We start from the raw sequence: 71,273 nt of genomic DNA on the forward strand, positions 1-71,273 counted from the left end.
ATAGCCTCGCTACTGTTTTTCACTGTCTTTTTACTGTTGTTTTTATTTCTTTACTTACTTATTGTTCGCCTAATACCTTTTTTGCACTATTGTTTAGAGCCAGCCTGTAAGTAAGCACTTCACTGTAAGGTGAATAAACTTTGATTTGATTTGATCTTTATCAAGGGTAACTGTTACGGTGAGTGAATGAGGACCCAAAAGCGAACTAACTTAAACAGAGCTTCTTTAATAACCAAACATAGGTAGGCTCAGATAGACCGGCAGATTCCGACAGGACAGGACAAGGTTACAGCAAACATGACGATAGTCTGGCTCAGGCATGAAACACAACAAACAAGAATCCGACAAGGACAGGAGCAGGAACAGAGAGAGATATAGGGACCTAATCAGAGGGAAAAAGGGAACAGGTGGGAAAAGGGGTGACGAGGTGGTTAGGAGGAGACAAGGCACAGCTGGGGGAAAGAGGAGGAGAAAAGGTAACCTAACAACGACCAGCAGAGGGAGACAGGATGAAGGGAAAGGACAGAGACAAGACACAACATGACAGTACATGACAGTACCCCCCCACTCACCGAGCGCCTCCTGGCGCACTCGAGGAGGAAACCTGGCGGCAACGGAGGAAATCCTCGATCAGCGCACGGTCCAGCACGTCCCGAGAGGGAACCCAACTCCTCTCCTCAGGACCGTACCCCTCCCAATCTACGAGGTACTGGTGACCACGGCCCCGAGGACGCATGTCCAAAATCCTGCGGACCCTGTAGATGGGTGCGCCCTCGACAAGGATGGGGGGGGGGGGGGGGGGGGGGGGGGGGAAGACGAGCGGGGGCGCGAAGAACGGGCTTAATACAAGAGACATGGAAGACCGGGTGGACGCGACGAAGGTATCGCGGAAGAAGAAGTCGAACTGCGATAGGATTAATGACCCGAGAAATACGGAACGGACCAATGAACCGCGGGGTCAACTTGCGAGAAGCCGTCTTAAGAGGAAGGTTCTGAGTGGAGAGCCAAACTCTCTGACCGCGACAATATCTAGGACTCTTAGTTCTACGCTTATTAGCAGCCCTCACAGTCTGCGTCCTATAACGGCAAAGTGCAGACCTGACCCTCTTCCAGGTGCGCTCGCAACGTTGGACAAAAGCCTGAGCGGAGGGGACGCTGGACTCGGCGAACTGAGATGAGAACAGCGGAGGCTGGTACCCGAGGCTACTCTGAAAAGGAGATAGCCCGGTCGCAGACGAAGGAAGCGAGTTGTGGGCGTATTCTGCCCAGGGGAGCTGTTCTGACCAAGACGCAGGGTTACGAAAAGAAAGACTGCGTAAGATGCGACCAATAGTCTGATTGGCCCGTTCTGCTTGACCGTTAGACTGGGGGTGAAAGCCGGAAGAGAGACTGACGGAAGCCCCAATCAAACGGCAAAACTCCCTCCAAAATTGAGACGTGAATTGCGGACCTCTGTCCGAAACGACGTCTGACGGAAGGCCATGAATTCTGAAAACATTCTCGATGATGATTTGTGCCGTCTCTTTAGCAGAAGGAAGCTTAGCAAGGGGAATGAAATGAGCCGCCTTAGAGAACCTATCGACAACCGTAAGAATAACAGTCTTCCCCGCTGACGAAGGCAGTCCGGTGACAAAATCTAAGGCGATGTGAGACCACGGTCGAGAGGGAATAGGAAGCGGCCTGAGACGGCCGGCAGGAGGAGAGTTACCGGACTTAGTCTGCGCGCAGACCGAACAAGCAGCCACGAAACGACGCGTGTCATGCTCCCGGGTGGGCCACCAAAAACGCTGGCGAATGGAAGCAAGCGTACCCCGAACGCCAGGGTGGCCGGCTAACTTGGCAGAGTGAGCCCACTGAAGAACGGCCAGACGAGTAGGAACGGGAACGAAAAGAAGGTTCCTAGGACAAGCGCGCGGCGACGGAGTGTGAGTGAGCGCTTGTTTTACCTGCCTCTCAATTCCCCAGACAGTCAACCCGACAACACGCCCCTCAGGGAGAATCCCCTCGGGGTCAGTGGAGGCTACTGAAGAACTGAAGAGACGAGACAAAGCATCAGGCTTGGTGTTCTTAGAGCCCGGACGATAAGAAATCACGAACTCGAAACGAGCGAAAAACAGCGCCCAACGCGCCTGACGCGCATTAAGTCGTTTGGCAGAACGGATGTACTCAAGGTTCCTATGGTCAGTCCAAACGACAAAAGGAACGGTCGCCCCCTCCAACCACTGTCGCCATTCGCCTAGGGCTAACCGGATGGCGAGCAGTTCGCGGTTACCCACATCATAGTTACGTTCCGACGGCGACAGGCGATGAGAAAAATACGCGCATGGGTGGACCTTGTCGTCAGAGAGGGAGCGCTGAGAAAGAATGGCTCCCACGCCCACCTCTGACGCGTCAACCTCGACAACGAACTGTCTAGAGACGTCAGGTGTAACAAGGATAGGAGCGGATGTAAAACGATTCTTGAGGAGATCAAAAGCTCCCTGGGCGGAAACGGACCACTTAAAGCACGTCTTGACAGAAGTAAGGGCTGTGAGAGGAGCTGCCACCTGACCGAAATTACGGATGAAACGACGATAGAAGTTCGCGAAGCCGAGAAAGCGCTGCAGCTCGACGCGTGACTTAGGGACGGGCCAATCAATGACAGCTTGGACCTTAGCGGGATCCATCTTAATGCCTTCAGCGGAAATAACAGAACCGAGAAATGTGACGGAGGAGGCATGAAAAGTGCACTTCTCAGCCTTCACAAAAAGACAATTCTCTAAAAGGCGCTGGAGGACACGTCGAACGTGCTGAACATGAATCTGGAGTGACGGTGAAAAAATCAGGATATCGTCAAGGTAAACGAAAACAAAGATGTTCAGCATGTCTCTCAGGACATCATTGACTAATGCCTGAAAGACAGCTGGAGCGTTAGCGAGGCCGAAAGGAAGAACCCGGTATTCAAAGTGCCCTAACGGAGTGTTAAACGCCGTCTTCCACTCGTCCCCCTCCCTGATGCGCACGAGATGGTAAGCGTTACGAAGGTCCAACTTAGTGAAAAACCTGGCTCCCTGCAGGATCTCGAAGGCTGAAGACATAAGAGGAAGCGGATAACGATTCTTCACTGTTATGTCATTCAGCCCTCGATAATCTATGCAGGGGCGCAGAGACCCGTCCTTCTTCTTGACAAAAAAAACCCCCGCTCCGGCGGGAGAGGAGGAGGGGACTATGGTACCGGCGTCAAGAGCTACAGACAAATAATCTTCGAGAGCCTTACGTTCGGGAGCCGACAGAGAGTATAGTCTACCCCGGGGGGGGGTGGTTCCCGGAAGGAGATCAATACTACAATCATACGACCGGTGTGGAGGAAGAGAGGTGGCCCTGGACCGACTGAACACCGTGCGCAGATCGTGATATTCCTCCGGCACCCCTGTCAAATCACCAGGCTCCTCCTGTGAAGAAGAGACAGAGGAAACAGGAGGGATAGCAGACATTAAACATTTCACATGACAAGAGACGTTCCAGGAGAGGATAGAATTACTAGACCAATTAATGGAAGGATTATGACAAACTAGCCAGGGATGGCCCAAAACAACAGGTGTAAAAGGTGAACGAAAAATTAAAAAAGAAATGGTTTCACTATGATTACCAGAAACAGTGAGGGTTAAAGGTAGCGTCTCACGCTGAATCCTGGGGAGAGGACTACCATCCAGGGCGAACAAGGCCGTGGGCTCCTTTAACTGTCTGAGAGGAATGTCATGTTCCCGAGCCCAGGTCTCGTCCATAAAACAGCCCTCCGCCCCAGAGTCTATTAAGGCACTGCAGGAAGCTGACGAACCGGTCCAGCGTAGATGGACCGACAAGGTAGTGCAGGATCTTGAAGGAGAGACAGGAGTAGTAGCGCTCACCAGTAGCCCTCCGCTTACTGACGAGCTCTGGCCCTTTACTGGACATGAAGTGACAAAATGACCAGCGGAACCGCAATAGAGACAGAGGCGGTTGGTGATTCTCCGTTCCCTCTCCTTAGTCGAGATGCGGATACCTCCCAGCTGCATGGGCTCAGCACCCGAGCCGGCAGAGGAAGATGGTAGTGATGCGGAGAGGGGGGCGACGGAGAGCGCGAGCTCCTTTCCACGAGCTCGGTGACGAAGATCAACCCGTCGCTCAATGCGAATAGCGAGTTCAATCAAGGAATCCACGCTGGAAGGAACCTCCCGGGAGAGAATCTCATCCTTTACCTCTGCGCGGAGACCCTCCAGAAGACGAGCGAGCAAGGCCGGCTCGTTCCAGCCACTGGAGACAGCAAGAGTGCGAAACTCAATAGAGTAGTCTGTTATGGATCGATTGCCTTGACATAGGGAAGACAGGGCCCTGGAAGCCTCCTCCCCAAAAACAGATCGATCAAAAACCCGTATCATCTCCTCCTTAAAGTCCTGATACTGGTTAGTACACTCAGCCCTTGCCTCCCAGATTGCCGTGCCCCACTCACGAGCCCGTCCAATAAGGAGAGATATGACGTAGGCGACACGAGCAGTGCTCCTGGAGTAAGTGTTGGGCTGGAGAGAAAACACAATATCACACTGGGTGAGGAACGAGCGGCATTCAGTGGGCTCCCCAGAGTAACACGGCGGGTTATTGATTCTGGGCTCCGGAGATTCGAAAGCCCTGGAAGTGGCCGGTGGATCGAGGCGGAGATGGTGAACCTGTTCTGTGAGGTTGGAGACTTGGGTGGCCAGGGTCTCAACGGCATGTCGAGCAGCAGACACTTCCTGCTCGTGTCTGCCTAGCATCGCTCCCTGGATCCCGACGGCTGAGTGGAGAGGATCCGAAGTCGCTGGGTCCATTCTTGGTCGGATTCTTCTGTTACGGTGAGTGAATGAGGACCCAAAAGCGAACTAACTTAAACAGAGCTTCTTTAATAACCAAACATAGGTAGGCTCAGATAGACCGGCAGATTCCGACAGGACAGGACAAGGTTACAGCAAACATGACGATAGTCTGGCTCAGGCATGAAACACAACAAACAAGAATCCGACAAGGACAGGAGCAGGAACAGAGAGAGATATAGGGACCTAATCAGAGGGAAAAAGGGAACAGGTGGGAAAAGGGGTGACGAGGTGGTTAGGAGGAGACAAGGCACAGCTGGGGGAAAGAGGAGGAGAAAAGGTAACCTAACAACGACCAGCAGAGGGAGACAGGATGAAGGGAAAGGACAGAGACAAGACACAACATGACAGTACATGACAGTAACAATCATTTTGGACCTGATGGTATGTGATCTCTTATACTCGCACACGCATGAACACACATTCACACACAGCTATGTAATGGCTCATGTCAAATAATACAATTGTGAAAAGTACTTCTGGAAAAAGGTTTAAAAATCTCGTTGTCACCCAATTCAAAAAGCAATGAGTAGGCTCATTGAAATATACATGTCAGCAATTGATGCAGTGCTCATCAGTCAGTCAGAAGTACTATTGTATGTACTCATTGTAAGTCACTTTGGAGAAAAGTGTTGACTAAATGGCATATACACTATATATATATATATATATATATATATATACAAAAATATGTGGACACCCCTTCAAATTAGTGGATTCTGATATTTCAGCCACACCCATTGCTGACAGGTGTATAAAATCGAGCACACAGCCATGCAATCTCCATAAACAAACATTTGCAGTAGAATGGCCTTACTGAAGAGCTCAGTGACTTTCAACGTGGCACCGTCATAGTATGCTACCTTTCCAACAAGTCAGTTCGTCAAATGTCCGCCCTGCTAGAGCTGCCCCGGTCAACTGTAAGTGCTGTTATTGTGAAGTGGAAATGTCTAGGAGCAACAACGGCTCAGCCGCGAAGTGGTAGGCCACAAAAGCTCACAGAACAGGACCACCTAGTGCTGAAGAGCATAGCTCGTAAAAATCATCTGTTCTCGGTTGCGACACTCATTACCTAGTTACAAACTGCCTCTGGAAGCAACGTCAGCACGTTTGTCGGGAGCTTCATGAAATGCATTTCCATGGACGGGCAGCCACACACAAGCCTAAGATCACCATGCACAATGCCAAGCGTCTGCTGGCGTGGTGTTAAGCTCGCCGCCATTGGACTCTGGAGCAGTGGAAACTCGTTCTCTGGAGTGATGAATCACGCTTCTCCATCGGGCAGTCCGACAGACAAATCTGGATTAGGCCATTGCCAGGATGACACTACTTGCCCGAATGTACAGTTGAAGTCGGAAGTTTACATACACCTTAGCCAAACACATTTAAACTCAGTTTTTCACAATTCCTGACATTTAATCCTAGTAAAAATTCCCTGTCTTAAGTCAGTTAGGATCACCACTTACTTTAAGAATGTGAAATGTCAGAATAATAGTAGAGAGAATTATTTATTTAACTCTCTAGAGACAGCAGGAGCAGTAGAGATACTCTCAATGATCGGCTATGAAAAGCCAACTGACATTTACTCCTAAGGGGCTGACTTGTTGCATCCTCGACAACTACCGTGATTATTATTATTTAACCATGCTGGTCATTTATGAACATTTGAACATCTTGGCCATGTTCTGTTATAATCTCCACCCGGCACCGCCAGAAGAGGACTGGCCACCCCTCATAGCCTGGTTCCTCTCTAGGTTTCTTCCTAGGTTTTGGCTTTTCTAGGGAGTTTTTCCTAACCGTGCTTCTACACCTGCGTTGCTTGCTGTTTGGGGTTTTAGGCTGGGTTTCTGTACAGCACTTTGAGATATCAGCTGATCTAAGAAGGGCTATATAAATCAATTTGATTTGATTTGAATGAAGTGGCCTTCCGAGCGGCCCAGTGGCCTAAGGCACTGCATCGCAGTGATGCGGCGTCACTACAGCCTGGGGTCTTTACCGGTTGTAACCAGGAGTCCCATAGGGCAGCATCGTCCGGGTTAGGGGAAGGTTTGACCACGGGGGCTCATCGCTCTCTAGCAACTCCTTGTGGTGGGCCAGGTGCCTGCAGGCCTACTTCCGGTTGACAGTTGAACAGTGTTTCCTCCGACACATCGGTGCGGCTGGCTTCCGGGTTAAGCGAGCGGGTGTTAAGAGGCGCGGTTTGGTGAGTCATGTTTCAGAGAACGCATAACTCAACCTTCGCCTCTCCCAAGCCCATTGGGGAGTTTCAGCGATGAGACAAGATCGTAATCACGAAATTGGGGAGAAAAAGAGGGGTCAAAAAAATTCTATAGAAAATAATAGGATGTAGTGCAAAATCTACATATTTCTTGCTTTTAATTGGAAATCCTCCATACTCCCTCCATACTCCTTCCATACTCCCTGCTCCCTAATACTGGTTTGGCAGCAGAGGCAAGTGCCTCTCTTCCAGCAGGTCGCATGGCTGCAGCATGTTGCGGCAGCCACTCCAGCTCCAGCTGTAGGTGGAGAATGTGTCAGAGAAGACATTGTGGCCCAGAGAGCTGTGGTAGCTCTGCAGCGAGCCCCAGGAGTCCCAGGCGTCCCGCTGCTTATACTGGCTCAGCGTCTCCAGGTAGGTGTTCAAGCCCTCTTTGGACTGGGGTGAGAGAAGGACGGAGGGAGGAGATTGAGGGAGGGAGGGAGATAGATAAATATATGTAGTGATAAAGAGAAATAGAGGGATACAGAGATGGAGGAGAGAGAGAGGGAAGTAGAGAGTAACTCCCTTTAACAAGACCTTTCCAAGCAGAGATATTGTTTGTACAGTAGCCCTACATTGTATTCACACATATTACATAGCACATAGCACATTGTTACACAAAAATGGCAGGGATAGAGAGAAGAGAGAGGCATCTTTGTTGAGAAGATTTGGAATAGATGGAAGGGGGAGACAGGAGGAAAGAGGGGAAGATTCAAACATGGCCATTTCTAACTGAAATACTGCAAAGGTATTGACCAAAATGGCAAATGCATGATGCTGTTGTTATAGTGTGAGCTGAAGCACCTTGAGGCGTATTTGATTGATGTTGTCATAGGTGAGACGTTCTCTGTCCTTCACTTGCAGGTCCACCTTGATCTTGACCGGAGTGATCATGTCCTTAGTCTCCTTTCCTGGGTACTTGATTGATAACTGTGGGAGGGACGGAAGGAAGTGGAGAGAGAGAGAGAGTGAGCGAGAGTGAGCGAGAGTGAGCGAGAGAGAGAGAGAGAGAGAGAGCGCGCGAGTGCGAGTGAGAGTGCGAGTGAGAGTGAGAGTGAGAGTGAGAGTGAGAGAGAGCGATAGGGAGATGAGTAACCCACAATCTCCTCCATATAGGCTGTGTCATTGTCATTGGTGATTAGGCCTACTAGCATCGTGTCGTCGGCAAACTTAATGATGGTGTTGGAGTCTTGCGCGGCCACAGAGTAGTGGGTGAACAGGGGGTACAGGAGGGGACTAAGCATGCACCCCTGAAGGGCCCCGTGTTGAGAGCCAGCATGGTGAAGGTGTTGTTGCCTACCCTCACCACCTGGGGGCGGCCCGTCATGAAGTCCAGGATCCAGTTGCAGAGGGAGGTGTTCAGTCCCAAGGACCTTAGCTTAGTGATGAGCTTTGAAGGGCACTATGGTGTTGAACGCTGAGCTGTAGTCAATGAACAGCATTCTCACGTAGGGACTATGGTGGTCTGCTGAAACATGTAGGTATTTCAGACGGGGTCAGGGAGAGTTTGAAAATGTCAATGAAGACACTTGCCAGCTGGTTAGGGCATGCTCTTAGTATGCGTCCTGCTAATCCGTCTGGCCCTGCGGCCTTGTGAATGTTAACCTGTTTAAAGGTCTTACTCACATCGGCTAAGGAGAGCATGATTCTACATTCGTCCGGAACAGCTGGTGCTCTTATGCGTGGTTCACTGTTGCTTGCCTCAAAGCGAGCATAGAAGGAATTTAGCCCGTCTAGTAGGCTAGTGTCACTGGGTAGCTCGTGTTTGGGTTTCCCTTTGTAATCCGTGATAGTTTGCAAGCCCTGCCACATCTGACAAGCGTCAGACCGGTGTAGTAGGATTGGATCTTAGTCCTGTAGTGACGCTTTGTCGGTTTGATGGTTGATTTCTTATAAGCATCTGGGTTAGTGTCCCACTTCTTGAAAGTGGCAGCTCTAGCCTTTAGCTCAGTGCAGATGTTGACTGTAATCCATGGCTTCTTGTTGGGATATGTATGTCCGGTCTCTATGGGGAATATGTCGTCAATGCACTTAATTAAGCCGGTGACTAATGTGGTAAACTCCTCAATGCCATTGGATGAATCCCAGAACATATTCCAGTAAAACAGTCCTGGAGAGTAGCATCCGCTTCATCGGACCACTTCCGAATTGAGCGTGTCACTGGTACTTCCTGTTTGTTCTTGCTTGGAAACAGGAATCAGGAGCATAGAGTTATGGTCAGATTTGCCAAATAGAGGGCGAGGGAGAGCGTTGTATGTATCTCTATGTGGAGTAAATGTGATCTAGAGTTTTTTTCCACTCTAGTTGCATAGGTGACATGCTGGTAGAAACAAGGTAAAACGGATTTCAGTTTTCCTGCATTAAAATCACCGGCCACTAGGAGTGCTACCTCTGGATGAGTATTTTCTTGTTGGCTTATGGTCCTATATAGCTCGTTGAGTGCGGTCTTAGTGCCAGCATCGGTTTGTGGTGGTAAATAGACAGCTACGAAAAATATAGATGAAAACTCTCTTGGTAAATAGTATGGTCTACACAGCGTATCATAAGGTATTCTAACTCAGGCGAGCAGAACCTCGAGACTTCCTTACTTCCTTAATATTAGAGATTGCACGCCTGCTGTTGTTAACAAAGAGCCACGCCCTTGAGTTTACGAGACGCTGCCGTTCTGTCATGCTGGTGCATAGGGAAAAAACTGTTGAATTGACATAAACCATGTCCTCGTTCAGCCAGGGACTCCGTGAAGCATAGGATATTACAGTTCCTCAGGTCCCGTTGATAGGATAGTCTCGAACGGAGATCGTCTAGTTTGTTCTCCAGTCATTGTACATTCGCCAATAGAACAGAGGGTAGAGGAGGTTTATTTAATCACTGCCGTAGTTTCGTCGGGGTGCCCCTACGTCGGCTTTTATATCGCCGTCTTTTCATATTTGGGTAAAATATACTAAACTTCCCCTGCTATTATCCTTTTATTTTTAGATTCATAAATAGGGATAATAATGAATGAATTGCTGATTCAGAACTGAATTAAAGATAAGAAGCCAGGGAAGATAACATCTAGATAAAGTTTGGTTACATCAATTAAAAATACTTGACAATATTCAACACAGCATGCAATACAGCGGTGATCCAGATGCATTTTCAGTAAATTTAGGTCGTTATTGTAAAATATAATTGATTTATTCTTGATGACTTACCTGGCTAAATAAAGGCGCAATAAATAAAATAAAGTAATAACCGAATTTACTGAATTTAAATGGAATTGTCTCCAATCCTTCTGTCGTTTTAGCTCATACCTGTCTGATGCGCTCCTCGATCTCCACGGTCTTCCAGGTCTTGGCAGAGGGGACACTTCCCTGTGTCGCCACCCGCTTGCCCACCATGACCTTTGACTTGACGTTCAGGCTGGGCCGCTTAGAGTATGGGCTGGTACTGGGAGCTGAGAGAGTCACACACACAACGCAGTGACTCGGATTCAATTCAATTCAGGAATCCAATGTTGCCAAAGAAGGTTTAGGGTCACTTAGAAATGTGTTTCTTTTCGAAAGAAAAGCACATTTTTTGTCCATTGAAATATCATCAAATTGATCAGAAATACAGAGTAGACAGCTGGAAAACGGCAGATTTTTTATGGAATATCTACACAGGTGTTCAGAGGCCCATTATCAGCAACCATCACTCCTATGTTCCAATGGCACGTTGAGTTAGCTAATCTAACTTTATCATTTTAAAAGGCTAATTGATCATTAGAAAACCCTTTCGCAATTATGTTAGCACAGCTGAAAACTGTTGTTCTGATTAAAGAAGCAATAAAACTGGACTTCTTTAGACTAGTTGAATATCTGGAGCATCCACATTTGTGGGTTCATTACAGGCTCAAAATGGCCAGAAACAAAGAGCTTTCTCCTGAAACATGTCAGTCGATTCTTGTTCTGGGAAATGAAAGCTATTCCATGCGGGAAATTGCCAAGAAACTGGAGATCTGGTACAACGCTGTGTCCTACTCCCTTCTCAGAACAGCACAAACGGGCTCTAACCAGAATAGAAAGAGGAGTGGGAGGCCCCGGTGCACAACTGAGCAAGAGGACAAGTACATTAGAGTATCTAGTTTGAGAAACAGACGCTTCACAAGTCCTCAACTGGCAGCTTCATTAAATAGTACCCGCAAAACACCAGTCTCAACGTCAACAGTGAAGAGATCAGAAATACAGTGTAGACATTGTTAATGTGAAGAGTTGCCTCTTCAACAGTGAAGAGGTGACTCCGGGATGATGGCCTTCTAGGCAAAGTTCCTCTGTCCGGTGTCTTAATCTTTTCTTTTTATTGGCCAGTCTGAGATATGGATTTTTATTTGCAACTCTGCCTAGAAGGCCAGCATCCCGGAGTCACCTCTTCACTGTTGAAGAGGCAACTCTTCACATTAACAATGTCTATACTGTATTTCTGATCAATTTGATGTTATTTTAATGGACAGAAAATGTGTTTTTCTTTCAAAAACAAGGAAATGTCTAAGTGACCCCAAACTTTGGTTAGGATAGGTAAGGATAGGTAAGGAGTACAGGAGGTTGCTGAGGGGAGGACGGCTCATAATAATGGTGGAACGAAGAAAATGGAATGGCTTCAAACACATGGAAATAATGTGTTCTGGTGTATTTGATACCATTCCACTGATTCTGCCCATTACTACGAGCCCGTCCTCCCCAATTCAGGTGCCACCAACCTCCTGTGCTAAGGAGGGGAAGTAATATACACAAAATTAAACCAGGAACTGAAATTATGTAGTTTAGATATGTTTCTCAAACACTGGTCAAACGTTGTTCAGATGTTACACAGACATTGCTCACCATTGGGTTTGATGTACTTCATCAGCTGCTTGGGCTGCAGGCCCACCAGATGGGCCCCCTTGGCGTAGTAGGTGATCACGTGACCCCTGCTCTTGTCCTGATGCGGCGCCACCCGCAACACATGACGCAGCGACTTCTTATGGTAATACCTGGGTGGAGACAGAGAGACTCAAAGAACGAGAACTTAAGCTGACAACATTTTATTTTGGGGCTTTGTTCTTCATATTTTGTCATGAGCAACAGTTTACTCAAATGATTTACTCTAATATTTATTCTCATAATAAACCTCACAATTCTTGGGACCTCCCGAGGGGCGCAGCTGTGTAAGGCACTACATCGCGGTGCTTGAGGCGGCACTACAGATCCCAGGCTGTGTCACAACCGGCCGTCACCGGGAGTCCCATAGGGCGGCGCAAAATTGTCCCAGCATTGAATGGGTTGGGGGAGGGTTTGGCCAGGGGGGCTTTACTTGCCTCATCGCGCACTAGCGACTCCTTGTGGCGGGCCGGGCGCCTACAGGCTGACTTTGGTCGTCAGTTCAACCGTGTTTCCTCCGACACATTGGTGCGGCTGGCTTCCGGGTTAAGTGGGTGGGTGGGTCATGTTTCGGAGGACACATGACTCGACCTTCGCATCTCCTGAGCCTGTTGAGGAGTTGCAGCGAAGAGACAAGATAGTAATTGGATCGTAATTGGATATCACGAAATTGGGGAGAAAAGGGGGGTATATCTTTTTTAAATATATACAAAAAATAACAAATAAATCTTGCATACATGTAGTGCCTGACCAGAAGTACTGCTAGTGTATATTTTCAGAGAAGGAACGTTTGTATTTTACCGAACTATCTCCCCAGTGGCACTGCTGGGAATGAGGCCCGCATTCAGCATCTGATTCAAGGCTTTGTAGAATACAGAGTCTGACTGATCCACACTCTGAGATGGGTCAGGGGACTCTGCTACGGGGAGAGAGAGGGAGAGAAAGAGAGAGAATGGAGAGAGAGAGGGGGAGGTTTGATGGAGAGGGAAAGGGGAAGAACAGAGGGTGACAATGGAGAGGGATAGAAAGGGAGAGATTAAGGGAGGAGGAGTAGAGGGAGCAGTTGGCACCTGTTTCATGGCTTGAAAAAAATATGTCATTGTGAACATGTGTATGCCATCTAAAATCTGTCTAAACACACTTTTCTCTCTTACAGGCTTTTTACCGTTTATACACCTGGCGAACTTCTGACTGTCTGTCATCACACACAGAAAGTCTTGAAAACCTACCTCACCATCTCCTAGAAACAAATCACATTTTAATTATTGTTCCTTACAATACAATTACAGATAGCTTTCATATGTTCTACTAGGGGTGGGGATTTGAAAGAACGTCTGTGTTGGAGTACTCTCATCGAAATCATTTTGAGTCATCAAGTTATTGCATGTTAGCGTGAAACGGGGCTGATGGCAAAAATAAGTATCCTATTGGATCTTCCAATTAAGCCTGTGGTTGTTCTGATACACAACTGAAAATGTAATTGAACATAATTACTGCACTTGACATACTCCACACACATTTAAAAGTTTGAAATGTTCTCTGTGCACAGAGACCTTGGGAGGCCCTATTCTACCCGTCTTTGATTTCACAAACATCTGAAAGGCTAGTTTGGAGTTAATTTTTAGTTCCTAAATACATTTAAAATGTATTGGAAGCAGGTTATAAAGGCATTTCACATTCAGTGGAACATGTTAGAATTGCAAATGGAATGTTTTCATCTTGTGAAATTTCCAATAGTGTCATTCCTTGATCCTGCATTGGGATTACATTGCATGTGTATGTCCTTGTGAGTGACCTCACCGTCATAGTCGGCCCTATGTAGGGCAGCCTCAGTCTGCTCGGGGCTGAGTCTCATGTTTACTGTGTCCAACAGGGAAGAGAGACCCACTACGTCGATGCAGCCATGACTATCGGTGGCAAACAGCTTAAAGACAGCCTGGAAAGCTATGGGATAGGATAGAATAGGAAAGGATTAATTTGATTGTCCCCGAGGAGAAAACAAACTCCTTCTGGTTGAAAATGGCTGGTTTGTACACTGATGAAGGTCCTATGACCAAAACTTAAGCTTGAGATCCCTTAAATACACACTTTTTCCAGTTGTATTATTTTTCTGTTTGTGCTACTGGAATTAACTAACCTTCTTTTAATTTTAAATTATTTCGACAGGCATGCATAGCGATTGACACTCATTTAAAGTATAGAAATTATTGTGTTTGTCTTTTTTCACTATTGGTGTCACAAGGTGAATTTTGTCACCTTCAACTTGAGCATCCGACAGTGGCTCCTCTGCAACCATGGTTGCCAAGTCCTTGAGCTGACCCACACCCCTGTTGGTCAGAGCCATGGTGTGACATTGGTAAGAAGGGACATTGTCATCAAACAGTTCTAAAATTCTAAAACCTCTTTCTATTCAATAATACCGACTCAGCACTGTTGGCATACTTGCTCAATTAATCTCTTCTAGATTCATCGCCTCCTCTCTCCTCGTCTCCTTGCCAAAACGCCTTGAAGGAGAAGGTGCGAGAGGAGGTACCTTGGACCTTCTCCTCCAATACAATTGACAAGGAGGTGAGGAAATAGGATGTGAAAATTGCGGAAAGACAAATTGAGGTAAGAGATGTAGTTTCAAAATCTTGGAATGATAAAACAGACTGCACTTTACACTGAGTGTACAAAACATTAAGGACACCTTCCTAATATTTTGTCCCCCCCCCCCCCCAGAAACTCCAGAAAGTTGAGTGAAATTCAGTCTCCTGCTTTTCTATGCAGGCTGATACTTCTTCAGCGCTGCAGCTTAGAGGGAACATTGATGCTGGCCCATGTTGACTCCAATGCTTCCCACAGTTGTGTCAAGTTGGCTGGATGTCCTTTGGGTAGTGGACCATTCTTGATACACACAGGAAACTGTTGAGTGTGAAAACCCCTGCAGAGATGCAGTTCTTGACACAAACCGGTGTACCTGACACCTACTACCATACCCCGTTCAAAGGCACTTAAATATTTTTGTCTTGCCCATTCACCCTCTGAAAGGCACACATACACAATCCATGGCTCAAGGCTTAAAAATCCTTTAACATGTCTCCCCGACTTCATCTACACTGATTGAAGTGGATTGATATTGATAAGGAATCATAGCTTTTCACATGGATTCACCTGGTCAGTCTGTCATGAAAAGAGCAGGTGTCCTTAATGTTTTGTACGATCCATTGGAGGAGTAGGCCTAGTAGCATATAATGCTTGTCTGATTCATGTTGTTCTGATCAAAAATCTGAAGAAGAAAACAACGCGTACTCACAGAGAATCTAGGACTTCCTTCAAGTCTGAGGTTATCCTGTTGGGGTCTATGTCTTTGCTGCCCTGACCCACAGGGTTTTGGGTGCCCTAGAAATACAAGTGATAGGTGAATTATTTAGGAAATGTTTTTTTTATGAAAAATGTTGTAATTATTATTATATTTTTTTTTTTAATTTTCTCCAGTAGAATATGTTTGTCTTATTATATCAATAGCCTATCTTTGTCTTACTTTTTACTTTTTCACCAATATAATAAAAAGGCTAAATAGTGGGAAGTGTATGTTACTAGCCTAACCTTCATCCTGCCTGCTGGGGTCTCTCTCATTGTGACAGGTATGGGATGGTCCATGCTTTTCAGATAAGCTCACATAAGGCGTTGACCCTGCAGGAAGGACAATTGGAGAGTTTTAGTGCAGTGATGGGAGTATAAAATAATATCAAAACCATGACGTCACAACCAGACCTACATCATAGAGGTCCTATTAAATAACGTATTCTTGATCCTAATTCTATTGCCTAAAAAAATACGTTTAAAATAAGCTTACCATTTAAAATGAAAACGCTGAAATAAACGCTGAAATGACCACATTGGTTACTTATAGACCTTCTAAAGTTAACGATCAGAATTGCCCATTTTGTGTTCTCACGTTGAGAGTAAAAGGAATGGTTTCCAACACCACTTCCCAAAGCACCTCTTATAGAAACAATCGAAGGGACTCAGGTTCTCACAGCCATTTCATTTGCACTAATTTTGTGACACAAGTGCCATGGGTTACCTATGACGTACGCATCAGTGACGTTTCTTATTTATTCGACAAAGTTGCAGAAATCCCAATTACTCCGTCTCGCACCTGCCGTTTTATCTTGAACATTTTTTTCCTCAACAACAACAAAAAGTGTTACAAAAGCATAATACTGTATCTAATGTAGGTTCATTGTCCTGTCATGGCAAAAGTAATTTTTTATGATAATAAAAAACGTTTAACTAGGCTATAACACTTGATAGTCAAACTATCATCGCTGTAGAACAAGTTTCTCAGAGACCTTTGCATAAACCTTGTTCAATACCATTCATCAGATGCGTAATTTGTTTAGGTCTGGCTCACAATTTCGGAAAATGAGAATAGGATAATTCTATATATTCAGTGGAGACATCACCATTTCCATCCTTTGTTCTCCGCTAATACCCTTACATTTGGAATAATAATTTAGCCTACGGGGTAAGACATTTCATTTCGTGATCAGAATTGATACAACCTTTTTTTTTGTGTCACCAAAATTATAAGAATATTCTGCATTAAGTTCCTTTTCATTTGATTTGTATATATAGCCTACCATTAGTCTTTACCATTCATCTTAATAAAGCTAATAACTCACCAAAAAATGTATTGAGAAATAATGCATTTACTGTATATTTACTATATATATAAAAGCCTATGTGTTATGGCATGAAGGATATATAATTTTTCAGAGCACATTGCAATAGCTAAATGGCATATTATTATGTCAAGGTAAATGCTCATTCATTTTAACAAAATGTAGCCTATACTTTTTTATGATACACTCTATTTAAAAATGAAAAAGTTCCAAACACTTTGATAGGATATTTTGATATGATGATATGTCTTCAAGTCTTGTCTTGCCAGAACTGGACGAAGTGTATTGACTTTCATCACATCTTTCTTTTTTTGAGGGTCAAAATACTAATATAGGCGTACACTCAACTATACTTAGACGTGTGTCTCAAACCACTTTTAAATGTTTTAAAACAACATCTATTTGAAGCAGTAATACTCACAGCTTTATTTCTAGGTGTCTGGCATTGCCCTTATTGTCAATGGGTCAATGTCGCTCACGAAATACACAGAGCTAGCGACTTTCACCGGCAGTGGTCTGTCCCGCACCTCCATGTTGCTTATCGCACAGGGCATCATCGTAGTGGGCATCACAGTCTCGGTCATCTTCCTTGGGTGCTTCGGGGCGCGGACCGACAGTCGCTCCCTTCGGGCCTCAATGAGTAACATCCAATTAATTAGACCTACTGCATTTTTTCCCTGTAACCAATGTTAGCATTATAGCCCCTTAAAGTTCCAGTGCAGTCAAACTTGATTTACCTGTGTTTTATATATATTTCCACGCTATGAGGTTGGATTCATATTTTGGAATTGTGAAAATGATGATAATGCCGTTTTAGTGTAAGAGCTGTTAGAAAATACCTGAAATTTCAGCCTGTTTTGGATGAGAGGGAGTTTTGGCCTTTCAAGATGACATCACCATGAGGTAAATTAGTTAATTGACCAATAAGAAAAAAAGTTCCAAACCTCTCTACCCATAACAGCAAATGTTCAGTTTCCCCTCCCCACTCAAACCACTCCCAGACAGTCCTAGCAAAAGTATTGCTTGGGAAATAGCTTTTTGCTAAGAAGCTATTTAAAAAAATGTTTTTTAAATTATTTTAATTGTAAGCAATCACAGTACGGTACTTAATTGTTACCCATAAATAATTTGATGTTAAGATTTTTTAAAAGGTTGCATTGGACCTTTAAAGCTAATTATTTTGGATACCATGAGTGCAGGCTGAATCAGGTTGGAATCAACACCTTGTGGTCATCAGGACCAGAATTAAAGAAAGCCCCATGAGCTTGCAATACTCAGCAGCATACCACCCTGCATACCACTGCTGGCTTGCTTCTGAAGCTAAGCATGGTTGGTCCTGGTCAGTTCCTGGATGGGAGACCAGATGCTGCTGGAAGTGGTGTTGGAGGGCCAGTAGGAGGCACTCTTTCCTCTGGTCTAAAAAAATATCCCAATGCCCCAGGGCAGTGATTGGGGACACTACCCTGTGTAGGGTGCTGTCTTTCGGATGGGTGTCCTGACTCTCTGAGGTCATTAAAGATCCCATGGCTGGAAAAGAATAAACATATTATAAAAAAATATAAAAAATATCCCATGGCACTTATTGTAAGAGTAGGGGTGTTAACCCCGGTGTCCTGGCTAAATTCCCATTCTGGCCCTCAAACCATCATGGTCGCCTAATAATCCCCAGTTTACAATTGGCTCATTCATCCCTCTCCCCTGTAACTATTCCCTAGGTCGTTGCTGCAAATGAGAATGTGTTCTCAGTCAACTTACCTGGTAAAATAATGAATAAATAAATAAAATAATTTGCAATAACACATTTTCTTTGCTTTGCCATTTAATAATGCTGAGATCCTTGTCATGATCCTGACTATGGAGATTGTAGCAGGGATTTCCCTGTAATGTCCTTCAAAGTAAGGTGATATATGTCAATTGTGTGTTGCATTTTGCAAATGCTTTTCAGTATTGAAGATAAATATTTCACAATAAACAGCAGTGCTTCTCGAGTTCCCATGCATTTTGTTGGGCAGAAAGCTACGCCCCTCTGCCTAGCTCTACTGCCCCCTACTTCAAAGCCCACAATAGTTTCAATAGGAAAGGTTTGTGGTTGCTGCTGCAATTGTTACATCCCAAGCCTCTGTGCGGCGCCTTGGACGAAATAGTGGGGAACCGATGAGCTGTTTTGGTGAATGTGCTGTATAATTTCAAATGTAATTAATTATGTCCTATACTGCCCTCTGCAGGTGGATGAGACAATCAAAAAGAAAGCCCGCTCCGTGATCTCAGCGTGAAGAACAGACCTGGCATAGATGATGTTCAGGATGAGGTGACACAGTTACCACAGCTTTATTCAACCATTGGCCTATCACTATTGACGAGAACAATGATCACCTGTTGTATCCGTCAGTAAATGCTGTGATGCATTATGAAAAAGGAAATCCATCCATTGGAAGTTGTATATTACACGCGTAATATTGTATATTACAATATAGTGTAATATAGTCTGACATTGGTTGGACCTGTGTGTGTGTGTGTGTGTGTGTGTGTGTGTGTGTGTGTGTGTGTGTGTGTGTGTGTGTGTGTGTGTGTGTGTGTGTGTGTGTGTCTGTTTTGCATGTGTGTGTGTGTACTTCATATGTTGCCCTGTATGTTGCTGTGTTGCAGTACCACTGCTGTGGTGCAGAGAACTACACCGACTGGTTCCGCAGTAAGGGCTGGGGCAACAGAAGCTCAGTCCCAGCCTCATGCTGCCTGGTAGAGTATGATTTCTGTGGCCACGTCATCAGTAAAACCACTGTATAACTGAAGGTCAGCAAATACACACACACACACACACACACACACACACACACACACACACACACACACACACACACACACACACACACACACACACACACACAAATGCATGTCCCTTTACAAATAGACAGACTACACACATGTGCAGAACACACACACACACACACACACAGAACGAGAGAGCCATCATAGTGTCATCATATTGATTGATGATAGTGACTGTATGATCCTTAGGGCTGTGTCCAAACCATCAGACAATGCCCGGGGAAGAACCTGGAAAGGGTGGCTGCTGCCTCTATTGGTCTGGGGGTTGTGGAGGTAAACAAATGTCAATCTGTCCATCATGTTCTATTTTGACAGCATAAGACATGCGTTATTGTGTCACATTCACACAAACAAGAGGCATATGTAGAACATGTGTGTCAACACATTCACAGCTAACTGACTAATTTGTTTTGTCCTCTAGGTCTTTGGAGCCTTACTCGGAATGTGTCTATTTCAAGACTTGAAACGAAGAAGCTACGAAAAAATGTACTTAAAAATGATACTATCATGACAAATTCCACACATCTGCTACTGTTAGTAAGATGCTGATATTGTGTTTGCTTGGCGTGCTTTCTGTCCACATATATTTTACCCTGTCATTGGAAACTTTTTTAGCTTGAAATGTATTCTTTGTTGGGAATAAAGTTTATTTGATGATGTCATGCTTTATATTTGTTTATTTATAGCCAACAACATAAACATAAAAATATAAGATATAGCTGCCTAAAATACCAATGAGTGTCAACAATGAACTGCAACTCCCAGAAACCCTTACAGGAAATAAGTCCGTCTAGAATTTGCGTCTGATTCAGAACGAACTGAAGCGTTAATTCCGAGGTAGAGGCACGAGTTGAAGCATGCATTGTCACGGTTTACCAAAGTATCTTGATAGGGAATGATAACCTTACTCATCAAAGCTACACGTCAAAGTAAAGGTAAAATATGTTGATATTATTGTGCTGATGCAAGCTGAAACTATTTTCACTGGTGCCTCGTTCTCAGAATAAAGCTAGCTAGCTAACTAGCTACCACTCGAAAACACGTTTTATTAATGTGTAGCGCAGAAGGTTGGTGGCACCTTAATTGGGGAGACCGGGCTCGAGGTAATGGATGGGGCGAAATAGGTGGAATGGTATCAAATACATTGGTTTCCATGTGTTTAATGCCATTCCGTTTGCGACATTCCATCCATTATTATGGGCCGTCCTCCCCTCAGCAGCCTCCACTGAGAAGCTAGGGGGTTTCAGCCGTTACATTCGCCTGCATTTGGCTCCACATAATCTACCATTCCGACGCTGTGTTTTTACGTTTAGAAAAGTAAACCTTCGCTTTCAAACCGGTTCTCGGTTTGAACATATGCTGATATGGCCCATATCAGCGAGAAATTATTTCAAATAAAAAAAGTTATTGTAGCAGTTTTGAACAGATACTCTCAAGCCTTGTGTTCCTCCAGTTGACGGACTACATTACCTCCCCAGTTATGTTTACACACAGGTGTTCAGAGCAGTTAGATAACGAATTAGCACATGTGGCTGCCTATGTCTTCCATCTGTCTTCAGTAAACAAGCAATGTAACATGGAGATATGGCAGTGTGGGAACAGTAAACCTAACCAATATAAAGCTGTGTAGTGATTTAACCTTTTTTAAATGTATTTTATTTTATCATTTCTTGCTGATATGAAAGATGCGTTCCTTATGTTTCCAAAAATGTATGTCGTGGACATTCTAATCCAATAATGAGAAGAGAGGAGGTCAATCACCAATTGGGATATGACTTTATGCTCTCCTTATTAAGTTTTGAATAGAGTAATTAATTGCTTCTATAACGAGGCTGGTCGTCTCAACACTCCCGTGTTGTGGCAAGCACATTTGATGTACAAAGAATACAAATATATGTTACAGCAAAGTTACGCCCTTTTAGTCTACATGAAAAACAATAGATGTATGGAATGGGTCACAAGGTGAAACTTGATATATAAGAAAGAAGTATCCCGGAGCCAGATAGTATTTGCTATGAAGGCTGTTCTTATTGTTCAGAGTTTGGCCCCTAAGACGAGGCTTTGATCTCATCCCTGTTACTTCATAACACAAACACCAACTCATTCTATGGCATACATCCAATTGTGAACTCCAGACACTCCTATCTCAAGTATAACCCCTTCTTGACCACACGCCTGGACAAGCTCACTGAGGGGAGTGAGCCTCTAGGTCATACATTATCCCAGGATAGGTGCAACATCCGAGATGACATACAATGGTTCGAGACACTACCCCACACATCTTGTCTCAGACCTCATCTCCCCCAAGGCCAAAGGAGGGAGTGACTGGTGCACAGACATTGTGGAGACAAGTAATTGGTTCCCCATTAATCACACCATCCCTTCACGTGGTTTAAAACAGTTAGACACATTCACATATGAAGACGATGTTCCCTCCTGTCCTTCTCTTTCTGATATTCTGCATAGCACCAGGGACATGTGATAGACAAGCCTGACTTCTCCCCTCTCTGGGCCCCAGGTGACTGAGCCCCAACTGAGGGAGGAAGTGCAACTGCCAACACCAGAGTCCGAAGGGAAACATTCTAATAATGATTTAAACCATTCAATTATATAAGCATATTATGCAGTTAAGACATCTTAATTATCTATGTTACCTAACTAATTCTGACTCTTCCGCCACATGTACTGCAAGTAATCCGTATTAATGTTTAGAGCAAGCGTCAGGGCTCTTAAAACTCCGGTCAGAAGATACTATCGTCAATAGGTGCTAAAGCATTTACCGTCAGTGAATGGGGTAGCTAGCTAGCTAACATGCTAACTACATCTGAATCACATACTAGACTAATTAAATTTGTATATCTTTACACAGCTAGCAAGCTGACCTTCTGCAGCGGACAATTGTGTAGGTTAAGTTCGTATGTTAGATTTGTCACTGTCTGGTGACTAACTAAATCAGAAATACTCTAAAAAGGAATGCCTTAGTTACTAGCTACATTCAAACAGTCTAACACTTTGTCATTCTAACTTACTTTCCAGATAAGTTATTTTGCCGTTTGCAAAGCAACATGTCTGAGGAATTACTACAGCGAGTGAGAGACCTGGAAGGAGAGGTGGAGAGATTGAAAGCACAGCTGAGAGAGAAGGTCAAGGAAGGAACTGGGGGTGAGATGGCGGTGTCAACCAACTCTGATGGAAAGAAGGATACCAGCAAGCCTGATGCTGGTGGCAGGAAAAAGGGCAAAAGAGGGAGTCGGGACCGACCGTTTGATTTCTCTGCCCATCCTCGGCGCCATGTTGCACTCCGCTTAGCCTACCTGGGCTGGGCCTATCAGGGCTTTGCTGTCCAGGAGAACACAGACAACACTGTGGAAGCCCGGCTCTTCGAGGCTCTTCTGAAGACTCGACTGATCCAGGATCGCCAGAGTTCTAACTATCACCGTTGTGGCCGCACTGACAAAGGAGTCAGTGCCTTTTCCCAGGTCAGATAACTTGGCCTACTACACCTCCAACAATAACATGCTAATAGTTCTTGAAAACATTAGCACAATAGCGGGCAACCTCTCCCAACCCAACTATGTTACTTCAAATAATATGGACAAGTTTGTTATGCCTTAGATTAAGCTAGCAAGGCTATATGATTGCTAGCTGTCCATGCATGGACATAAACATGTATATTGTAACAAATTCCCAACTCCCATTTGTTTTTTGCCATCATGTAGTCTTAACCGTATATATCTTTTTTTCTTGACATAGGTCATGTCCATAGACTTGCGCTCCACTCAGTTTTGTGGAGGCCTAGGAGTGACTCTCCCTTCCAATGTCGATGCTGGTGTCAAGAACGAAGTGGACGTGGCGGAGCTACCTTATGTGAAGATGCTGAACAGAGTCCTGCCCCAGGACATCAGGATTCTCGACTGGTCACCTGCTCCGCAGGGCTTCAGTGCGCGCTTCGACTGTCAGTCTAGAACCTACCGGTACTACTTCCCACGCGGGGCTCTGGATGTAACGTTGATGGCAGAGGCTGCCAAACGGTGGGTGGTGCCAAATGATCCTGCGTGTAATTTGAAGACGGGTCAAATAAACAATGAGTCATATTGTCTTGTTTACCCTAGATTCTTTCTAGGGCTGCAAAGCTTAGGCCTTCTAAACAATATTTGCTATTGAATCTAAAAATGTCAAATGATGCCGACTGAAGCTAAATTATTTAGTCAGGTTGGCAGCAGTATGGGTAGGCTGGGACAACCCGCCCTGCTAGATTAAAAAGCAGGCGAAATGCTTCCTGTATGTTCTCACCACCACAGTTTGAAACAATAGTCATTTTAGAAGCTGAACTGAAAGCCCCGCATCTTCTCCTTACTCATTGGTCTACAGCTACGAGGGCACTCACGACTTCCGCAACCTCTGCAAGATGGACGTGGGCAACGGAGTGCTGCAGTTCCAGAGGACCATCCTGTCTGCCACGGTCCAGCCTGTCCATCAAACTTCCCCTCCTGCGCCCACTACCGCAGACCCATACGACCTCTACATATTTGAGATCAAAGGACTGGCCTTCCTCTATCACCAGGTCAGAGAATGCTCCCTGACTCATTGGACATACATGTTTTCATCTGTGGCTTATTGCATATGTTTTAGCGCTTTGGGTTTTTGAACAGCGCGTTACAAATAAAATGTATTATTATATCACCCAGTACTATGTTGTTCTTTCCACCAGGTGCGGTGCATAATGGCAGTGCTGCTGCTGATTGGCCAGAAGCTGGAGCCCCCAGAGATAGTGGATCAACTCCTGGATGTGAAGACGAATCCCAGGAAACCCCAATACAGGTGAGTTTGTCTAGGCATTGCTATCCAGAGACTTTTCCAAACACTTATTAGAAAAGCAAATAACATCTATTTTGGACAACAAGACAAGTCATTAGAAAACATGTCCACCATAGTGCTTTGTCGTGTTCATTAGTTACCAAACGAAAGAAAACACTTTAACAGGGAGGTAATGTCTGAACATGTCCAAAACTTGTCATTTATCCATTGTAAAATATTTTGCCTTAGTGTGCCCTAATGAACACAACCCAGTACAAAAGCGAGTGGTCTTTCTATTTTTCATTCAGCATGGCGGTGGACTTTCCCCTGGTGCTGTTCGACTGCCATTTTGAGGGGTTGAGTTGGCGCAGGGAGGCTGAGGAGGTGGAGCATGCCCTGACCACGCTGCAGCACCACTGGACACAGACAGCAGTCAAGACCCAGGTCATTCACGGCATGATCCAAGGCCTAGACAGCACAGGTCTGTCAATCCTTCATTGAAATCAAATCCAACTTTATTTATCCCTATCCTATTGTCTAGCACTGCATAGGAGACTGTGGTCAAGAAGTATAAAGGCTACAGGTAACTGACAAAATAAAGGAAACGCCAACATAGTGTCTTTAATAGGGTGTTTGGCCACCACAAGCCAGAACGGCTTCAATGCATCTTGTCATAGATTCTACAAGTGTCTGGAACTCTATTGGAGGGATGCTTAACCATTCTTCAACGGGAAATTCCAGTGGTGGAGAACGCTTTCTCAGGCGCCGCTTCTAAATCCTCCGTAAGTCTTCAATTGGATTGAGATCTGGTGAACGAGACTCCCATGGCATATGGTTTGCATCGTTTTCATGCTCATCAAACCATTCCGGGACCATTCATGCCCTGTGGATGGAGGCATAGCCATGGTTTAGAAAATAATGGCCTGCCCAGCACAGTGGAGGCTCATAATAATGGCCGGAACGGAGCAAATGGAATGGCATCAAACCCTTGGAACACGTGTGTTCTGATGTATTTGATACCATTCCACTGATTCCGCTCCAGTCAATACCACAAGTTCTCCCTAATTAGGGTGCCACCAACCTCCTGTGATTTTTATACATGACCCTAAGCATGAGCGAATGTTAATTAACTCAGGAACCATACCTGTGTGGAAGCACCCGCTTTCAATGTACTTTGTATCTCTCATTTACTCAAGACTTACCATTATTTTGGCAGTTGCCTGTATGAGCAAGTGCTAGTTGTCTTATACTCAGGTAACATTGGGATTTTGTATGGGGATGTGTAATGGAACAACCCATTTTCTCCATCAACAGGTGGGACCTCCTCTCCCCATTGCTGGCTGATGGAAGGTACCAAACAGCGGACCTATCGGCCCTTGCTTGAGCGTCCACGCTGCGAGAGCCTGGAGTCCAGGATAGAACACTTTGTTAAAAGAGGCAGGCTTGAACGAGAAGAAGGGGAAAATGGTGGCGAAACGGTACACAAGGGCAAAAGGCCAAAGCACTCGCACAATACCTCCATTTCGTCTGTCCTCCCCGACGTGTCGCCGTCCTTCTGACCCCAGGGCCAATCGGAAACCATAAGATTGACACCTGCTAGAGAAATTGGACTTATCATATAATATTGTCTGAATTCTTAATGCTGTTATTTTACTTTTAGATTATTTTTTTATGTAATGGAGAAACAATTGTAGGTTTTTGTTATTCTCTGGAATAAATCAATTTGAGATTCATCCGAAAGGGTTTAAAGTCTAATGGAGAACTTGGATAGGGGATTAAAATAACCTTTCATCATTGAAGATTTGTCAAGTTATGTGGCCCACCCATAGAATTAGAATTAATTATAGTAATTTAATAGGATCTCTGTTCCCACCAAGGAAGCTCTAGTCAAAACATTTGTCACAATCAGGCAGAACCTTTCGTAGAATTCGAGTGAATACCGGGAGCTTATTATCGATGCACTAAGCTAAACTAGCTCGTAAGCTAAAGAAAGTTGACTAGCTAACTTGGATGTTTCTTATCTAACCACAGATGAAACAATGTATAAATCTGAAGCATCCGGTTAGCATTTCCAATCACCACCAAATATGTTGATGAGAGGAAGCCCAGTGGCCGGCATTGGGAGAAGATGGCGCGAGATGGATTTTGGCCAACATTCTGCAAATTTTCTCATCTATTAATTAAACACATGATCGCAATTGCTCTGCCTCCTTTCAACGCAGATGTGGAAGTGCGACATCGGCGGATGCAGTGGATTGAGATGCATCCATTGCAAAACCCAGATATCTCTAGCTTAAACTGACAGATTTTGATGATTTTTTTTCAAAATTATGTTATATAGATTGACATACCTGTACCATTCTCAGAACACCACCAATTGCGTGCTATTCTAGGTACCCAAGGCAGAGCATCTATCCTCTCAGAACAGAGATTATGACATTGTTGGCTTGCAAGAGAATCAGGGCACATCAACACAGTGATCCTCGAAATGAGATTTTACAAGTTCAAGGTAAACATCAATTATGTTATCACTGAACCAATTTCCATTGCTTATTGTATCAATATTCTCAGCTGTGAATGAAGACAGTTTCCTCTGAGTTGTCTTAGTCGACTAACCTGTACGCCAGCACATTGACTCTTTTGATTTATCCTTTATTTAACCAGGTAGGCTAGTTGAGAACAAGTTCTCATTTACAACTGCGACCTGGCCAAGATAAAGCAAAGCAGTGCGACACAACAACAAGTTATACGTGGAATAAACCGCGTACAGTCAATAACACAATAGTAAAAAAATTAAGTCTATATACAGTGTGTACAAATGCCGTGAGGAGGTAAGGCAATAAATAGGCCGTAGTAGCAAAGTAATTACAATTTAGCAAATTAACGAGTGATAGATGAGCAGATGATGATGTGCAAGTATAAATACTGGTGTACAAAAGAGCAGAAAAGTTTTAAAAAACAATATGGGGATGAGGTAGGTAGATTGGATGGTCTATTTACAGATGAGCCATGTACAGCTGTAGCGATCGGGTAGCTGCCCTGATAGCTGATGTTTAAAGTTAGAGGGAAATATAAGTCTCCAGCTTCAGCGTAAAAAAAATAAAATTGCAATTCGTTCCAGTCATTGGCAGCAGAAATTGGCAGCAGAAAACTGTAAGGAAAAGCTTTGTGGATGACCAGTGAGATATACCTTCTGGAGCGTGTGCTACTGCTGGGTGTTGTTATCGTGACCAGTGAGCTGAGATAAGGCGGAGCTTTACCTAGCATAGACTTATAGATGACCTGGAGCCAGTGGGTTTGGCGACAAATATGTAGCGAGGGCCAGCCAACTACAGCATACAGGTCGCAGTGGTGGGTGGTATATGGGTATCTGTTCCCCCTGTATATAGCCTTGTTAATGTTATTTTAATGTTACATTTTTTAAAAATTTAGTAAATATTTCCTTAACTCTATTTCTTGAACTGCATTGTGAGGTTAAGAGCTTGTAAGTAAGCATTTCACGGTAAGGTAACCGGTTGTATTCAGTGCATGTGAGTTGAATGCCTTTTATGTTAAAGAATCACATTCCTTGCAGTTGACAGTGCATAAGTGAATGACTTATTTCAGACCAAAGTGGAGAACCTCTACACTACTTGTGTGGTCCCTTGTGGCTCAGTTTGTAGAGCATGGCATTTGCAATGCCGGGGTTGTGGGTTTGAATCCCATGGGGGACCAGTACAAAGGAAAATATGCACTCACTACTCTTAAGTCGCTCTGGTTAAGAGCGTCTGTGCTACATTATTAAAATGTCAATTGCAGCTAGACAACGTGTCTTTGTGCAGCTATTTGTTGAGTGATTCAAATCTATAGCCCACTGATGACTCATGTCTCAGTGCAGTTTACGTGCCAAAGATGGTTGTGACATGTATACAATTTCACAAATGGGTATTTGTCTGAAAATGTGACTACTGGACAAATTGTATGTATGTTTGATAAATATGCAAGGTAGAGGAAAGCTACTAGGTCATTTGATCCTAGCCATGTCCATTTTTACAAGCAAAGTCTGTGGAGCATGGGTTACATAAAAGCTTGATCGTTGAGAGCCTTTTGAGTTCTTAGATATATTGCGCACACTTCTCTGTCGATTCGAACCAACAAGGTATTTCTTGCTGCAGAAATGTCCCTGGGTTCTATCAGTTTTGTAGTCTGGCCATACACTGCCTGGGTATCACACTGACTGGAAATGTTTAGACTGAATTTAGAGAATATCATTTGCGGGTGGAATTTCCTGAACACTAATGTTCAACTATGTCCTTTACACCACTGTAATGCAGTTCTTGAACCGTGGGTTGTGAAAATGTCACTGAATTCAATGCTTCAAACTGGGAAATTAGACTTTTTGAAGTGAGGAGACGGTTTCCATTGGTTAGCTCTAAGTAATCTATTATGGCAGCCAGAGAATTCTGATGCAGTATTGAGAAAGATGTAAATGGGTAACATTTTATCTACTGTGTGACTGGAAAGTATTCATACTGTGGAATTACAGAAATGATATCATTCTGAATCAAGTTTTGTTTGTGTCTGAGGCTCATTTAACTACTTCATAGGAATATAAAACCCCTTCTGTCCAATCCCTTCCCTAGTCGTGCCAACTGAAATGTGTAAGTCATTTGCCCGTATCTTAAGTGTTCAAATCTATCTCTGACCAGAAAAGCCCCCTTGTTGATTTTGTGCCTGAGTGAAATATTACAGAACTCAATCTGTACATCTGTTTCTTGTTGCCAACAACTGGGATTTCAATTGTACTGGATGGAAAAATGGGGTCTCTTAACTGTAACATTTTCTGCTACACAGGTACAACAAGAAGAATTAGTATCTGGTGTGGTGGTCCACTACACTGTAAATTCTGATCATTGTTCATCCCGGTCTTTTTATTAAGACTGAACGATTTAGAATGTATAGCTGGAGGAATTTGAAAAGACCTTCAGAGATACTTTGGTGCTTTATTTTCCTTTTTCACAGCTTTCCTCAGGTTAGCAGCTTTGTGTTTTTTGGGATTGCGAAGTTTGATTTCCTCACGTCTCTCTGGCCAGCTTTATGCGGAGTATTCAATTTGACATTACAATAGTCAATTCTATGTTTTGTTTCATCAAGAAATAAAAAAACAAAAGACATTACCTCACTAATTGCTGTACTTATTCTGTCTTGGGTTTGACTTGTATAAGGCTGAAAACATCTGTAAATCTTCTGCCAAAAGGTTAGATCAAATTGGTATTACAAGGAGAATGTTTTTGAAAAGTGTGTCCAACATCCCTTAAAGGTTTTGATCTGTGCATTGGACACTACTACTACTGTCTTTGATTTGTTTCTTTCAGAACAGAACAGAGCCCAGTTGCTCAGATAAACTGCAGCGCAGTTCATCCATTGCATTGCGTGGTTCACTTAAGTAACTTTCACTGGCTCGTACGATACAGGAGTCCAGATCTTTTGCTGTGGCTTGTTCTGTGACCATTTTTCAGCAGCGCCGCAAATACGGCAACATACTGTCGCTATTGAACATTTTCATAGCTGTATTCAACAACACTTATGGACCTACCACCATTTGTACAGGTACCGTTTTACTGTCATGCACCAGCCTTTCTTTGTCCCTCATTGCATAAAAAAAAATGCTCTATTACAATTTGTGTGTGATCCTCGCTTACAATAACTGCTACAGGGGCATAGTAGTTTGGTGCGGCAAGGCAAGCTACAACTATCAGAGCAAAAGCCTTATTTTGATTGACTCTAGACTTGATCCCACCACCAGTGCTGTCCCAGAATACTGCACTGTGCTTCGTCATATCATGCCAGAGTCTGATTCCCCCCCCCCCCCCCCCCCCCCAGTAAAACAAATATAACCTTTTTAACAGGATATACTTGTAAAACATAAACCCCTTGATAGCTGTATTTTGGTCATCTTCAAGTTATTTCTTTCTGTAAATGCAGTGATTTGATTTCATCAGAATCCCAAAAGTTGTTTTTGTGCGTCGTTCAGATGTTTGTCAACACTGATGTATCTAGTCCAATGCCACTTCTGTTCTGAGTGGCCAAACATCTGAAGTCGGCATTGGCAGTTAATACAGCCCCATATAAAGTCATTACATAATTTCCTGTGAACAATGCAAGTCGATCCCTCTCTGGAGCTCAGAATGGTCTTCATACCATCTTCATCTGAATGTGTGATATCGCCTGAACATAAAACAAGGACATCAAGTGTATTCAGTGTCCACTTATATATCCTTTTCTGTGCGACTGAAATTTGATATTGAAAATATACTACATAGTTAGGATTTTAATATTTCCTGGAAATAGGCCTACCCATGGGAACTTGGTGTTATTACAGTGTAACTATGAATAATTACAATTATTACAATACTTGTTAGTGTAATAAGAACCCCTTAAAATGAAGTGTTACCACAAGTTCTCATGGGTAGGCATATTTCCAGGAAATATTAAAATCCTTACTATGTAGTACATTTTCTATATCAATTATTCATAGTTACACTAATAACACCATGTAATTGCAATCTGGAATTACAGGGGTGAAACAGCGAACACTTGTTACAAATGTTAATGATTCCGATAGCATCCCAATGCACCATAAACAGGTCAACATTCACAAGGCTGCAGGGCCAGACCAATAACCAGGATGTGTACTCAGAGCATTCGCAGACCAACTGGCAAGTGTCTTCACTGACATTTTCAACCTGTCCCTGACCGAGTCTGTAATACCTGCATGTTTCAAGCAGACCAACATAGTCCCTGTGCCCAAGAACCCCAAGGTAACCTGCCTGAATGACTACCGACCCTTTGCGCTCATGTCTGTAGCCATCAAGTGCTTTAAGGCATCACGTCAAGATCTGCTCATCTGCACAACACGCTTGAAATAAAAATGACATTGAACGTGTAGCGCAGTGTTTTGGGTTTATTTGTTGTGTGACCTATTCTCACCATATTTATGTGTCACCTCATTTCTCTTTCCCACTCTGTTTGGTGTTTTTGTGCCAATTAGTGTACTGTCTTTGACTATGTTGCACTGACTTGGGTTTTATCTCCCATCTCCTTACATATGGGTGACAGGCTCAAAGGGTTGATGAACTTAATCTGATTATTAAGAAGACTTTGAATGTTACTTCTATTCTTGTTCCACAATGGTTGTTCCTTTTGGCCATTGCAAAGATTTGGGAACTTTCTTCCAAAATTGGAAATCAAATATTTTATTATACTGCCATTGAAATAGCATGATAATCCAAACATTTATTTTTTTCCCCTTTCTTGGGCAAGTCTTAAGTTTCTGTTGCTCCTCAACATCACAACCACCCCATACAATGTATTTGTCAAATTTGGTTCAGCAGCGTTTATAATCTGTCAAATTATTCTGATCAGTGGTCAAATTATCAGTACGGTCAACTCCACAGTTAAGTCTATCACCACAGACAACAACATCACTATCTGTACAGTCATCTCCTACCATAGGACTAGGTCCACCCTACTACTCCTTCCTGTGACTCAAATCATTCAAGCACGTGATTACACCAGTGTTTGGCCCAGACTCTTTACATAGTTATTGCCTCAGCACCTTACTCTGCTTTAATCCTTCCTTTAGCTGCATAACACGAGTGCATGTATCACCATTCTCATCTTTCCACAGCCACTTAAGCTACCTGACACTAATCTTTTCTGTGTTTTTTGTAGCAGTTGGCCATTGCAGAACTTCTTTCCAAAATGCATTATCAATGCTTTCATTGTGCTACAGAACAGAATGAATTGCAAATGAAATAGCAGGATTATCCATAGGTCTCTGTCCTCTCTTTCAGTGTCTGAGCATGCACTGATCTGCTGTCTGCCCCCTTCTCCCCCTGACCACTCCCTGACCTTACCCTGCTGCCTGCCCCCTTCTCCCCCTGACCACTCCCTGACCTTACCCTGCTGCCTGCCCCTTTTCCGCTTGACCACTCCCTGACCTTACCCTGCTGCCCGCCCCCTTCTCCCCCTGACCACTCCCTGATCTTACCCTGCTGCCTGCCCCTTCTCCCCCTGACCACTCCCTGATCTTACCCTACTGCCTGCCCCCTTCACTCCCTGACCTTACCCTGCTGCCTTCCCCCTTCTCCCCCGACCACTCCCTGATCTTACCCTACTGCCTGCCCCCTTCTCCCCCTGACCACTCCATGACCTTACCCTGCTGCCTGCCCCTTCTCCCCATGACCTCTCCCTGACCTTACCCTGCTGCCGGCCCCCTTCTCCCCCTGACCACTCCCAGACCTTACCCTGCTGCCTGCCCCCTTCCCCCCCCTGACCACTCCCTGACCTTACCCTGCTGCCTTCCCCCTTCTCCCCCGACCACTCCCTGATCTTACCCTACTGCCTGCCCCCTTCTCCCCCTGACCACTCCATGACCTTACCCTGCTGCCTGCCCCTTCTCCCCATGACCTCTCCCTGACCTTACCCTGCTGCCTGCCCCCTTCTCCCCCTGACCACTCCCAGACCTTACCCTGCTGCCTGCCCCCTTCCCCCCCTGACCACTCCCAGACCTTACCCTGCTGCCTGCCCCCTTCCCCCCCTGACCACTCCCTGACCTTACCCTGCTGCCTGCCCCCTTCTGGATGAAATCTCAGCCAATAACAACAGTAAATAACATACCCTATAGATGTCCTGAAAGTACTTATTTGCACGCCACTGTTGCACAAAAAAACCATCTTGCATCCACATGGCTGAACTGATGGAGAAGCAACAGGAGTAGGAGCATGTGGGCCAAGTGAGGCTCTACGCAGGGGTCCTAATGGGTGTCCTCTAGAAGTGGGGGCCCTGGAGATCTGGACAACCTTGCCTCCACCCCATCGTGAAATCCTTAATTTTTTATTTTACTTTATTTAACCTTTAACCAGGCAAGTCAGTTAAGAACAAATTCTTATTTACAATGACGGCCTACCAAAAGGCAAAAGGCTTCCTGCGGGGACGGGGCCTGGGATTTAGATAAATAAATACAATATAAATATTGGACAAAACACACATCACCACAACACTACATGAAGAGAGACCTAAGACGACAACATAGCAAGGCAGCAACACATGACAACACAGCATTGTAGCGACACAACATAACAACAACGTGGTGGCAACACATGGTACAAACATTATTGGGCACAGTCAACCGCACAAAGGTCAAGAAGGTAGAGACAACAATAGGATCATTGTGCTGAACTTAAAAAGGTAATTTGTGATCTGGACAGTGCTGAGAAAATAAGGAAACACTGTATTATTCAGAGGTCCTACTATAGGCCCTACTGCGTATTGCTTGCTAGAATAGTGTTTTCTCTATAAGCCAATATGTATTCCATACACAGTGATTTGGATTGTGGCCAATGGAATGGGTGGAGTGAAAGGCCAGCAATACTCCATATTATTCAGAGCCTCATGAAATGGCACGATATACATCCTACTGAGTATTTCCTACAATACTTTTACTGCGGCACCTAGAATAGTTTTTGCTCTATAAACCAATATGTATTCCATATACAATGATTTGCTTTGGTGGCATTTATTTGACCTTGGAACATGTTTAAAAACCCACATTTAAATCAAATGTCACTTAAATATGAAGAAATATGAATCATTGTCAATGTTTAGACAATTATTTTTCATATATCATGAAGGCTATTGACACTTTTCTACTATTACGTGGGGGACTTTTATTTTGAATCTTTTCTCAATTCTGTGACCCGGACGTACTTTTTTAGTGTTGCTGATGAGACAGCGATCTGATGTCGTCTACGGTGGATTAGTTATAAAAATCTTTGATCTAACGTAACCGAACACTGTCAACTTTCGTCAAGCTGGGCTTGTATTGCGCTGAAATCGTCGACAACGGTATGCGTAATGTCTGTGGCCGGGATGGCAGTGACTGTGCAGACTTATTGGAGCAAATAGGTGTTATCCAACAAGAACAAGACTTGTCAACAACTGACGTCAGCTAGCGAGCTAACGTTATAGCTGCAGTGCAGTCTCTTGGACCGGATTGCCCTAACGTTACCCCTGCACACTTTTTAATTGAAAGAAAGGACTCTTGAGGTCAAAAGTAAGTTAATAAAACATGTGTTTACTGATTTAATCAGGGTTATCACAAGTTGCCACAAAGTAATAAACCCCGCCTATTTCTACAATTGATCTTGAAGTGTGATTTTTAAACCTAACCACACTGCAAACCTTATCCCTAACTACTTGTATTTGTGAGAGTTGTTGACATGGTGAATGCACCGAGCTGTCTGTTTGAACTACTGCCACACAGCTCAGACACCCATGCATCCCCCACAAGACATGCCACCAGAGGTCTCTTCACAGCCCTCAAGTCCAGAACAGACTATGGGAGGCGCACAGTACTACATAGAGCCATGACTACATGGAACTCTATGCTGATCCAAGCAGTAGAATCAAAAAAAAATTAAACAGCTACAAATGCACCTTATAGAACAGCGGGGACTGTGAAGAGACACACAGGCTCAGACACATGCATACATACGATAACATACATACCAAACAGACACGTACACATGGATTTTGTGTTGTAGATATGTGGTAGTAGAGTAGCGGCCTGAGGGCACATTTAATGTGTCGGGAAATCTGTTTTGAATGTATTGTAAGGTTTTTAAAATTGTATAACTTTCCTCAACTTTGCTGGACCCCAGGAAGAGTAGCTGATGCCTTGGCAGCAGCTAATGGGGATCCATAATAAATACCTACTCTGACCTATCTTCATGTTTCTGTAGGATGTTTTTGGTGGGGTTGACGGGAGGAATTGCCTCAGGGAAGAGCACTGTGTCCTCTCTGCTGCGAGAGCTTGGCTGCCCCATTATCGATGCCGATGTGGTGGCTAGAAAAGGTACAGGCTATGGGACTGAAAGGGATTTTTTCCCCCCTCTCTCTCACACACACACACACAGGGTCCATTTTGACATTCCACACGCTTGTATTTGCATTCATTTTAAAAACCATTGTGCAGTTTAAAGCCCTTGCAAAATGTACTTGAGCGTGCCCCAATTATTTGTATTGATCACTATGTCATGCAAAGGAGGTTGGTGGGAGGAGATATGAGTATGGGCTCATTGTAAAGACTCGAATGGAATCGATAGAACAGTATCAAACATGGAAACCACATATTTGGCGCCATTCCATTAATTCCATTCCAGCCATTCTATCTATATAGTGGGTATGGAAAGTCATCACCCCCTTTCAAAATGTTCACCTTTTGTTGCCTTAGCCTGAAATGAAAACACATATAATCTTGACTTCATTTACACACAGTAACCCACAATATCCAAGTGAATTGTTTTAATACAAAGAAATCTGAAAATTATTTAAAACAGTCAAATACCCTATTTGGATAAATGAACGCCACCCTGAGTTAATACTTGGTGGAACTGCCGTTTGCTTGAATTACAGCCATGAGTCTCTTTGAATACGTCTCTGCTAACTTTGTACATCTAGACTGTGCAATATTTGCCCGTTCCTCCTTGCAGAGTTGTTCAAGCTTAGTCAAATTGCACGGTGACCGCTCATGGACTGCACTCTTCAAGTCATTCCACAGGTTCTTGATGGGATTTAGGTCGGGGCTCTGATTAGGCCATCCTTGGACATTCACCTTCTTGTCCTTCAGCCACTGTACGGTTGCTTTGGCGGTGTGCTTTGGGTCATTGTCATGTTGAAACGTGAACCTTTTTCAACTTCCTGGCAGAGGGCTGCAGGTTCTCAAGAATCTGTCAGTATTTTGTACTGTCCATTTTCCCTTCTTTCCTGACATGTGCTCCTGTCTCTGCTGAAGAGAAACAACCCCACAACAGGATGCTGCCACGGCCATACTTTACTGTAGACATGGTGTTCTTTGGGTGGAAAGAGGTATTGTGTTTTCGCCAGACCTTTTTACATTCAGCCCAAAAAGTTCAATTTTGGTCTCATCTGACCACAGCACCTTTTGCCACTAGGCCTCGGAATCTACAATGTGCTTTTTGGCAAAGCTCAAACGAGACTTGATGTGGTTTTTTTCTTCTTGCCTCTCTGATCAGTCTCCTCCTTGCCCGGTCATCCAGTTCTGAGGGATGGCTTGATCTATGCATGGTCTGGGTGGTGCCATACGCCTTCCACTTCTTAATAATGGTCTTAACTGTGCTCCGAGGGATAGACAAAGCCTTTGAAATATTTTATATCCATCCCCTGACTTGTGCCTTTCCACAACTTTATCTCGTAGATCTTTTGAAAGTACCTTTCCGCCCATAGTGGATTCTTTGCTTTGAATTGCACTACTAAGCAGTGGAGTCCTCTATCAACAACTGCTTTTATTCTGAACTAATCAAAGTCACTACAATTGATCACAGATGGAAGCCAATTAGCTTGATTTGTGATCTGAAAGGTGGTTGGTTATACCTCAGCAAGTTTGCAATTGCAATTCTAAGGGGGGGGTCACTTATTACTGTTTTACTTTTAATTCGTTTCCAGAGTCTAAAAAATATGTTTTACTTGGATATTGTGGGTTACTGTGTGTAAATAAAGCTGGATGTTATGTTTTCATTTCAGGCTGTAAGGCAACAAAATGTGAATATTTTTGAAAGGGGTGGTGACTTTCTATACCCACTGTAGCTCCTCCCACCAGCCGTTTCTGATATGCCATCATGAATCCGGTCGTATTCAATCCAGACTCATTTTGAAAGAACTGTCCTGTTGACGTATTTAAAGGGATTCCGTCTGTTTTGACAACACTAGGGTTGAATAGCGGGAACCGGGTTACCGAGAATTACTGAGATTTACGGCCCAAACCCACTCCCTTTTCCCAGGATAAGTAACTGAGAAACTGGTATATTGCACTAAACAAACGCAACATATAAAGTGTTGATCCCATGTTTCACGAGCTGAAATAAAATATCCCCGGAATTTTCCATATGCACCAAAAGCTTATTTCTCTAAAATGTCCACAAATTTGTTTACATTCCCGTTAGTTAGCATTTCTCCTTTGCCAAAATAATCCATCCATCTGACAGGTATCAGATTGTGCTAGGGACAATGAAAGGCCACTCTAAATGTGCAGTTTTGTCACACAATACAGTGCCACAGATATCCCATTGAATTTAATGTTAATTTCTCTACCATAAGCAGCCTCCAACGTTATTTTAAAGAATTTGGCAGTATGTCCAACCGGCATCACAACAGCAGACCATCTGTAACCACACCACTCCAGGACCTCCACATCAGGGCTCTTCACCTGCGGAATCGTCTGAGACCTGCCACCTGGGCAGCTGATGAATCTGGGTTTGTACAACGGAACAATTTCTGCAGAAACAATCTCATGGAAGCTAACCTGCCTGCTCATTGTCCTCACCAGTGTCTGGACCTGACTGTAGTTTGGCGTCGTAACCGACTTCATGGCCACTAGCACACTAGAGAAGTGTGCTCTTCACGGCTGAATCCCGGTTTCAACTGTACTGGACAGATGACGTTGTGTGTGCGAGTGGTTTGCTGACGTCAACATTGTGAAAAGACGGCCCCATGGTGGCGGTGGGGTTATGCTATAGGCAGGCATAAGCAACGGCCAATGAACACAATTGCATTTTAACAATGGCAATTTTAATGCACAGAGATACCGTGACGAGATCTTGAGGCCCATTGTTGTGCATTCATCTGCTGCCATCACAACATTTTTCAGCCTGATAATGCACGACCACATGTCACAAGGAGATGTACAAAATTCCCGGGAGGCTGAAAATGTCCCAGTTCTTTCATGGCCTGCATACACACCAGACATATCATGCATTGAGCATGTTTGGGATGCTCTGGATTGACGTGTACACAGCGTGTTCCAGTTCCCACCAATATCCAGCAACTTTGCACAGCCATTGAAGAAGCCACAATCAACAGCCTGATCAACTCTATGCAAAGGAGATGTCGCGCTGCATGAGGCAAATGGTGGTCACACCAGATACTGACGGGTTTTCTGATTTACGCCCCCCAAAAAACAATTTAATCAATTTTAGAATAAGTCTGTAACATAACAAAATGTGGAATAAATGCACTCTATACACACTGAACAAAAATCTAAATGCAATATGCAACGATTTCAAAGATTTTACTGAGTTACAAGGATATCAGTCAATTCAAAAAATGTATTAGGCCCTAATCTATGGATTTCACGTGACTGGGAATATAGATATGCATCTGTTGGTCACAGATTTCCATCGATAAAATGCAATTGTGTTTGTCTGTAGCTTATGCCTGCCATACCATAACCCCACCTCCACCATAGGGCACTCTGTTCATAACGTTGACATAAGCAAACCGCTCACCCACACGAAGCCATACACGTGGTCTGTGGTTGTGAGGCCAGTTGGACGTACTGCCAAATTCTCTAAAAAGACGTTGGAGGCGGCTTAGGGTATAGAAATTAACATTAAATTCTCTGGCAACAGCACTGGTGGACGTTTCCTGCAGTTAGCATTCAAATTGCACGCTCCCTCAACTTGAGACATCTGTGGTATTGTGTTGTGTGACAACTGTTCATTTTAGAGTGGCCTTTCATTGTCCACAGCACAAGGTGCACCTGTGTAATCATGCTGTTTAATCAGCTTCTTGATATACCACACCTGTCAGGTGGATGGATTATCTTGGCATCGGAGAAATACTCACTAACTGGAATGTAAACAAATTTGTGCACCAAATTTGAGAGAAATAAGCATTTTGTGCATATGGAACATTTGTGGGATCTTATTTCAGCTCATGAAACATTGGACCAATACTTTACACTTGCGTTTATATTGTTGTTCAGTATATATAAAATCCTACCCTACCTCTTTCAGGTAATAAATTGAATGCAGTATTAGCGTTATTTATCTAATGAATGATGGGTGATGCATAAGCTTCTAACTTATAGCCTCTGTCTCTTGCGCAATACGCACCTGCGCTACGCTGGCCTCTCTCCTTTAAACGCTTCTTCCCACTGGGCGCACACTGGTTGAACCAATGTGGAATAGACGTTGAATTGACATCTGTGCCAAGTGGGTTAGCTCTTGGAGTCCCAGGAAAAGCTAGACTAAAATATCTTGCTGGACATTTTTTGGTTTCTTTTCCGTTTAATAATAGACTATTCGAAGTGGGATGCAAGCTCTTGTTTGCTGAATGTTAATTACAGCAGCCAATAGAACTCGCGATGAGTTTTGAAAGAAGAGAGAACACACGCAATGAGGGTAGGCTACAGAAGTTAGGCCTATTTATTCAGACCATAACCATTCAATCTTTGTGAAAATAATTGAAAGCCGTCTGCATCTTATTCTAGTCCTATATTATTCATTATGTCATTACAATTATGAAGATAAGTACAACATATTTAATTTAGCTGTTGAAAGCGAGGAAGAAATGAAGCAACAATAGAGAGAGAAATGGGTAGGATTATTATGAAAGGTAGACAATACAGTTGAAGTCGGAGGTTTACAGTCATTAACTTGTCTTTCAACCACTCCACAAATTTCTTGTTTACAAACTATGGCTTTGGCAAGTCGGATAGGACATCTACTTTGTGCATGACACAAGTAATTTTTCCAAAAATTGTTTACAGACAGATTATTTAACTTATAATTCACTGTATCACAATTCCAGTGGGTCAGAAGTGAACATACACTAAGTGGACTGTGCCTTTAAACAGCTTGGAAAATTCCAGAAAATTCCATCATACAATAGTACGCAAGTATAAACACCATGGGGTCACGCATCCGTCATTCCGCTCAGGAAGGAGACGTGTTCTGTCTCCTAGAGATGAACGTACTTTGGTGCGAAAAGTGAAAATCAATCCCAGAACAACAGCAACGGACCTTGTAAAGATGCTGGAGGAAACGGGTACAAAAGTATCTATATCCACAGTCAAACGAGTCTTATATCGACATAACCTGAAAGGCTGCTCAGCAAGGAAGAAGCCACTGCTCCAAAACCGCCATAAAAAAAATCCAAACTACGGTTTGCAACTGCACATGGGGACAAAGATCGTACTTTTTGGAGAAATGTCCTCTGATCTGATGAAACAAAAATAGAACTGTTTGGCCATAATGACCATCGTTATTTTTGGAGGAAAAAGGGGGAGGCTTGCAAGCCGAAGATCACCATCCCAACCGTTAAGCACGGGGGTGGCAGCATCATGTTGTGGGGGTGCTTTGCTGCAGGAGGGACTGGTGCACTTCACAAAATAGATAGAATCATGAGGATGGAAAACGATGTGGATGTATTGAAGCAACATCTCAAGACATCAGTCAGGAAGTTTAAGCTTGGTCGCAAATGGGTCTTCCAAATGCACCAGCTCTGTCAGGAGGAATGGGACAAAATTCACTCAACTTAAGCTTGTGGAAGGCTACCTGAAACGTTTGACCCAAGTTAAACAATTTAAAGGCAATGCTATCAAATACAAATTGAGTGCATGTAAACTTCTGACACACTGGGAATGTGATGAAAGAAATTAAAGCTGAAATAAATAATTCTCTCTACCATTATGCTGACATTTCACATTCTTAAAATAAAGTGGTGATCCTAACTGACCTAAGACAGGGAATTTTTACTAGGATTAAATGTCAGGAACTGTGAAAAGCTGAGTGTAAATGTATTTGGCTAAGGTGTATGTAAACTTCCGACTTCAACTGTATATGCTTAAAATAAGCTCTATTATATTTCACAATTTAAATCAAATTCGCTAGCCTTTGTAGGCTGCATGTCCAGCACCAGCATCGCATGGTTTGAACGCGGTGTGTAATTCCAGTCCATGTAATGCAGCATAATACAGTCCACACTCAAAAAGATTAGCTTACTGGAGCTTGTTGCATTCATTTACCATTTAGCATAACTACATCAATGGGCTTTTATGTTATTCTGTCGTGCATAATGTGCGGTAGTCTATCTATCATGTAAATCATTGGTTAATGGCAAAATCGTTTGGGCATTTTTAGGCATGGGCTCATAAAATATCCTTAATGTAGGGTTCATCAGGCTCAGGTATCATCAGGCTTGAATTTTCATGCCGTTAGAAGCTCTAATCAAATCCAGACATATTTATATGCTTTAGATTGAGACTACCTGTTTTGGCGGGAAATACTGGGTTACCCGGAGAAAATTTGTTAAATCTTGGGATGGAACATTTTTGTAAAATACCGGGAAACTATTCAACCCTAGACAACACAGGCGTATTTATATTGGATGGCTGTGAGAAAGCCGTGGCCAGGGTTGTCGTATTCATTAGACACCAAATAGGGGAAAAAATTTGACTGAAACCGAGAGGTACTACATGGACTTGTCAATTAAGAAATGCTCATTTTTGTTTTCCGATGCAAATGTTTGAGAACACATTCTGTTGGTTGCCTTAATGAATATGACCCATGTCTTTAATCAGGTTAAGCTAACCGTGTCCTGTGTCTTTGCCAGTGGTGGAGCCCCACAGTCCGGCCTACTGCCGGATCGTGAAGCACTTTGGCCCCGAGATCCTGCTGGAAAATGGGGAGATCGACCGGCAGAAGCTGGGTCAGCTCATCTTCGCCAGCGAGGACAAGCGGCGCCTGCTTAACTCCATCACCCACCCAGAGATCCACAAGGCCATGCTCAAACAGATCTTATTTTTCTTCCTCCGAGGTTTGCTAACTAAGTGTAAAAAAGACAATTACAGCAGTACATTATAATAATATTTTTTTTCCTGGGGTGGTCTTCCCGTCTACAGCAAATGTATCATATATTGTATATTGCCACTAAATTGCATACGTCAAAACAATCATATGAAAAAGTGTAAGAAATTCTTAATGGGACATATGGAGAATAAACCATGGAATACCTAACATTGTAACTTTCCATAGAGGGTGGATTGGTAGGAAGTACAGTACAGTAGTTCCACGGCTCTGGTGTGAGGGCTCTATTGTAGTGCTGCTGCTCTTTCCCCTCCAGGTTATCGCTACGTGGTGCTAGACGTGCCCCTGCTCTTCGAGACGCGGCGTCTCACCCGCTTCCTTAACCACACTGTGGTGGTGTACTGGTAAGACCAACTACGGCTCTCCGACCTTTCATTTCTAAAGGTTTGAACCTGCTTAAAGGTTTCAACATAAAATATGGTGTGCTCTAGCTTGGGAAATAAATGTGACAATATCTGTTTGCTTCCTACCTTATGACTGTTTTCCTCAAGAAATGTGTTCTGCTTCATGTTGACTTTCCTTCCCATGATACATTGAGTTTTGTGATACTGAGTATCATGACAACTATTGCAGCACGGCGCTTTGGGGTATTGCGCTGCGCTCAGAATTCAGGTAAATTGAATGCTGACCTCGTGCTGCGAACGACCAAGCGGCACCTTTTTAGCTTTCCTAAACCTAGACCAGAGAGAAGTTCAACAAGGGCAAGTACTATTTCCAAGAGACCATTTCCTTAATGTCAAACAGAACTTACCCAGAACGTGGTCACCATGACCTCAGAATATTCAATATTAATGTTCTAGACACGTTTCGTGAGAATGCTGCAAGAACATTTCTGTGTCCAGTTCTCCGAGGGTTATGGGAATATTCCTTCAAAGAATATTCCATGGATACAGTTCTTGCAGCGTTCCAATTAAACGTGTCTAGAACATTTAATATGGAATATTCTGAGGTCATGGTGACCACGTTCTGTTTAATATTTAGGGAATAATCTCCTAACTCTAATGCCAGAACCTGCTAAATAGGTTTCAGGAGGTTTTTGCTAACGTACATAGAATGTTCCCCTAACTAACTGAAAACTGGACACTCAAACATCTGGGGAACATTATGGGTCAAATAAAATGTTATTTGTCACATCCGCCTAATACAACAGGTGTAGACCTTGAAATGTTTACTTACAAGCCCTTAACAAACAGTGCAGAGTGAGAAAGTATTTTCTAAATAAACGAAAGTAAAATAACAATAATGAGGCTATATGAGTACCAAGTCAATGTACGGGTTACTGGGCCATACACACTACTCTTTGTAGCGCCTTGTGGTCGGATGCCGAGCAGTTTCCATACCAGGCGGTGATGCAACCAGTCAGGATGCTCTCGATGGTGCAGCTGTAGAACTTTTTGAGGATCTGGGGACACTCTTTTCAGTCTCCTGAGGGGAATAGGCGTTCTCATGCCCTGTTCAAAACTGTCTTGGTGTGTTTGGACCATGATAGTTTGTTGGTGATGTGGACACCAAGGAACTTGAAGCTTTGGCCCCGCTCCACTACAGACCTGTCAATTTGTGCTCGGCCCTCCTTTTCCTGTAGTCCTCGATCAGCTCTTTGTCTTAATGTTGAGGGAGAGGTTGTTGTCCTGGTACCACACTGCCAGGTCTCTGACCTCCTCCCTATAGGCTGTCTCATCGTTGTCAGTGATCAGGCCTACCACCGTTGTGTCGTCTGCAAACTTATTGATGGTGTTGGAGTCGTGCTTGGCCACACAGTCGTGGATGAACAGGGTGTACAGGAGGGTACTAAGCACAAACACCCCTGAGGTTCAGCGTGTCAGATGTGTTGTTACCTACCCTTACCACCTGTGGGCGGCCTTTCAGGAAGTCCAGGATCCTGTTGCAGAGGGTGGTGTTTAGTCCCAGGGTCCTTAGCTTAGTGATGAGCTTTGAGGGCACTGTGGTGGGTAACATTACAAAAACGTTATCTCTGTCGCTAGAATTGTTAGTTGGGGAAACTGTCAATAGAAATAATAATGTGGCGATACAACCCGACAGGATGCTCTCAATTGTGCATCTGTAAAAGTTTGTGAGGGTTTTAGGTTTTAGCCAAATGTCTTCAGCCTCCTAAAGTTGAAGAGGTACTGTTGCGCCTTCATCAACACACTGTCTGTGGGTGGATATTTTCAGATTTTCAGTGATGTGTATGCCAAGAAACTTGAACCTCTCCTCCTTCTCCACTGCGGTCCCGTCTATGTGGATTGAGGCGTTCTCCCTCTACTGTCTCCTGTAGTCCATAATCAGCTCCTTCGTTTTGTTGACGTTGAGAGGGAGTTTTTTTCCAGGGCCCTCACCACCTCCCTGTAGGCTGTCTCGTCATTGTTGATAATCAGGTCTACTACTGTTGTGACATCTGCAACCTTGATGATTGAATTGGAGGCTTGCATGGCCACGCAGTCATTGGTGAACAGGGAGTACAGGAGGGGTCTGAGCACGCACCCTTGTGGGGCCCCTGTGTTGAAGATCAGTGAAGTGGAGGTGTTGTTTCCAACAACGGTCCATTATAAATCGTAATCTGGGTCAGGTGGGCATACATATAAAGCTTGTTCTATTGCTAGCATTACCAGCTAAATTATGAAATACTATATTAGTGTTAGGCTTTCACAAGGCAATTCACAGAAGCACATCGTAATTTTGGTGGCCATAGAACAGAGTCATGAGTGCATTGTATGACATCAAATCAGTATTATATTCCTCAAGTCTCATTTTTGTAATTTACAGCATTTCCCTCACCCAGACAACAAAACAATTGCAAAAGTTGCCCAATTAGCTAGAGGGATGGGTGCAATTTATTCTCATGCAATGCTCAAGTTTAGAACGGCTGTCAGTCAAAACCCTCTGATGTCATGTATATCATGTTACTGTACAGCCACTGCATTCCAATTTAGGCGCTTATCATTTGTCCAAATCTGCCAGTGTAAAGGGTTAAACATGTTCTCTTTTCCTGATCCAGTGACCCGGCCACCCAGCTGTCGCGCCTCATGAACCGGGACGGGTTGACCCAGGAGCAGGCGGAGCAGCGTGTGGCCGCCCAGATGCCCCTAAATGAGAAGCGGGGATTGGCCAGTCACGTGGTGGAGAACTCGGGCAGCCGCGAGGACACCCAGCGCCAGGTGCTGCGGCTGCACACCAAGCTCGAGGACTCTATGGAGTTCCTGCTGGCCAGGGCCATCGCCATAGCGACCGCAGCCGGCCTGGGCGGACTACTTCTATACGCCGCCAAATTGCTGGCGTCTTAGCGAATGGAGTGAGAGTTTGACGGGAGTCGCCCTCCTATGGCAATGCAGTGTTGAATTGTGATTGAGACTGCGGCACTTTGAACTTAAGCCATAGCATGTAACCGACCACTGTGTGGTGAGAGGTCCAATAGTCGGTTATGTGTTATGGCTTGAGTTGAAAGTTCGCAAGCAGTTTGTACTTAGAAAGTGGTCAAGTAACGTGAGATGTTTTCTTGTGTAAATTCCTTATTGCTCTTTGAATGCTACAGGAAACAGTGAACACCTAGGTTTCCTTGGTTTGCATTTTGAAAGCCAAGAAGTTATTTGGGAAAATATTTTTGGAGTCACTAGACTGCTTTTTTTAAAGCAAATATATTTTCTGTATGAGATATCTGGACAGAATAGTTCAGCATGGGCTGAGAAGCAATGCTGGTGATGTAAGAATGTTTTTAGCTCATTGTGCCTATTTGTTTTACATGTTAAAGGGATAGTTCACTGAAATTGCATATTTACCTTTCGTGAGTGGTCTATGGACCTGGAGAGTCAGCGACCGAAGATTTGTATTTCTTAAAATGAAATGTTATTGTTTGCGTACACAGTTTAACAAGTGCTATATAGTGGGTGCAGCGATATGCTTATGTTCCTATCGATCGGTGGAGTAAATTTCAACAAGCACACAATAATCGCAAATTTATTTTTTAAATGTTTTATGTAGTACAGCAATGGATGTATAAATAGTATGTAAATATTATTAAAGTGACCAGTGGTCATTGACTATGTAGTAGTCCCTAAGGTGCAGGCTAGAGTACCCGGTGGTGGCCAGCTAGTGATAGTGACTGAGGGGCAGAGTAGGGTAGTGGGCAGATAGCACAGTACTGGGTGGAGGCCATCTAGTGGTGGCTATTTAACACTCTGATGGCCTGGGGATATAAGCTCTTTATCAGTCTCTCGGTCCCAGCTTTGATGTACTGTCTCTGTCTTCTAGATGGTAGCGGGGTGAACAGTCCGTGGCTCGGGTGGCTGAGGTCCTTGATGATGATGTTGGCCTTCCTGTGACACCGGGTGCTGTAGATATCCTGGAGGGCAGGCAGTGTGCCCCCGATGGTGCGTTGGGCTGACCGTACCACCCCTAGAGTGCCCTGCTGTTATCGACGTTACAATTGCCGTACCAGGCGGTTATACTGCCTGACAGGATGCTGTCAAGGGTGCATCTGTAGATGTTTGTAAGGGACTTAGGGGTTGAAGAGGTGTTGTTGCGCCTTCTTCACCACATTGTTGGTGTGAAGGGATCATTTCAGGTCTGCTGTCTCCTGTAGTTCACGATCAGCTTTTGTTGACGTTGAGGAAGAGGTATGGTCAGATTTCCAAAGTGAGGTTAGGGCCTTGTAGCCATCCCGGAAGGGAGAGTAGCAATGAACAAGAATTTTCGCACCATGAGTAGCAAAGATGTTGATAGCATTTTGGTAGTGTTTTCCTCAGATTTCCTTTATTAACGTCCCCAGCTACAATAAATGTGCCTTCAGGATATGCGGTTTCTTGAGTGCTGTCGCAGTGTCTGCTTGTGAGGAAATGTACATGGCAGTGACTATTACCGAAGACAATTGTCTTGGGAGGTAATGTGGTCGGCATTTGAAGGAGGTATTCCAGATCGGGAGAACCAAAGGACTTGAGTTCCTGTACGTTACCCAATAACACCATGAGTTGTTTGTCATGAAACATGCTCCTTACCTTTGTTTTTCCCGGATAGTTCTTTGTTCCTGACCACACAATGAACGTAGGACCACGCTGGTTCTATGGACGGGGACAATGTGTCCAGAGAGAGCCACGATTCTGTAAAGCAGAATATGTCTCTGTCTGGACGATCCTTGCCCTGAGCTCATCTATTTTATTGTCCATGGATTGACTGCTACAGAGTAATATACTCTGAAGCAGTGGGTGGTATGCCTGTTTCCTGAGTCTGACTAAGTCCCCACTTCTCCTCCTTCGGCAGTTGTTTTGGAGTGTCACCCGGGATGAATGGAGTTGCCTCGGGCAGTTTAAACAAAGGGTCCAGGAAGTTCAATTTATGGTGAGTGACCACCAATCTAATATCCAAAAGTGATTTTCGCCTGTAGGTAATAGAGAAAATAATGTAAGAAATAATACAAAAAACTAAAATACTGCAAAGTTGTCTAGGAGCTAGAAGCAGGGCGACTATGTCTGTTGGCGCGATCTTTAAAGTTGTTTACTTAGTGTTAACGGTGTTGGATACTGTTAGATTCTGCGTTAAACTTGGAACATTGTTATACTCAGAAGTATAGTATCTAAGGAGTGAAAGAGACTGGTTTTTACATCAGAAGTTAATGGTTATCTGTAGGAGCCAGATGGCTTTGGAATGTATTGGATGGACGGGAAGAAGTCACAGGAGTGCTACAGGGGATACGGATGGACATCTGTGGATTAGGCAAATGAGGGGTTGAGGTAAGGTCAGATCCCCTTAAGGGAGAAATGATGGTTTATTACCCTATTACTTAGTCTTCCTGTTGAACCATAAAATATGTAAGGATTTGAGAGAAGGAGGAGTGCCTAAATTGGAGTTTATATACTTGTGGTGGTGGAAACATGTTTTGTCTGAATGCAGCTGTATTGACCCTCTGGGCTTTCATAATGTGTGTTTTTACTCTGAGAATTAGAACCTAACAACACAAAGCAATGGGAATGGTAGGGAATTGGAATGAAGTGACTGAGTTGATTTGGGAATGCTTCGATCATGCTACCATGGCTCCTATAAGTCTTATTATTTTGCGCGCAACAATGCTAATGCTAATATGTGAGAAAGTAAACTCCCAGGTTCCATAGATTACTTCCTGTTTATCAATCAAATTAGGTACATTTGTGATTTAGGATAAATATAATTTTAAGGATGGGGTAACTATGTAATATGGATAAAGTAATCAGCTTTTAAAATATTTGATTGACTCTGTGATGACGCTAGAATGAAGACATAGGTGATGTATTCGACAATCCACTTTTCAAACTAAAGAGTTTTCTAAACGGTCGAAGGAATGAAGATGAAGACTTCCTTGATGCCACTGTGTCTTTTCTAACACTTGAAGCTACAGTATCTTCTGTACTTTTTCAGTCAACTCTAGTTTTTATTTTTATTTTTTACATCCGCACACATGAGGAACTAAAAGATTTTATCTGTTTTATCAGCTGCTGTAAAAAAAAAAGTCAAAGAAGAATGTCAATGATCTCTTATCCATGTCTGAAAATAAACAGAACTATATTACTACAATGTCCCATCCTACATTGTGTTTTTTGCATCCTTTCGTAATATTGCATTCTCATACTCTTAAGATACTAACATTTTTATCGAGGCATGCTACATTCTGTCTTACTATAACAATAGTCCCATAAAGATAGTTATAATAAAGTTAATGTTGCAGTTATTGGGTGGGCCGAGTAAACACAAAGTCTTTCTTTGACCGATTTACTTTAAAATGACTTTAAAAATATAACGGCACCTCACAGACTTGAAGGACCTAATTATTTCATTTCGGGATGCAATGAGGATGACTAACTTGCCGACATTTATTGTTCACAGCCTTGAGAGGGGAGACCTCCATTGGTTGGTATGATCTTGCTTCCTGGCTGGGCCTTGTCTGTTTGTGTGTTGGCAGCAGTCAGGCTAGTGGGAGGGCGGCAGGGAATGACATCATCCACATGTGTCTGGTGCTGTGTGTCGTGGGTAATGTGTGTGGTGGGTACCAATTTTGTGTGTGTATACCAAGTATGTGTGTGTAGTGCGTAGCATTTGTGTGTCTATGTGTCACCCTTGCACTGCACTGGGTCTCTCCTCTATCAGGGGACTTGGGGTGGCCTGAGTGTACTGGCTACTTGGATTCCTTCGTACATCGCTGCTGGCCGACGCTCCTCTTTTATCAAGTGACTGCAGATTAATGCAAAGTGAAGGGGCTAAAGGGCAGTGAGCCACCGGGGACCCACAGTCACACAAACACACACACAAATTAAGTCAGACACGCACATATATGCACGCGCAGATACACATACACATGCAGACAAGCACACACACACACTTGGTACTGACAATCAGACACACACTCACTCATACGCAGACACGCACGCACACACATGCACATACACACACAGGCTGTACCAGAAATCACCTCTGAGCTGTCCGGTCCATCGGCAACAGTAGAGGAATGAAGCACAGTCTATTTTTAATAGTGGTTTTCAGCTGTCAGTCCACAGGCCGCTGTACTTACTGGTCTGGTCAGCCAGCTGTTTAGGGGAGATTCCAAGTGTCCCTTTGTCAGTCCTCTGAAAGACAGACAAGGACCTGATGTAGAACTGGTGGGGTTTTTGAGATGAGGTCTCTATATCGGGAATCTGGACGCCAAAGTATCAACTCCTCAGGCAGAGCAGGGTGGAATTGAGCTCCCTTTATAATTCAAATTCAGTAACTTTCCCACCAAGTGACAAGTTTATTTGACTAGAACCCATGCATAGTGCATATATGTGCAACTACACACAGTGCACACACACAAACAATGTATACATGTGCAGAACATGCACACGCACGCACACACAAATGCATGCATGTACACACACAATTCACACACACTTTTTTGTGTGATTTATAGAGGGGAAGATAGCAGATAATTGTTTCTTGGCAGGGGATAGAGAGTTTACGGTGTCTTGTTGTTTTCATTTAGAGATTAGCCTCAGGCTCCACCAAAGTGTGGCGACATTTTGGAATCTCTTGTCCGAGTGATTTCCTATCTGTCTCTGCCACCCACTGTTGTCAAAGAGGGAGAAATACGAACACTTTGAATGCAATATAGTACTTTGTTTTTTATTTGTTACAAATACGACTATTCATCTCAAGCACCAACCATACTATGTTTCTTGTATTTCATATGGGGTATTTAGTATGCACCTATACGAACAAACTCAGAGTGTGGCGCCAGGAAAACAACCTCTCACTCAATGTCAACGAAACAAAGGAGATGATTGTGGACTTCAGGAAACAGCAGAGGGAGTACCCCCCTATCCACATCGACGGCACAGCAGTGGAGAAGGTGGAAAGTTTTAAGTTCCTCAGGCATAAAAATCACAGACAATCTGAAATGGCCCACCCACACAGACATTGTGGTGAAGAAAGCGCACCAGTGCTTCTTCAACCTCAGGAGGCTGAAGAAATGTGTCTTGTCACCTAAAACCCTCACAAACTTTTACAGATGCACAATTGAGAGCATCCTGTCGGGTTGTATCACTGCCTGATCCAGCAACTGGACCGCCCATAACCACAGGGCTTTCCAGAGGGTGGTGCGGGCTGCACAACGCATCCCCGGGGACAAATTACCTGTCCTCCAGGACACCTACAGCATGTCACAGAAAGGCCAAAAAGATCATCAAGGACAACAACCACCCGAGCCACTGCCTGTCCACCCTGCTACCATCCAGGAGACGAGGTTAGTACAGGTGCGTCAAAGCTGGGACTGAGAGTCAGAAGCAATTTTTCAGTCTCAAGGCCATCCGACTGTTAAACAGCCACCACTATCACAGTGAGGCTGCTGCCTTCATACAGCAAAATTAATGGCCACTTTAATAAATGGATCACTAGTCACTTTAATAATGCCACTTTAATAATGTTTACAAATCTTGCATTACTCATCTCAAATGTACAGTTGAAGTCGGAAGTTTACATACACCTTATACTCAGTTTTTCACATTCCTGCCATTTAATCCTAGTCAAAATTCCCTGTTTTAGGTCAGTTAGGATCACCACTTTATTTTAAGAATGTGAAATGCCAGAATAATAGTAGAGAGACTGATTTATTTCAGCTTTTATTTATTTTATCACATTTCCAGTGGGTCAGAAGTTTACCTACACTCGATTAGTATTTGGTAACATTGCCTTTAAATTGTTTAACTTGGGTCAAACATTTCGGGTAGCCTTCCACAATCTTCACACAATAACTTGGGTGAATTTTGTCCCATTCCTCCTGACAGAGCTGTTGTAACTGAGTCAGGTTTGTAGGCCTCCTTGCTCGCACACATTTTTACTGTTCTGCCCACACATTTTCTATGGGATTGAGGTCGGGGCTTTGTGACGGCCACTCCAATACCTTGACTTTGTTGTCCTTAAGCTATTTTGCCACAACTTTGGAAGTATACTTGGGCTCATTATCCATTTGGAAGTCCCATTTGCGACCAAGCTTTAACTTCTTGACTGATGTTTTCAGATGTTGCTTCAATATATCCACATAATTTTCTGTCCTCATGATGCCATCTATTTTGTGAAGTGCACCAGTCCCTCCTGCAGAAAAGCACCCCCAAACATAATGCTGCCAACCCTGTGCTTCACGGTTGGGATGGTGTTCTTCGGCTTGCAAGCCACCTCCTTTTTCCTCCAAACATCATTATGGCCAAACAGTTCTATTTTTGTTTCATCAGACCAGAGGACATTTCTCCAAAAAGTATGATCTTTGTCCCCATGTGCAGTTGCAAACCGTAGTCTGGCTTTTTTATGGCGGTTTTGGAGCAGTGGCTTCTTCCTTGCTGAGCAGCCTTTTAGGTTGATATAGGACTCGTTTGACTGTGGATATAGATGCTTTTGTACCTGTTTCCTGCAGCATCTTCACAGGGTCCGTTGCTGTGGTTCTGGGATTGATTTGCACTTTTCGCACCAAAGTACGTTCATCTCTAGGAGACAGAACGCGTCTCCTTCCTGAGCGGTATGATGACTGCGTGGTCCCATGGTGTTTATACTTGTGTACTATTGTTTTTACAGATGAACATGGTACCTTCAGACGTTTGGAAATTGCTCCCAAGGATGAACCAGACTTGTGGAGGTCTACAATTTTTTTTCTGAGGTCTTGGCTGATTTCTTTTGATTTTCCCATGATGTCAAGAAAAGAGGCACTGAGTTTGAAGGTAGGCCTTAAAATATATCCACAGGTACACGTCCAATTGACTCAAATTATGTCAATTAGCCTATCAGAAGCTTCTAAAGCCATGACATCATTTTCTGGAATTTTCCAAGCTGTTTAAAGGCACAGTCAACTTGGTGTATGTAAACTTCTGACCCACTGAAATTGTGATACAGTGAATTTTAAGTGAAATAATCTGTCTGTAAACAATTGTTGGGAAAAAAATGACTTGTGTCATGCACGAAGTAGATGTCCTAACCGACGTGCCGAAACTATAGTTTGTTAACAAGACATTTGTGGAGTGGTTGATGACTGCAACCTAAGTGTATGTAAACTTCTGACTTCAACTGTTTATACACTCATTTCATACCATCTATTGCATCTTGCCTATGCCGCTCGGTCATTGCTCATCCATATATTTATATCTATATATTATTATTCCATTATTTTACTTAGATTTGTGTGTATTAGGCAATTGTGTAATTGATAGATGACTTGTTAGATAGTTACAATGTCAGAACTAGCATTTAGCTACACTCACATTAACATCTGCTGAACATGTATATGTGAACAACAAAATTGTATTTTATTTGATTTACTGTCTGGTACCTAGAGGGTCTCTTAAAGGCGCTGATAATGGTCTGTTCATTAAACTATACCAACACCTTCACTCCAAACCTCTTGAAATTCATAGAGATTTCAATTCCCAACCCATGCTCATTATACTACAATAATCCAGCGTACTAGTGTAAATAGTTTCTCTTTACTTCAGTTTTTTTTGTACTCTTATTACAGATAGTAAATTCACCATGGTAACAAATTAAACCCCATGTGTCTTTATGCGTTCAAAGGTTCTAATGTCAGCCCGAGGACAGTGGGTTTGCAGGGGCGAAAGAATATTGCTCAGAAGTCCTTTGACAGCCCATAGACACAACACATGACTGTTGCGGGGGTGAGGAGACAGCCAACATGGCAGCCTGTCCCACCCAATGACTCAAACTGTCCTTGCTCATTAGCCCGGGATGGGTCAGGGCTGTGGGAAAAGCCTGTTAGGGTTGAATCACTGACACACCGACCACCCCGGAGAAATCAGGTATGTTATATTCACTGACTCAAACTAAATGAGCGTATTGATCAGGTGGAAAGTCGGCTAGCGAGAGAGTGTGAGAGAAAAAGGGATGGGGTATGCTGTATGTGTGTGTGTGTGTGTGTGTGACTAAGAGGGAGAGTGAGCATGTGATTTAAAAGTAAGAGACAGTCAACATGTAACCGTGATTTGTGATCTTTCTCTCTTGCCTGATGGGATGGATACGTTGCTGTTTGCTGAAGATATGATGCTGCATGCTGAAGATAACATATAAAGGCGCCATTGACATAGCATCAGACCTTTGAGTAGAACAGCTCTCACTAAGCCTATACTGGGAAACTGAGCTCCACTTACACCTCACACACAGTGCTATCCTGATAAGACCCAAGCCTCACCAGTTGCCAAGCCTCAACATTTGGTAGCTGCAAATGTTAGCCCCATGCACTTCCACACACAGGCAAGGAGTGAGTGTGCAAATTATGATTTCCATTTATTTGCCTACAAGGGGATTTCCTATATTTAAATAGTTCAGGAGTTTGAGAATGGATCCCTTGAACATTTAGCCGAATATCTTCGTGCTGGGTAGGTTTAGCCACTGTCAAAACCCAGCTAAGAGGAAGCTGTTTTTCCCCTGTGCACTCAAACACAATCACCGGAGTCTGGAATTAAAGATGGTGCCCGACAAGAGAGAGAACATTGTCTGCCTGCTCTTCATATGCCTCTAGACAGAACATTAGTCAGACTTGGGAAGGGGGGATGAATGTTCTAAGCCTAAGGCATGGTAGCGAGAAGATAGTAGTTAGCATTGCATTGCTAACTAGGGTTATTTGTGACCTTGCTAATGAGTTGGGATATACATTGCCACTGCAGTCTGATGGTTAAATGATTGACCGTGGTGTGATCCTCGGGGGATATCGTTGTGCTATTGACTGCCTCCTAGTAAGCCACTGTACTGTATGGTCAGTATTTCAAGGAATCCGGCTGTTGTCTATTAGCCATAGCAATAAAGCTATGTTCGCTGCACAACATCATAAGGTAAAATGCGACATTGTACGAGCTTTGTTCTGCGGGCATTTTTACAGCGTAAAGACAACTCGATGTTAAATCTTGACAAGATTGGCTTCTAAGCCTAGCCGGACTTCCGACTTAGCTTCTTTCCAATCACGGCTCACAATTTAGCGCAGTGGAAGTTGTGAAATCGAAAACTATTTTAAAAAGTACAGATGTTGTCACTTGCCGCTGATGTTCAGTTCAGCGTGTTTGTAGAACAGAAGCTAGTTCTCTCAGAAGACGGAGGGGCTTTTGCCTTTGACATGGTGACATGAAGTCACTAATTTGACGATGTGCTCACATGCCCTCGCCCCCCGGGATAAGTGACCTCTGCATTGGAAAAGGACCCTCAGTTCTAATTGTGTCCAGAGGATTTCTGCTGTCTCTGAGACTCTAAAGAGAAGCTGAAGCTTTGAACCTGGAGGCCTCGGAAGCTCTCGGAATCTCTGAGCGTACTGCAGTTGGGTAGACACGGAGAGAGCTGAAGCACGAGCATGGTATGCTAATAGGCCACCCGCTTTCCAAGAATAGTGAATAGTAAGGTTGAATTTTAATGTAGATGTATGTGTGCTTTTCACAACAATTCTTGACCTTTCAAGAATAACATTTTCAAGCCAACTATAATTTAACATCTATCACTTTGATGTCTATCATAAACCATGCTGCTTGAACAGTGTATTCAATTTTACATTTGAATTCTAAATCTTGATATAAAATTACATTAGGTCAGTTACATTTAATTTAATTGACTTTATTATGATTCATGCAGGATTAATGTTTTTCATTGTCGTGTTTTGGTAGCCACCAGCAAGATAATCATATTTCAAACATAAAAATATTACACCAAAGCAAACTCCTCACGCAAAGGATTTGTCCGGTTAACAGGTATGGTGTCTTAACAACATACAGTATGGCCCTGTGTGGCTTAGTTGGTTGTGCATGGCACTTGCAACATCAGAGACCGGTTCGAATCCCGCTGGGGCCACGCAATGCGAATATGTTTACACGCACTGCTGTAAGTCGTCTTTCATAAAAGCGTCCACTAAATGGCATATGAAAATAAGCCATTTGTATGCGCTTGGTTTTGTTATTGCGGAACCTAATTTCCCACTCCACCAGGCCTGATCTGATCTCTGCCAGGATTTTTGCTCAAACAACACCCGTCCCTCCCTCTTCTTCCCCACTGTGCCTCCCGGCAACTCAACACGTATCTTCCTCACCCATTAGGAAAGGAACGATAGCTTCCCTTTGATTGTGATAGGCAATTATGTCTTTAGTTGTTTGGCATTTAACACAGCTGTGAGCTCCCCTCACTTTCTCTCTCTCTTTATCTCTCTTTTGATCAGACTCTCGCTGTGCTGTTTTGATATGACTCAATCTCATCCTTCACCTTCTAGAGTGTGAGAATGCCAACAGCCGAGGTCTGCATGGGTCCTTGGAAGTGGGAAGCTGATCGGACGGACCAATTTCTGATAGATAAAAAAGGAGGAGAGCGTGAATAAAAGGAGTGACATTAACCAGGGGACGTGAGAGGAGAAGCAAAAAATCCCATTTATTACCAAAAGTCATGAACGATTAAAGCATGAAATAGAAAAAGCACACAAAAATCCCTTCCACTCCCTGCCATCAATTGCATTGTCATTGGCTGACATCTTAGCTAACTTTCATTGGTTGAAACAGATAACATTGACTAGAAAACAAAATAAACATGCACTATCAGAATCAATGGCTTTTGGTAGATGGATGTGGTGAACGTCAAAATGCAAGTACCACTCACTTGTGACATTTTACATCAATATCCTAAATGGCTGCATCATTTATTAGCCTGGGTACCAGTCTATTTGTACTATCATGCCTCTCCTTGTCACTCCTTTTCAACAAGGAGTTGGCATGATACCACAAACAGATCTGGGAACAGGTGAATCATGTAATAAGGATATTTATATACACTGAGTGTACAAAACATTACATTTCCACGACATAGCTTTCACCTGGTTAGTCTATGTTCCCTTATTGATATCACTTGTTAAATCTACTTCAATCAGTGTAGGTGAAGGGGAGGAGACAGTTTAAAGAAGGATTTTTAAGCCTTGAGACAATTGAGAGATGGATTGTGTATGTATGCCATTCAGAGGGTGAATGGGCAAGACAAAAGATTTAAGTGCCTTTGAACGGGGGTATGGTAGTAGGTGCCAGGTGCACCGCTTTGAGTGTGTCAAGAACTGCAACGCTGCTGGGTTTTTCACACTCAACAATTTGCTGTGTGTATCCCACCACCCAAGGAACATCCAGCCAACTTGATACAACTGTGGGAAGCATTATAGGCAACATGGGCCAGCATCCCTGTGGAACCCTTGACGCCATGTAAAGTCCATGCCCCGACAAATTGAAGCTGTTCTAAGAGGAAAGGGGGTTGTGACAAAATATTAGGAAGGTATATTCCTAATGTATTGAACACTCAGTTTATGTCAATTATAGTGGGGTCCATCGTTATTGACACCCTTGATAAAAATATGGGAAAAAAACACAGGGTAAAGTAAATAATACAACTACTGAGCTATATTGTGTGCAAAAAAAAGGACAATAATATTATTTTATACTAATACAATTGCTCAGAGATTTTGCTTAAAAATAGCTTTTTGGCCACGCACACAAGTGGTGGGTTTGGCGTCTACAAACAGAAGCATATGCAGAAAAGTACCTCATGCCTACAAAAAAAATAATATGGTGCTGGATCTTTGATTTTATGGGGATATTTAGCTGTTAACGTTCCTAAGGCCCTTGTTAAGGTCAAAGGAAAAAAATCATGAACTTTACCAGAGAGGAAGAGGCGAAGGTCAATTTCCTAAGTGAGGCTTATTTGAACAAATAGAAATTAAGTAATGGTTAGGTTGTTTACGAATGCACAAAATATAAGTGGACGTGGCATTTCGGCTACTTACCCAAATACGACTTTAAAATCGAAGTTGTGCCTGTTGTCATATAGATAGATAGAGGACTCATCATGGATATAACCTGTTTTAGCATGAACATTGCCATTGAGGGATTTCACCATTTTAAAGTAGTCAACTGGGTGAGGATTCCTATGAGTGAGCAAGCGGCCAATGAAGAAGAAAACCTCTGCTGTCACAGATGCTATAATGGCACAGATACAAAGATGAGTCCTCTATCTATCTCAATGGCCTGTTATTCACACTCATATCTGCCCTGTCATTGGCTAGAATGGTCCCACCTGAGCACGCCTCCTACCGCCTGCCTTCCATCTTTGAGGACATGTATTTCCATTGTTTGAGTGGTCACTGGAATATTTTGTCAATGTAAAAGCAATCTTTGACTTTACCAAGTACCAGGATATTTTAGTCAAAACCCTGTTTGCATCTGCCAGGAGGCTGACACCAGGCCACAAGTGGATCTTCCAGCAAGACAATAAACTGAAGCACTAATCAAATTTCACAAATAAATCATTAAAATGTACACAAAATCAACATTTTGCATTTGCCATCTCAGTCTCCAGACATTTCAGAAAAGGGCTCAGTGTCGTTATCCTCACAAGTCTATTGAGTTTTGAAGAGTATTGAAAACAGGGGAGTCCAAAAAATGTTACGCCTATCTTTTAGAGATTTTTTTTTTATATTACTTGTTAAACAAAATCTCGTTCTCTGAGCAAATGTATAAAATAATATAATTGTCCACTTTTTTTGGCATACAATATAGCTCAGTATTTGTATTATTTATTTTATACAGTATTTTTTGATCATTTGTATCAAGGGTGTCAATAATTATGGACCCCAGTGTATATTGCATGCACTGAGTGTACAAACCATTAGGAACACCTTCCTAATATTGAGTTGCATCCCCTTTTGCCCTCAGAACAGCCTCAATTCGTTGGGGCACGGATTTACAAGGTGTCGAATGCAATCTACAGTGATGCTGGCCAATGTTGACTCCAATGCTTTCCACAGTTGTATCAAGTTGGCTGGATGTCCTTTGGGTGGTGGACCATTCTTGATACACATGAGAAACTGATGAGCGTGGAAAAACCCAGCAGCGTTGCAGTTCTTGACACTCAAACCAGTGATTCTGGAAACTAGTACCATACCTCGTTCAAAGGCACTTAAATATTTTGTCTTGCCCATTCACCCTCTGAATGGCACATATAGACAATCCATGTCTCAATGCTCTCGAGATGTAAACTTCCTTCTTTAACCTGTCTTCTCTCTTTCATCTACATTGACTGAAGTGGATTTAACAGGTGACATCAATAAGGGATCAGAACTTTCACCTGGATTCGCCTGGTCAGTCTATGTACACTATAATTGTATTTATATACACACAGGGTTATAAGTGCAGTACAGGCACTGCTCCAATCAGTGTTGGAGTCAATTCGAATTGAAGGCACTCAATTCAGGAAGTGATTTGAATAAACCATTCTAAAACTTAACCACTTATGGAATAAATAGCTTCTACTTTTTAGTTTATTGAGAATTCAGTAAAAATAGAGGCCCTTTTTTCAATTATTGAATGGGAATTTCAGTTTAGTTTCTGTATTGAATGCCTTCAGACCCTGGCTCCAATGGTGTTTGCACATTGATATTTATTTACATAGAAATAAATGAATAATATTTAAAAATGTACTGGGTAATATTACATGATCTCTTATTCATCAGACAACACTGGGTTAAAAAACTCGGTCGGTTTAATGACACGTGTCTTAATTCCAAAATCGCTCTAACATAAAGAGACCCAATGGACCTCAATTTTGACAACGTGAAAAAGCAATGCTAGTGTCAAAAAATACTATTTGTTTTTACCAATACTTGTAAGCTAGTAGCATAATTCACCCAAAATATAAACGTGACTTCCTTACCCTGTAAACAGTCGTTGATTTGGGTATGAAGTGTAAAGCATGCTAATTTGGCAGACATTGGCGTGACATTAATCTGACATGGTTTTTGGACAAAAATACTAAAGGTAGCAATTGGTGACCGCAGCCTGGTAAACAAAACCAAAGCATGGATTGCTCTCTCCAAAGACTGCTTACAAGGAAAGGAAAAACATATCTATTTTGTAATTTGGTTGAACTATCCCTTTAATGTCGGTTTACCATGTAACAATACCAGACCAGGGTTTAATTAATATTAGTATCTTTTGAAAAACTTTGAGCATTTGATTGAGACTGTCTTTAGTGACAGATGCACTTTTAAGATTCAATTCAAGATTCAATTCATTCCACTGTGCCAGGGGAGCTCAAGTTTTTGCAGGAAAACAGTACTATTTGAACCCAGGTCTGAACGATGGAGATTATTGATACGCAATACAGTCACATAACCATTGAATTCCAGACGTACATTTGAAGTGATGCAGGTTTAGCTTGACAACAGCGCTGCTTTTCTGCACTGTCAAAATGTCACCCTTACATCAGCGTCATAACTGAAAGAACAACCATAAGTGAACCACTATTGTCGATATACCTCCCTGCATCTTCACAATGATAATAGGCAACCCATTAAAAAAAATGGAGCTTAATAGGGAGAATGAATGAGAGCGAGGAGTGAAAGACAGGAAGTGAATGCCCTGTAAACCATGACCTACGACCCCTTAATCAGTCAGCATAGAGGATGAACCCTGAGAAGGTGCTGTATTTGTTGCTGTTGCCCCCGTGGGCCTTGCCCCCGTCCAGTTTGATGAAGACCGCATCCCCGGCATCCAAATGAAGGATGACACTGTTGCTGGCGTAGTCATAACTCTGGTCCTGGTCTTGGGCTATGGCACTGGCCCTGACCTGAAAAAGATACAGCACGTGTGTAAGAGAGGGGGAAAGAAAGAGAGTGAGTGAAGGAAGGAGAGAGTAGGAGAGAGAGGGGGAAAAGAGAGTGAAGGAGAGAGAGTGAAGGAGAGAGAGTGCGAGAGTAGGAGAGAGAGAAAGCAAGATTTTAACAATGACACTAAAACAGATCACATTCAATTGCACAAAAGAAGTCCTGGGTGTATTTAGTTCTGCTGTACTTTACAGGAGTTAAAAAAAAAAGGTATCCATTGCCAAAAACGAATAACAATGACGTGCATGTAATTCAAACCCCATTTACCAACAACAAACAACGAATTCGAAACGGCAAAAACAATGGTGGCATTGGTTTTCCAGTGAAGAACATCCAGTGAAAAGTGGTTAACTGACTGGAGCACGTCGACCAACGCCACACCTATGAATGTCTTTCGCAAGGACTACTAGATAGTTTTGGGGAAGGGCTGGACTGATTGAATAAGAAGTCAAGTCATCAAGATGTCTGTGTAAAACTGTCCCCCACGGCAAAGCCCTTGTTTTTATCCACCGTGAATAAGGCCTATGTGCCCTATTTGCTCTACTATTACCCCAGATTTACAGTCAGACCTCCGATATTGCAAGGTTGAACACAGAAAATCAGTGTCCGGTGCTCGAGAGAGAGTTTCAAAAGCAGCCTTGGAGATATTGCTCTTTGCTAAGAATATAGTTTTTGGGGACCAATCACAGTAAGGTACTTTATTGTTACCCAGAAATGACCTAATATTGAGATAGAAATGTCTGCATTGGACCTTTTAATCACAACTGCGCTAAATCTGGAGCAAAGTGTCTTGAACCTCTTTCACACGTTCTGAGTCGACGTCGTAATGAAAGTGACACTGTGTGACTTCAAGGCGCTTTTCCAACACTGAAGAACATACAAATAGTTTTTTAAAAAGCTATTAGCTCAGAGTTGGTGTTGCCAGGTTGGAGTGCGCTAAGATCTGCCACACTGTAGCCTTAGGCAAGCTAACTTCTCTGGACTGTTTTGCACTGTCTAATCCAACTAGCCCTCCGGGGGCGACTGTCTTGCTGCCTGTTTCAGAGTGAGGAACAAAACAAAAGCATGGGGTTGTAATTAGTGCTGGCTGAACGAGGATGTAAAGAGCAAAATATCATGAGCCCTGGAGGCTCCTGGGAGATGGCTTGGTCAGAGTGACAGGACGATGACGGATGTCAGTGCATGGATGATTGGTGACATGACATGGCTGTACCCTTCCCTCCCTGTCATCAAGAATATAAACACTTGGCAAAATAATCTACTGCAAGGTTCCCCAACTGGCGGCCCATGAGCCGAATTTGTCCCGCGGGTGGTTTTATTTGGCCCCTCAAGTTTTCTGAGCAAACAATGATATATGGTTGGACATAAAATACTGTAAAAACACCAGGAAATCAGCTCCAATTTCTTTTCATTTTGGAAATCTGTTCCCAGGTATTCACACACATAATAGAGACGTGAGGCTTGAAATGATTATAATTTAGTCAAATATTATATCTGTTTGGGCTTCTTGAGGTCAATTTGCAGTCTACAAATGATTTGTAATTATGCTCTGGCCCACCGACCACCCGCTCAAGAAAAAATCAGCCCATGGCTGAATCTAGTTGATGAACCCTGTGATATACAGTACTGTATTACGATAAGGTTTGTGTAATATAAAAAGCTCCGTAAAATATTTTCCAAAGGAAGTAAACCTATTGGAGTAGTGGTTAGCAAGTTTGCCTATGGGCTGGGAGACCAAGGTTTGTGATCTGCAAGGGGAATTGCACTGTCTCTGTCCACTACAATGTATTTATGTTCTTCACAATAATGAATAATAATGGACTCTGGCAACAGCAGTAACACATAATTATATAAATACACAAGTAATGATACATTGTAAAAGTATGACAATTACATAAGAATTGGCCTAGCTATAATAAACAAGATTATAATAATTTTGTAAATGGGCTCAGAGTGGCGCAGCGGTCTAAGGCACTGCATCTCAGTGCAAGAGGTGTCACCAGGCTGTATTACAGCCGGCTGTGATTGGGAGTCCCATAGGGCAGGGTGCACAATTGGCCCTGTGTCGTCTGGGCTTGGCTGGAGTAGGCCGTCCAATTGACTTGCCTGTAAATAAAGGTTTAAATAAAGTGTGTCCTATAAAGCTTATGGTGGACTGCACCGTCAAGGTTTCCCTCTGTCAGTTACATTTACAATGTCAGTGTCTGTGATATGTCTGTGTGTGTCTGTGATATGTCTGCACTCAGAGCAATAAAACCAGAACATTATCGGGTAACTTATACAAGCCGTAAAATCAGATGTAAAAAAAAACTACACCATGTGGAACAGCGCGGACTGTGGAGAGACACACACACACACAGGCGCAGACACACACATACACAAACACATGCTAACACACGCACTACACACACGTACATATAGATTTTGTGTTGTAGATATGTTGCAATAGTGTGTAATAATGTGTTGTGAAGTGTAATATTTAATTGTATGCAAATTGCCTTAATATTGCTGAACGCCAGGAAACATCCATAATAAAATACAAATACAAAACACTAATCTAAAAGCCAATATTCAATATCTACTAGCCTACACGTCGAACGGGTTGATATACAACTTAACAGTTATGCACACTGGCAATGTATCATTGATTATGGTCTGTTTTAATTGAACTATGTCCAGGGGCTCATAATCATGTTCCTACAGCTCTGGGGTGAAGTTTAGGATCAGCTGATCTGGGATCAGCTTCCCCTCCCCTATCATTACTTTAACCATGAATGGGAGAAATGCAATTGACCCAGGATCAGCGTCTAGGGGCAACGTCACCCTCTACTACGTTTTTACAGTACATGAAGATACACACGCTCTCTTTCACAATTTCCCACCGCGATTTCCCACCGGCTTCTAGTGATTGACGGACCGTGCCACTGCCAGCCTATGATCACGACACTCATGTATCTCAATTCATCATATTAGGCACTGAGACCCCCATTAAATTGCAAGTAAATGCGAGGCCCATGTTCGGAATGTAATCTTATCATGGCTGTTCCGATAGGGATCATGAAAGGTGCGAGCAATTTTGTAAGGCTACATTGTATCGTTGTTTCTTCTTCAGAGCTCACTGTTGAGCAAGTTGATACATGGTATAATTTTCCCTTCACCTTGAGAACCACACGTTTTTAAGTTTATCACTGTATCCACACATTGTTCTGGTGTTCCTACATTTTGTATGATACAATTGGAATCACCTTCACAATTATTTAAGAAATTAACTCGAGATTTGTATTTTAAAAAATGACGTGTAGGCTACATTAGATGTCATTGGAGCGTTATACATTTTTCTTACGTGAACTGTTTTTGCATTTTCCTTCATCCTTTTTACCGTCATTATTCAAATACATTGATTCAAATACATTACATTCAATGCATCATCTTATTTTGGAAAGAACATGCTGATATTTTCTGCCATCTTTGGCGCAAGATTGCAATAACTATTTACCGATTGTGGACTAAACTGTTGGCATAAATTCTGCACAGGTTTGTTGCATATTATGATGAGTGTGAATGGGCTAGTTGATATACAAGGCGCAGTGCACAGCTGGTGGTGCTGAAATAGCAAGGCGGTGCTGAAATAGCAAGGCTCCACTGCGTTTTCTTTGCAATGACTCGCGTAACAGTTCGTGGTCCTGAAACTGTATGGGCTGGCACCGTTTTAAGGGTTACCACAGGTTGGTGAGAAGCATGAGCTGGCGCACACCCCAAAATGGTTAGTATCGGTGCTGGCTAAACTGTACACTATACATTAATGGGCGCTTACATATATATGTTATAGATAAAAGAGTGTAGGACTCGCTTTATTTTATATAGTATATGATTACATCAGGCTAACATCAGTATTATGGGGCCTTCTACCTATTTTTTAGCTTACAATATGTCAAAGTTGAAGTGCATTGCGGTTGTATTCCCCATTATTGTAATCTTGCTGCTTCGGGAAACATTTTAGTGAGGACTAGGCCTATTATACAAGTTCAGCAAACCGAGAGTGACATTTTGACCAACTAACATGAACTTTAATTTGATCATGCTCTGTAGGTAATGTAACAGTTACATTCAAAATGTGTTTTATGGATTTAGGCTAGCTAGCCTATGCGGCCTAACAATTGTCTTCTGGAAATGTGTATTTTAAACAATGTATGGCTACAGTGGCGTATGAACGCAATTATAACGGGTTATAGGCCAAGAGCAAACAAAGCCATCATCACAACATACAGTAGATTGTAATATGGCATTTTTTTCTGGTTTGACTCCCCTAGTGATTTTACCCATGCACGCCACTGCCTTCAAAACGCAGGGCTCACGGTTATTCAAATGACATATTCACTGCAGTTTACAGACTGGAGTTTTGTACTCACTTGAAAACAAAAATACAATTCATCATTGCATTGTATTATTGGATAGGGCGAATACTTGGAGAGTCTGGAGAGCGCACAGAGTGCACCTGTCTTTTGACAATCAGATGTTGTTGTTATTTTTTTAAATTTGCGACTAGATTATCTGCAGTAGGCCTCGTCTACCGTATGTAGGCTCACTGTTTCAAAAAGATATAGCAAAATAGCCTATCTCAAATAACATGTAGCCTACCGGATCATGTGAAGACACAATGTATGAAATTAACTGAAGAAGAAAGTCTGTGAAAGTGATGATGAAGACGAACTTTAAGACAAAAATGATATGCCATCTGTCCTGTAGCCTATAAATAATGATCCGCCATTTATACATTTGTTTTAAAGCAGGTGGTTAAATGTTGACACCATTTGATTGCGATAGTATGCTCTGCCCTCGTACCTTTTTTTTATTTTTTTTTTATTTATTTTTTTACATTTAATTTGTGGAACACTGAAGCAGAGTTTAAATAACGCGGGCATATTTTTAGGAGAAGGACTGATAATGTTTCCCACTGAATTTGGTCAGGCTGACCTGATTGCATTTACATGGAGCTGGAACACAATGCGAGCTAATCCACCTCTGGAGGTGGTTAGGCAAATCTGTTTACATTCTGAACACGCGCATTGTACGCATATAGACCTTGCATTAACATGTGTTTCTTGTTATGCGAATGCCAATGTGCATACAGCTCGCATTTTTTATGCAAGGTTTAAATGGGGCGTGAGTGTGCGCACACTTGTGATTATTTCATGTGCATGTCCACATGAATCATAATTTTAATCGTGCCTACTGTAACCAGCCCCTGTGTCTAACACCCTCACACCTGCCAGTCTGTTTGAGTTATACTTCCACTCCTTGTCACTCCTTGTCATGGTAAACACACATTGTGTACAGGGAATGGAATGTTACCAAAACAGGTTCTGGATTTCACGCTACACCAGGGTTAGGGTCAATTTGAATAGAAGTCAGTCAATGAAGGAAGTTATTTGAATAAAACATTAAAAAGTGGAAAAACATATACTTAAATAAATAGCTTCCCCTTTTCAGTTTATTGAAAAGTCATTGAAAATGGATGCCCTTTTAGCCTCTTTCATGGATGACTGACTTTCGTAATTGTCACAAGAATCATGTGTGCCACTGTATTTTCAGAGAGAAAAGAGGGAAAAGGCAAGTAAAAAAAAGAGTAGCCTAAAAGTAAAAGAGTTAAAGTGTGACAGTGTCACCCACCAGACCGTTCTTCATCAGGTCCGCCCACATGCTGGTGCCATCCCCTCCCCTCATCAGCACATTGTAGATGAAGAAGTAGGTGCCGGGGATCTTGCACGTGAACTTGCCAAGCGAGCTGTCGTAGTTATCCCCCAGGTTGGTGACCACATCGTCAAACTTCAGGACTTCGTAACCCTCCTGGGGGTTCCGGAGTCCCGCAGAGAAAGCCACTCGTGGCGTGGTGCTGTAGGTGGCTGTGGCGATGGCTCCTTGGCCCCCCAGACCCAGTATCCCCGTCTTCAAAGCGTCTCCTCTGTCCCCTGGGGGTCCTTTGGGCCCAGGCGGACCGGGCTCTCCGGGTGGTCCCGGGGGTCCGGGTTTCCCGGGTCGTCCGGGCTTTCCCTGTGAACCATGGCCACCATAGGTGGGCAGTGGCGGGCCGATGCTGTGGTCAATCAGCTCCTCAGCCTCTGCTTCCGCCTGGAGGCCCGTGGTGGAGGTAGCTTTCCCTGTGCCCCCTGAGTCCAGATAGGGATCGCACACCATGCGGCAGGTGCCTAGCATCTCAAAGTGGCTGGCGTCGTCTGTGCTCACTGAGCTGACCAGCACGGGGATGAGGACCACCAGCACCAGGACTAGCATGACCCCCACGGCGGCTGCTACCAGGGTCTTCCTCCCAATGCTGAGCCGCGGAAGGGGCTGCGCTGCCAGCGTGGAGCTCTCCGGGGCGGGAATGGTGGCTCCTGGGTAGTGGGCCGCCGTCCACCTGCGAGACCAGGGATGCGCTTAGGATTCCCGGGAGAGACGCAAGACAGCGCGTGAGTGAGAGAGCAGAGGGAGAAGAGGAGGACGAGAGTGAAAATGTTTGTGGGAAGGGGTAGACAGAGATCAAAATCAGAGGGAGAAGAGAGAGAAGGATGGAGAAAGAGAGACAGAGGAAGACAGATATAAAAAGTAGAGGAAGCAAGAGGAAGAGAAGGAGCAAAATGCACTCACACTCACCGCTGACTCAAATGTATATGACTCAGGGTTGGGGGAAAACAAGAGGTGGGGCCTCGTTCCTGGGAGAGAGAGAGAGAGAGAGAGAGAGAGAGAGACAGAGAGAGAGAGAGAGAGAGAAAGAAAGAGAGAGAGAGAGAGAGAGAGAGAGAGAGAGAGAGAGAGAGAGAGAGAGAGAGAGATGAGAATCCTCTTTATGTTGCTGAACTGTCACTTTACTGAGAAGCTCTGCGGGTGAAAGACAGAGAGCGAGAGAGAGAGAGAATCTTATTTACTGAGCAGCTTTGGGGGCTTCCCTGAGGTGAGAGGATTGAAAAACACAGACACACATTTTTCATCCAAACAAATAAAACACCTATTCGTCTGTACATATCTTGGGGTCACTGTGCTTCATTGAAATATAATCTATAACACACTATCACAGATTATTGTGAAAAAGACACAAATGACTTATAAAATCATTTGTGACAGGCACACACACCTGTGTTACACGGTTTCTATCACAAAGCATTTCATGTGTATTAAACTATTTCCTTTCTTCATAACACATTTGTGTATGTTACACAAATTCCAATTTGTTGTGGCTAACATTATCTAGGCTAGCTAGGTGGCTAATTCTACGGTTCGGGGTTAGGGTTAGGTTTAAGGGTTAAGGTTGGGTAACATGCAAGCTAAGTAGTTAAAGGGTTGGGGTTAAGGTTATGCTAAAGGGTTAAGGTTAGGTTAGGGTTAAGAGAAGGGTTAGCTAACATGCTAAGTAGTTGCAAAGTAGTAAGTTGTTGCAAAGTTGCTAATTAGTTATAATGCTAAAGTTGTCCTTGATGAGATTGGAACACGCAACCTTTGGGTTACTAGACTTTCCGTTTTATGCCCACCCATCCTCTACGACCAACCACCATTCACCATCGTTTCTGTAACCTAATGTGTGACCCTAACCTGTGATTGAAATGCATTGTATACAAAATTGTGTACTGCACACAAGGAAATACACTTTTTTGTGTGCCTGTCACGAATTTCCAAGAAGCAATTTGTGTCTATTTCACAATAACCTGTGATACTGGGTTGTAAAACTCATATAATCTCGGGGGGCAGCAGGAAGTGCATCTGTGTAAATATTAAAGATGCACTGTGCAGAAATCACTCCACCATGTCTTGATCTGTGGTTGGGCTATTAGCTGGCCAAAATGAGGCTACATGAAAAGTGCAATACAATTAATAAAACCGTGTGTTAGTGCGGGTTTTCAGTGAATTAAGGTCAATCATGAAGCTCATTTGCATTTCCCTTTCGGCGCAGGAAAAATTCTCACCAACAACAGAGTGATCAAATTTAGATCAACATCTGTAGAACTTAACACAAGTTACTGTATCTTTAACTTTGACCTTAGTAGAGTATAGGGGTGCTATTGTGCCAAAAGGAGTAAATGGATAGAAATATTTTCCAGAAACGACTTTGTTGAACAGAAACGGGTACACCTCCACACACACCCACGAGCAAAAGTATATTGTTTGACTAAAACGAAGGATTTGTGTGGTGTTTATTAGATAAGACATTTAAAAAAAAGCCTAAATTGGATGTGAACAATTGACTTCCATACTGGATCTTAAACAGCATGTCTAGCTTCTTGGCCATTTATTATTAACACTCTGTCCTTCATGTCAAATGTTTAGTCTAAAGTAAAAAAAAAAACATGGGCATTTTTATTTAGTATTATCTTATTTCTCCCTATATAGGCTAATTAGACATTGAAGCAATTCCATCTGGAGGGTGTTTGAGATGTCAGACAGAGCAAAGCCAGCGGAGAGTTACTCAATAATGCTGTCATGGCCTCCGACGTATAGCCTCATAAATGTGGGGGCATAGCAAAGAGGATTCCTGTTTTTCCTATTGGAACATGACATTATGACATGTTTGTAATGGTTGTAATGGTGCGTGTCTGTGTGTGTGTGTGTGTGTGTGTGTGTGTGTGTGTGTGTGTGTGTGTGTGTGTGTGTGTGTGTGTGTGTGTGTGTGTGTGTGTGTGTGTGTGTGTGTGTGTGTGTGTGTGTGTTGTTATTAATGAATACATTACAACAAGTTTAGAGGAAACTGTGATGGTGTTTTGTGTCTCAAACAAGTTGTATATATTGCTACATTAGACAAGGACTCCCCCTAGTGGTCAAAAGTATACTAGATGAATGTGTGTTACTGCTTGGCTGGAGCAAAGGCCTGCACCCAAAGGGGCTCCCGTAAGGTGAAATGCCCAAACCTGACCTAGGTTCCTGGAAGAGAAACAAGCATCACTGCTCACAGACATGCATATAACTTAAGGACAAAAAGAGGACATCAATGTCTTAGGTTTGATATCTTGCCTTCTGATACGTTAGACCATTTATTTTGCCCCAAAATATTGGCATATCACCAAGCATATAAGGGCAAGGGGTCGATTTGGAATGGGCATTAGACAGAATTATTCCGTCTACCATTGGCAACATTGTCTTCAATTGCACTCAGTTCGTCAGTTCTACTGTGATAAAATGTTTCTCACCCAACCACAGATGTTTCTCATACGAGCACAGGGGATATGGACATTTTTTTTTGTGGCTCAAGGAGCATTGTGTCATCAACCGGAGGGTGTTTGAGACACAACAGAGAGAGAGACAGTAAAGCCATGGGACGGTGACTCAATAATGCTGTCATGGCCCCCCGACAGTATAGCCTCAGAAACGTTGGGGAGTAGAGAGGAGGATTCCTCTTTCCCGTTGGCAAAGAACAACATAGTCCCTGAGCTAAGGACATCCCCTTAAAAGATGCCCTAGCTAAACATGATGAGCATGCAGTATAGCTTTGTCTATGGGACAAATTTAATGAGATTGTTTTTTTCCCTTCTTGCATAAAATGGTAATTGCTGGACTTATTCTGAGGCACCTTTTAGGTATGCAATTGATATTTTAATGGTAATAATGCATAATCATACATAATCAAAATTATGTATAATAATGTGATAACGCCTCAGACCTTGAATGGGCTCATTCTGTGTGGAAACAGAGCAAGCTGCTAATCCAGACTGAAGAGGTAAATATAATTACTACGCACACATGAAATGTCTCCTTGTCAATCAATCTTTCTCTGGGTAAGAATGATATGTATTGCAAAATAAAAAATACTTCAGCCATTACTAAGAGTGCGAGGTAGGTGGATACCATAATGTGTCCCAAGAGATAATGCATGTCCAACACAGATAATTTATGTGTCTTTTTTTTAAATAAATAAATATATGTCCTCTGTTTCACAGGCGCACAGAGTAGGCCTACAGGTTGACACCTGCGCAAGACAATGGATGCATTCTCCTTTCATAGGAACTGGTCCGTGAAGTTGAATGCACTGACAGTGACTCAGGGTTAGAGGTCTAACAGCACAGCCCTAGAAATACATGGTACTATCAACTCACACTTGCCAGATACCACATTCTAGTAAAGGTCCAATACGCAGAAATGGCTACGCCATTTCCTGGTTGCTAAAATTCCAATAGCTTGTCTAATTTCAGTTTATGTGACAAAACAAGCAATGTATAGCGTAGAGAATCATTTTACCTTCTAAACTGCTGTGAAATATCTTTTGAATAACCAAACATATTGTATTTGTAACTTTTTGAAGCTGGCATACAAAACCGAATGTAAAAGATTCAAAAATTAAACTTAGGAATGGGAGGCATGGAAATAGCACAACTAGAACAGCTCTACTGCTTCTTAGACTTTCTTTCAATGAGAATGATGGATCTATTTAGTCAGGTTACCTAAAAAGTTACATAGTGCACCTTTAAACAACAGCCAGCCAAGTATGTGTTGCCTTCTGGTTTCATGCCTGACAACCCGAAGCCACAGAACCTGTGCTATGCACAAACAGTACTGGTAGCCAAGTATGTCTGTCAAGGCTTTAGGTTTCTGACCAAACCTGGCAACCCTCAGCTACTGAACCTGCTTCATGCACTAACAGTGACTGGCTGTTTGGGATGTTTGTCTACTTACCTTAATTGTACTTTATGTACCCTGTGATGAACCTGACTATTTTGGCTGTAGAGTATATGTATGACATTTTGCATTGTGGGTTTTCTGATACATAAAACAAGAGTAAAACAACATATACATTTAGAAATAGAAATAGGAATGTAAAGGATTCTATCCAATCATTCTGAATAATTGTATTGATAAACAATTAGTTATTTAATACAGTTTTGTTATTTGAAGAATTCTATTTTACTATTAGTTCTGTGGTATATTATTTTTGAAATGTGTAGTAATGAAAAAAATCTAATTCACAATACATATGTACCAATGTAAAAATTATTTTCTGCAAAAAGCAGAATTTATCTGGAAAACACTAGTTCCCTCATTACTTCATTATTACTTCACTGCCTTGATTTACAACATTTGTGAGTGGAATTTGTGTGTTGAACTGGCAAAAAAATCCCTAGATTATAGCCAAAGTAAT

At 43.1% G+C, this 71,273-nt stretch overlaps 5 protein-coding genes across 9 annotated transcripts; 3 read left to right on the top strand and 2 right to left on the bottom strand.

The window, feature by feature from the left end:
• Window positions 1-7,293: 7,293 nt before the first annotated feature.
• Window positions 7,294-15,620, bottom strand: LOC139367284 (EF-hand calcium-binding domain-containing protein 3-like). Its single transcript, XM_071105509.1, has 10 exons — window positions 15,591-15,620; window positions 15,298-15,383; window positions 14,259-14,329; window positions 13,803-13,946; window positions 13,171-13,242; window positions 12,804-12,927; window positions 11,967-12,115; window positions 10,419-10,561; window positions 7,930-8,055; window positions 7,294-7,521 (listed from the first exon to the last, which is right to left on the bottom strand). Exons 1-10 carry the CDS (start codon window positions 15,618-15,620, stop codon window positions 7,294-7,296), a joined length of 1,173 nt encoding a protein of 390 aa, XP_070961610.1.
• Window positions 15,621-16,785: 1,165 nt separating this feature from the next.
• On the top strand, window positions 16,786-20,009 carry LOC139367285 (CD63 antigen-like). Its single transcript, XM_071105510.1, has 5 exons — window positions 16,786-16,806; window positions 17,108-17,251; window positions 19,319-19,450; window positions 19,688-19,771; window positions 19,920-20,009. Exons 1-5 carry the CDS (start codon window positions 16,786-16,788, stop codon window positions 20,007-20,009), a joined length of 471 nt encoding a protein of 156 aa, XP_070961611.1.
• A 277-nt stretch (window positions 20,010-20,286) lies between these two features.
• LOC139368228 (pseudouridylate synthase 3) lies at window positions 20,287-29,448 on the top strand. Of its 5 annotated transcripts, none has more exons than XR_011626936.1 (8): window positions 20,287-20,433; window positions 22,535-22,977; window positions 23,252-23,529; window positions 23,870-24,062; window positions 24,210-24,319; window positions 24,604-24,776; window positions 25,610-27,726; window positions 27,803-29,448. XR_011626936.1 is itself a non-coding variant. In XM_071106892.1 (7 exons), exons 1-7 carry the CDS (start codon window positions 20,394-20,396, stop codon window positions 25,852-25,854), a joined length of 1,482 nt encoding a protein of 493 aa, XP_070962993.1. In that variant the 5' UTR covers window positions 20,287-20,393; the 3' UTR covers window positions 25,855-29,448. The 5 variants fall into 5 exon arrangements, 3 of the variants coding, with proteins under 3 accessions (XP_070962993.1, XP_070962995.1, XP_070962994.1); XR_011626937.1 differs by having other exon boundaries at window positions 20,309-20,335; XM_071106892.1 differs by having other exon boundaries at window positions 25,610-29,448.
• A 4,591-nt stretch (window positions 29,449-34,039) lies between these two features.
• On the top strand, window positions 34,040-48,537 carry LOC139368230 (dephospho-CoA kinase domain containing). Its single transcript, XM_071106895.1, has 5 exons — window positions 34,040-34,391; window positions 35,080-35,192; window positions 41,750-41,953; window positions 42,260-42,347; window positions 44,999-48,537. The coding sequence occupies exons 2-5, from the start codon at window positions 35,081-35,083 to the stop codon at window positions 45,282-45,284; spliced, it is 690 nt and encodes a 229-aa protein (XP_070962996.1). The 5' UTR covers window positions 34,040-34,391; window position 35,080; the 3' UTR covers window positions 45,285-48,537.
• Window positions 48,538-59,369: 10,832 nt separating this feature from the next.
• Window positions 59,370-66,781, bottom strand: LOC139367530 (C1q-related factor-like). Its single transcript, XM_071105774.1, has 2 exons — window positions 65,828-66,781; window positions 59,370-60,120 (listed from the first exon to the last, which is right to left on the bottom strand). Exons 1-2 carry the CDS (start codon window positions 66,446-66,448, stop codon window positions 59,941-59,943), a joined length of 801 nt encoding a protein of 266 aa, XP_070961875.1. The 5' UTR covers window positions 66,449-66,781; the 3' UTR covers window positions 59,370-59,940.
• Between the last annotated feature and the right edge of the window lie 4,492 nt (window positions 66,782-71,273).

Source organism: Oncorhynchus clarkii, chromosome 16 (assembly GCF_045791955.1).
Source record: "Oncorhynchus clarkii lewisi isolate Uvic-CL-2024 chromosome 16, UVic_Ocla_1.0, whole genome shotgun sequence".
Classification (NCBI taxonomy): domain Eukaryota; kingdom Metazoa; phylum Chordata; class Actinopteri; order Salmoniformes; family Salmonidae; genus Oncorhynchus; species Oncorhynchus clarkii.

Coding starts and splice junctions, on each gene's coding strand:
- LOC139367530 (XM_071105774.1), bottom strand. CDS start 66,448: ATGCTAGTCCTGGTGCTGGTGGTCCTCATCCCCGTGCTGGTCAGCTCA. Junction 60,121..65,827: donor ACCTGATGAAGAACGGTCTG/GTGGGTGACACT, acceptor TATCTTTTTCAG/GTCAGGGCCAGTGCCATAGC.
- LOC139367285 (XM_071105510.1), top strand. CDS start 16,786: ATGGCATATTATTATGTCAAG. Junction 17,252..19,318: donor TAGTGGGCATCACAGTCTCG/GTCATCTTCCTT, acceptor GCTGTGTTGCAG/TACCACTGCTGTGGTGCAGA. Junction 19,451..19,687: donor ACGTCATCAGTAAAACCACT/GTATAACTGAAG, acceptor TATGATCCTTAG/GGCTGTGTCCAAACCATCAG.
- LOC139367284 (XM_071105509.1), bottom strand. CDS start 15,620: ATGAGAGAGACCCCAGCAGGCAGGATGAAG. Junction 15,384..15,590: donor CCCCAGCAGGCAGGATGAAG/GTTAGGCTAGTA, acceptor TTGTATTTCTAG/GGCACCCAAAACCCTGTGGG. Junction 8,056..10,418: donor TCGAGGAGCGCATCAGACAG/GTATGAGCTAAA, acceptor TCCCTCCCACAG/TTATCAATCAAGTACCCAGG.
- LOC139368230 (XM_071106895.1), top strand. CDS start 35,081: ATGTTTTTGGTGGGGTTGACGGGAGGAATTGCCTCAGGGAAGAGCACT. Junction 35,193..41,749: donor CGATGTGGTGGCTAGAAAAG/GTACAGGCTATG, acceptor TGTCTTTGCCAG/TGGTGGAGCCCCACAGTCCG. Junction 42,348..44,998: donor CACACTGTGGTGGTGTACTG/GTAAGACCAACT, acceptor TTCCTGATCCAG/TGACCCGGCCACCCAGCTGT.
- LOC139368228 (XM_071106892.1), top strand. CDS start 20,394: ATGATAACCTTACTCATCAAAGCTACACGTCAAAGTAAAG. Junction 20,434..22,534: donor AGCTACACGTCAAAGTAAAG/GTAAAATATGTT, acceptor CTTACTTTCCAG/ATAAGTTATTTTGCCGTTTG. Junction 24,320..24,603: donor CCCAGGAAACCCCAATACAG/GTGAGTTTGTCT, acceptor TTTTTCATTCAG/CATGGCGGTGGACTTTCCCC.